Source organism: Mya arenaria, chromosome 4, assembly GCF_026914265.1.
Source record: "Mya arenaria isolate MELC-2E11 chromosome 4, ASM2691426v1".
NCBI classification, from domain to species: domain Eukaryota; kingdom Metazoa; phylum Mollusca; class Bivalvia; order Myida; family Myidae; genus Mya; species Mya arenaria.
In genome coordinates, this window is record NC_069125.1 from 67,256,169 (window position 1) to 67,325,823 (window position 69,655).

Below are 69,655 nucleotides of genomic sequence, written 5' to 3' on the forward strand. Positions count from 1 at the left end.
GTGCACGTTAAAGAACCAGTGTAGCTCTAACATTCAGGGTTACATTCTGTCTTTGCACAATGATCCAAAAACCTAAAATGACTAACAATCTTAATGGAGCACTCGCCGAATGGGCAAGGCTCTAGTGCGAATATAAATAAGCTTACACACCCACACGGTAATGAGTATGTCCGCCCTGTTAGCTCAATCGGTAGAGTGTAAAACTCTGAATCGGACAACCCTGGTTCGATTCCCGGGCGGACCAGGTCACTACTGTTGTGATTTGTTATGAAATCCTTTCTACGACCATTCGCAGTGTACCACTGCCCCTGGCATGTACAGAAGTTGTCAGCTCCTTGCAGAGGTGAAGGCACCTAGTACTGGTTCTGCCCAGGAGTGTTGTGCGGTGGTTGAACTGTCACTCTGGGACCCTTAAATGTGCTCACGCCGGGACCCGGAGTATAAACTACTAACACCACCACCACCTTCAGTATTGAGTGAGCTCAATCGATAGAGCGTTGGTAAAATATAATATAAAGATAAATATAAGATAAAAACAAATCTGGCTTCTTAAAAATAATAACGTCCAATTAGAAAACTTGAAATTAATTTCGATTTCAATAATCTGTTTTTAATTAGCAATCGGTCTCTAATCTTAGATATGATTTTATTTTATCAGCATTCATCAAAGCAGGTGTTACAATTTATATAATATTGTTTGAATATATTATTTGTTCATTCATACATTAATTCATTCATACATTAATTCATGCATACATCAATTCATTCTCACTCACTCACTCACTCACTCACTCACTCACTCACTCACTCACTCACTCACTCACTCACTCACTCACTCACTCACTCACTCACTCACTCACTCACTCACTCACTCACTCACTCACTCACTCACTCACTCACTCACTCACTCACTCACTCACTCACTCACTCACTCACTCACTCACTCACTCACTCACTCACTCACTCACTCACTCACTCACTCACTCACTCACTCACTCACTCACTCACTCACTCACTCACTCACTCACTCACTCACTCACTCACTCACTCACTCACTCACTCACTCACTCACTCACTCACTCACTCACTCACTCACTCACTCACTCACTCACTCACTCACTCACTCACTCACTCACTCACTCACTCACTCACTCACTCACTCACTCACTCACTCACTCACTCACTCACTCACTCACTCACTCACTCACTCACTCACTCACTCACTCACTCACTCACTCACTCACTCACTCACTCACTCACTCACTCACTCACTCACTCACTCACTCACTCACTCACTCACTCACTCACTCACTCACTCACTCACTCACTCACTCACTCACTCACTCACTCACTCACTCACTCACTCACTCACTCACTCACTCACTCACTCACTCACTCACTCACTCACTCACTCACTCACTCACTCACTCACTCACTCACTCACTCACTCACTCACTCACTCACTCAACCCACCCACCCAGCATTGTCGATTTTTATTATTTATTATTATACAAGATATACGGCGATGTACCGTACATCCATCAAAATAGTATAAGTACTAGTCGTTAGTCAATCAACTCAGTATTGTCCGAATTATTTATTTTTATAATTTAGACCTCTTTTAAATTTCATCAAAAGCTATCGAAACCCATTAAAGCATTAAATTTTCTACAAAGGTAATTTTTACTGACACCATATCCTGTTTTTTTATGTATTGCTCAACGTCAAGGTACTAAGTCACAGGCCGGGTCGAACTCGTATGGATGCACCATATCCTGTTTTTTTACGAAACAGTGATATGTTTAAGTCAATGGTATAAATGACTTTCATATTATATGTGCTATCAAATTAAACCCCCAAATACCTAAATTGGCCACAGAATTCATTGTTTTTTGTTACAAAACGAATGTCCAGGTTAGTGCACGCCCATACATTGAATCCCGTATACTCAAGATGTGCGAGTTTTATGAACATACGAATCCGAACACACCCGTATACTCAACATCCCGTACACTTACCGTACAAATTGGATGTACGGGTTTCAGTATATTCCGGTATATTAAACCATTTTCCGCAGTGTAACATCTTCAATCCGTTAAAGTTAGTCCAATATAGCCAAGAGACATTCGGAGCTCCTCGGCCATTTTTATCGAAAAAGATATACGTTATTCTGCTCAATCGTTAAAGACATTCGAGAGGACAATGAAAGGGAAATACTTATGATTAACACCTTTATTGTTTAAGGGATTTTCATAAGTTACTAAGCTTGATTGGTTATAATTTGGCGATTATCTCGTAATTACTTTTTAATATCAAATATGTATTTCTAGAAATGGAACTTGATTTTGATATTCTAAATATTTATTTTTAATAACTCCGTCAGAGAAGTTAAACAGTTAATTGTGTCAAAGTCAATTTAAAGAACACCCGCACAATATTGTCCCGTATAGTTCCGAAAAAAATACAATTATATTGACCTTGAGTGTTCATTGTATTGACTTCTGCTTAGTTTAAGGAATATTTGCCATGATAATCCACTGTCGTGCATCTTCTCAATATAACACTGGTGTCACAGTAGGGGCCATTTCCTGTGTATTTGTTAATTGGCTCCGGGCCTTTTAGGTTAACACTTTTTGAGTAGATTATCCTACTAATACATATAAACAATATACACAGCTATAAATAAATTAATTGAATAAACCAAAATAAATATGACTGATAAGCTTTTAAACTGTAATATAGCATTTATATTTAAACCCATTTTAAATGCATGATCACCATTGTTATATCCAAATTGTGAAGCATCCTTTGTTAAAATATATTGGTGGGCTACTATATATAACATCACTCTTGATCTTATTTAAAGGCATTGTATTAATACTTTTATTATCGTTTGAAAGCAACAACAACAAAAGATGAAAAGTCCAATTCTATAATAAAACCTTTATAACTGCACGGCTCGATTCCCAGATCGGAGAACTGCTAAGCAGCACAAGGCCATTAAGATAACTTTCGTTATGACTTTGTATTAATATGTTCGTGTATATGCTTATGGGTGTGTGCGTGTGCGCGCGCGTGCGTGCGTGCATGTAAGTGTGTTTGCGTTTATTCATCGGTTCTGTATAGTGTGACTTTTTGAATTGCTATTCGTAAATATGGTTGGTATTATTTTACTTTGTACTGTGATGATAAGAAATATTACTGTGTCTCAAGCATTTAATGATTTTTGCCTATCAATTATATAGTTAATATGTTTTCATGAAAAAGTTTAAAAATTATAATAGGGTCATACAAGAATAAATTAAATCAGTAAGGTACTTATTTAATAAAACAAGAAAGGATTTTTTTCAAGAAGGACATTTGCAGATACAAAGTCACACGGTGCTAGTTAATATGTTTTCATGAAAAAGTTTAAACATTATAATAGGGTCATACAAGAATAAATTAAATCAGTAGGGTACTTATTTAATAAAACAAGAAAGGATTTTTTTCAAGAAGGACATTTGCAGATACAAAGTCACACGGTGCAAGATTCCTCCTCGTATGCGACCGCGCACCCCGGTTTAGTGAGTGTAGGATGATATCCACCCCGGATGATTGCCCCCCAGACATTAGCCCCTAGGACCATATCCCCCCGGATGATAGCCCTCCCAGACAATAGCCCCCCCCAGACAATAGCCCCCTGCATATATATAAATGACTTTACATATATGCACTCTTTTAAATTTGCATATTCATAAAACTCATAAAACATAAAAAATGCCATTTAGTGGTCCTTTTCTGGTTCTCTATACAGACTTGTGAATCAAGTGTTCAGCGAACAAAACCTATAGTTACAGTTCAAACAGTTTGCAAATGTCCCTATTACCATCTAACAGAATTGTAGTGTTGAAGGGTGCAATGAAGGGTGGCCAATGTTGTGGGAATTAGTGTTACAAGTTCGATTTTGACTTGTAAAAATAGTCCTCACAATTTCGAGTCATTGAGGTTTGAGAATATCATACAAATTTGCTTAAATAAACTGGTTATAATATGCATTTTAATATTGGGGGGGGGATATCGGCCGTTTTTTCACTAAGACGGGGGGGGGGGGCTATCTTCCGGGAGGGCTATGGTCCTAGGGGCTAATGTCTGGGGGGCAATCGTCCGGGGGGATATTATCCGTACCTCCGGTTGAATAGTGCAGCTTTACCGAGCCCGAGCCACACTGTCTTAGCGGCACGTGCATTTGACCAGCTTGTGGTATTAGCTGACATGACCGTGAGTCGCTGTTTAAGTGCAGATAAAGTTTTATCGTTCAAATGACTCAAGTCAAATTAAGATGTTAAAAGTTGGTTCTTTATTAATTTCCCTTTTACGTTTAATTGTCACGTCCGGCTATTGATATAATGTACCAATATTATTTAATAGAAGAAGAAGTACAAAGATCCTAGTTAATTCTCTAAGTGTTTCCATTACAAAGGGTCTTTTCCTGTATATGTCAAATTTGGGAGTAGTCGGTCCCTGCTAAAATTAAAATGAAATATGGAATCATTGTTGTGACTCGGAGACCTATGCATATCCCTGATTAGAAATAAGAGATGTCTAGTTGGTTTGGTTTTGGTTATTTTAAATGCAAAACAGGCATGGCCTTTTGAAGCACACACTAGTTAACTATAAATGTCAATATATGAGCATACTTTCTTAACATGCACTAGTTCACAAAGCCAAAAGTAACGCCGAATCATTGATATCCTCATTAACATTGTTATTATTTATGGCCTTTCTCAACAAAATGTTTGCATTGGTGGGCCGCTCATGAAAAAAACCCCTGCCGTAATCAAAATTTTACCAAATAAGCTAAATCAGTAAAATCTTTTTTTCTTACTCCTATTTGTATTCCTATAAACAGCTGAAATAAAAAACAATTATATACTATTGTATTATAGTAAATATATATTATTATAATCATAGTAAAAACGCAGCAGCTAGCTGCCAGCAACACAGCAGCTAGCTGCTGTTGCTGCTAGCAGCTTGCTGCTATGCTGCTGTGCTGCTAACTTCACTCACATTGTAAATTATGCTGCAAGAGTTACCTGCTTATGCACAAAGCATCAGAATTTTGCCTTGAAATTACAGTGCCTCAAGATATGCGGCGTAACGACCAACACTAGCCCAGATAGCTTTTAAGAATATACTACAACACCTGAAGTAACAAGTAAAATCAGGTCGATCGTATCTGAAGAAAGTGTACAGTTTAAAGAGTAGAAGCGAGTGAAATATGAAGATGGAAAGGAAAGCAGAGAAGAAAGTTGCTGGAGGTTACAAAAGGCACACAGGAGTTTGCAGAAGAAATGTCAATTGAATTTGAAGATTTCAAAAGTCACACAAGCAGAGGTAAAAAGCAATATCAGTTATTTAAACAAATGAAAGACAGCCTTCAAGAAAATTAAGACCATGTTTGTGTCCAGACGGACTTTGCTGAAAATCACAGCATGAAAGAGATGGAAGAAAAACAAAGTGCGTACTGGAATCTCGAGTCAGTTACGCTTTGAAAATCCAGTGGTTATGTATTTCAATAAAAATAGCACCGTAGATCACAAAAGCATGGCAGTAGTGTCAGAAGAACTCAACCACAACTCATCAATAGTTCAGACGATAATTGAAAAGATCATACCGCGGGTGAAAGCAACATTCCCAAATGTGAAATTTATGCATAACTGGACAGACTCCCCAACGTCCCAGTATTGTAATAAATCTATGTTTGAAGAAGTCGCTCAGCACCTTAACATGTGCGGCATTCAGGCGAATTGGCATTTTTTTGAGGCAGGTCAAGGGAAGGGTACTTGTGATGGAATTGGGGGTGCTGTGAAGAGGTCAGATACTGCAATTAAGACTGGAAATGTCAATACCACCTGGGGAAAGGACTTTTATGAGTGGGGCTCAAAGAAAGACAGCAAAATTGTGTATGACGGAAAAATATGACGAATCTCGCAAAAAGAATACGATACGACCGAAACTGTTGAATCCTATTAAGGGCACACTTTAGCTACATGCTGTTGTTGGAGTGAATGAAAATGAGGTTATGGTGAGAGATAAAACCTGTGTTTGTAGCAAATGCTTTACTGATAAGGAATTCGTATGGACAGAAAGTAATAACTGTGGTTGACAAAAGAATAGTCTGAACAAAGTCTGTCCTTGAGGTCGAAAGGAGTGAAGAGAAAAGACTGATAAAGAAACCGAGAATACAGAAAAAGCTGAGAATACTGAAAACACAGTAAGCAAGACAAAAAAGCATCAGACGATGGAAACCAACAGGACGGGGAACCAGATAAGACGACAATCACATCAGAAAACACATAGAATAGTATTAATGTTGATGACAATAGAACAGGAGAGTTCGTAGCGGCAATGTATGACAACGAGGCATATGTTTGCAAGGTCACTGATATTGACGAGGGGTTATTTGAAGTATCACTCTTGGAGAAGGGTCTAAAGTGAAGGATTGGTTGAAATGGCATAAAGAGCACAATAAATTGTGGGTAGAACCCACTGATATACTGTGTAGAGTTGAAGAGCCGTCGTCTGCCGGCAGATGAATGCGATTCTTCAATTTTTCTTTAACGTGACAATTATTAGCCTTTCAAATAGAGCGTGTTTAGTTACTGTTCTACCTTCTTGATCATCAGACATCTGCAAGAGCCAAGCAATGCTTTAGCAATGTTGTAAAAACATTTGTGTTCTCCAATTTGTTATTTTCAAGTTAGATTTGCAATGATGTTAATGTGTACGTATTTTATGTGACAGATATCTAAAGTATATAAAACGATCATATCTCTGAGCAAGAGATGAGTATATGGCAATTGTTTCAAGTTTACGTTTTATTTTTAATGTACAAATGTGACAAAAAGCATTTATGGTGAAAGTCTTATTCAGTTTACAATTGGATGATTCTTGTATTTTACGAGACACTGATGGTGCCTGTCAAAATGCATATATCTATTGATTTTTTATCCGTAGATATAAGGTATATTATTTAAGTACAAAAAGTTATATTATTTAAGTACAAATACTAATGAAGACAAAAATTCTTATGTGTTAAAATATCATTGTATACAATTCATCCATTTTATAAGAAAATCATTCGTTTTAATGACGGTTATGTGAATACAGACTGCATTTTTGTTCAAATAGTTAATGTTGACCTGTTAATAAACGTTGATTTATGCTTTATGTATCTGCTCATCATATCAGTCTTTAAATGCATTGTAATGAAAAGTAACGTAAAATACACAAGCTCTTACATATGGTCAATATTACAAATGATACAGAAAAAATATACTTAGTAACCCATCGAGCGTGCCCATAAATGGAAAACGTACCAAGAGATATTGTACTTTCTTTTAAGGATGATATTTATCGAGAGTGTAAATGTCAGAATTTCAGAATTCCTGCCATCCGTATTGGCCGAAATTTGAAAATGAGTGATTGTTTGTTGCAACAAATGAGTTGATAGGTTATATTTGGTAAAAATTGCTTTACTGTGGTGAAAAAAGTGCGTTTCTAGTTTTGAAAAAAATGTTCTAAAATTTCATCAAATATAGAGCTGATTTTCATTTGCAATTCATAAAAGTTCATATAATTAAATAAGCAAGATTGTACTATACTATGAAGAAAACCGTACAATAACAAAGCACTCGGATTAAATGATGAATATAATTTATATGCTTTTATTTCCAGGTCACAAGCTCATTGTTATTTTTATTTTTTTTAATATCATCGTTTACGTATGTCTGTTATTCATATCGGAAATAGCTCAATGAGCTAAGGTTTCTTCACCCCGACTTTAAATAATGATTCTTGTATCTTGTATCTTGTATCTTGAGTGCATCTTTAAATACAGTCAAACCCCGTTGACTCGAAGTCGCTTGACTCGAGTTGTTGGCTTGAACTGCATGTGAAGGACCGAACACTTTATACTGAAGGTAAGCATTTCCGCTTGGCTTGAATTTTCCGAGGCTAGAACTATTCACACCTGTTCCTTAGAGTTCGAGCCAACGGGGTTCAACTGTAGTATCAGAAATCAGCAAATTTATTACAAGTACTGTACAAGAAGGATAGTTAAAATAAAATGAAGATTCGTTTTGCCACTTGAGTATTAAAGCTGCACTCTCACAGATTGAACGTTTTGACAACTTTTTTATTTTTTGTCTTGGATTGAGCCAAGTTTTGCGAAAATACATGGAGACCAGTTATATAAGACTGTTGACAAAAATTAGATCGCAGATTTTTATTTTTAAGTTCAAAAATTGATGTTTCATGCATTTTTCTTAAACCGTTCGTAACGGTTTAAGCCATAAAAAAATAATTTTCGAACGGAAATATGAAAATCTACGATCTGATTTTTTATCAGCAATTTTATTTATTGGTTTGTAGATATTTACGCAAAAATTGCTCTTTCCAAGACAAAAACTAAAAAAAAGTTGAAAAAATGGTATATCTGTGAGAGTGCAGCTTTAACCGCTTTCCTATATTACAAAAAAAACAAAACACCTCTGACATATCGGCATTGGTCCAGATGCCACCCCTACTACCACCTCCCGAGATATTTCTAAGTAATCACGTCCTGACCGTCTTCACAGATGGCCGTTCAACCATGTCGGTCTAACTCTGCTATCGATCTAGGTAAACATAGATCACAATACGGGCTGCTGTCAATCGCCTCCCCTAAAATACATGTCTAACAATGTCCGAAAAGAGTTTTGTGATTATGAGGATGTAGCCACTAATTGTTTCTTGATCGGAATTGTAGATTCTTTCCATTTCACTGCAAGAGATTTCTGCAATACAAGTTATTGCTACCATCAAACGCAAAATCAAGATTATCTGGTACGATTGTACATGGAAGGAATAAATGAATACTCGTCTTTCAATATGGCGTACGCATGTCAGTGCAAGCAAGCAGACCTTACTTCCGGCGAGACTTCGACTGCGACACCTTTGCTCGGGCGGCAGGCGGACTGTCCCAGGACATGGCCGCTCTATATCTATGAGATCTGTGGCACGGACGGAATGACATACACGAGCAACTCCTATTTCATAAGGTCAGAGCTTTGCATGTAAACATTCAGCAGTATACATGAGAATGTTGTGCGTATACTTGCATGGTGACTCGGTTTAATACAGAAATACTGCGCAAAAACATTTCGTAAGGTAAAATCTTTTATGAAACATGTATATTTGAAACGTAATCTTTGTGATAAGATATTGAATTCAGCGACTTACTGTATGTAGTCGACATATTTGTATATACCTGGACACGTACACTATAATTCAAGTATTTCAATGTGAACATAAACAATAACTTATTAGATAGTGTTCACAGTTCGATGACAAAGCTTTCCTTTAAAACATATTTTTAAATTATTATTTAAAATACTATACTTATATGTTATGTTAGCTGTATTCATATAAACCGTATACAACCTTTAAACTTTGGGCTACTTCGAAAGATTGGGGCGACAACCTTACTGCTTTGATAAGCGAATAGTCTAAAAGAAGTCTTAAAGTGCAATTCGCTGGTCAGCATTTTGGACAGGCAGCTGTTGACTAAAGTCATGCCCTTAACTATGCCTTCGACGTCTCCTCAGACCTGATAAGGATTTCTTTATCAGGACATGCCGAAGTCCAAAAAGGGAAACATTTGAAACTAGTCCGCTTTAGTTGAGACATCATACTGAAAGAAAATGAAAGCTGTTTTTCTGTTGTGTGCGGTATTTGTAGGTAAGCTACAACATTTCAATACAATTCTTCATATGGTTTCAATCACGGTGGTAAAGACACGTTCAAATAATTCGAAGTACTTGATATGTATAATCATTTACTTTAAAAACACTGAAATAGCTGTGAATAGACTGTTGACCGAAATATTTCCACGTGTATGGCCATGATCAACAATATCCCTCAATGTCTAAATGTCAGGTGTTATATCAGATAAAGATATCAAACTTACAAGGCACCAGGACTCGATTTCATACATATGTCTTAAGTTTTGACACCTTGTGACCGTCCATCTTGTTTGCAGCTGCGCATTGCGCTGTGTTCCCGGAGCGTCGTCAGGTGTCCGGCTGTAACTCCTTCTGCCCCATGTACATCATCGAGTTTTGTGGCTCTGACGGCAAGACATACAACAGCAACCCGTGCTTCGAGAAATCCAGGCTTTGCAAGTCAGTAGTTCACACATATTGAATGTTCACACATTTTTTTTTTTAATTATGAGCGCAAACTGCGGTGACGAAATAATACAAGTCAACCTCTTCTACGAAAATATGTCAAGTATGAATTTAATTTCATACACAATAAAAAATATTCAGTAAAGGCTTAATTGCCAAGTATTAAACACCGATACAACTTCATTCAAAATACAAGCTCGGTCAATCACTATAAAGCTATGAATCTTTTAAACTATTTCAGCGAGGGGTCGAACAGTTTCGAGGACTTCAAAAGCCTGCACTTCGGTGCCTGTAACGGAGGTGAAAATCTCGAGCCACCCCAAACCACCGAGGCTCCAACCACCAGCACCGCCTAGAACCATGTCGTGTCAATATGGGGAGAAATAAAATACAAAAACAAACCGAGTTCGTCCCATTCCCTTTGTTTTGGCGCATATGCTATGGTATCTAGAGCAGCTTGTGGTCAAACTGTACTCGTTGAAAACATCAGCAGTCACTGTATTTTAACTAGTTACTATGACATATATGCATCAGTAAACTGATAACGTCAAAGAATGGCTTGACATTTACAGAGAGTCCATTTTTTCTGCTTTCCCCTGAACGACGTTAACGACTACCAGTGTTTCGGTGTCACGGGTTCAACTACGGGCCATGTTAAAGCAGCAGCATCATCAGCAGCAGCACAACCACCACCACCCCAATGTCGCCACGGCTAATAATATGTTCAATATTGTGATATAACGTATATATTTCTCAAGATAAAAGTCATGCTTTTCAGGCACATGGGTACGTTGAGATAATCATAGTACTTAAATTTAAAATATAATTACTTCAGTTATCATTCTAGGAAAAATAAAAAGCACTTGTTTTACAGGTTTAATTTGTCAAAATGCATACGTATGTTTAATAGTATTATTTAATCATGCACATCATCATGGAATATAAAAGCAATAAGCAGTTTGTACTAAATTTTAAAAATCGATTTAAATCCCGAGGTGTACAACCGAAAATTTAGAATTAAACAAACACTGGCATGATTGATTTAAGTTATTTTAAAACTAATTAAGACAAAATTGAGACAATATAGCATGTAATGAATACGCCGTCACAAAACAAAGCGAAAAAATAAATGAGCCGTACGGAGTGGTAGCTGAAAGTGTCAAGTACATGTAAAAGTGAATAAATGCCAGTGAACAATCAATCCAGCGATCAAGCCAATTACTGATTCGCGGAAAAAAGAATTTTAACTATATGTGCCCATGCTTCTTGTTTACGTACACAGATACAGTTTAAGAACCAATATATTTTATATTGTGAAATGGAAGTAATTCTGACGTAAAACAAACAAAAAGGTCAAGGAAAGAAACAAAACCATTGGCGGACTGGTCATGGGTAAAAGTGCGGTGAGGGCGTCTAGATGGGGACCCCCAGAAGTGCCGAAGGAGCCGACGGACGGGCTGCGGTGGTACGAGATGCTTTTCTGCTGTTGCAAGTGCCGGGCAGCCTGCAAGTCATGTGGTAGGCTAGGAAATATCCAATTGAATCCCGGTAACGGGGGTCTTTCATAAACAAATAATGTCAGCATCCTTGTTAATATATTTGCGGTTGTTTGCCACGTCGTAACTCGGTTTATAATATTATCATTTTAAATTATTGCGCCTTGTTCTGGGCGTGGTGATTCCGATTGGGATACGTTTTTGTTTCAGTGTGTACCACCGTGATCTACTTTGTTCCAATCATTGTGTTGATCGCGCTGGCAACTTGCAATATAACCTTTGGTAAGAATCATACATATATTTATATATTTTGCAAACCATTTAACCTCATTTGCTTTAACTCCACGATGTTGACTACCATATCTATTTTGTAATGTATGTTGGGCGATATTCAGGGGTGCTCTGGTGGGAAAAGTGCAGCTATCAGCCTTGGGTGCCGCGGTGGATGGTGGTGAGCGCCGTGACGCCGTTCCTGTTGCTTCCGTTCATTAAGGCAGTGAAGGAGAGCTACCATGGTCTCACGTGCTGGAGGGCCATCTCCCTGACGCTATACCTCGCCTACCTCGCGTGGATTATCATAGGTCATAGACTCCAAAATCATATAGATTTATAGTTACATAGGAAAATAAAACTATTTTTATTTAGTCTGCAAATCACAAATAGTTATAAGAAAGTTCTACTGCTATCCTTTTTAAGAATAAGTAAGTTAATAGGTGCACAAGAAACAACATACATGTATGATGTTTCTTAAGGGGTTATAAAAGTGTTAAACCTCAACGATGTGTTTATTCGTCTAGGTAGCATCTGGAACTTTGACGCGTATCGGTTTTCAACGTCAGATACGTGCAACAACGTGCTGGTGACGTACGCTCTGGTGCTCACGTGCGTTCACTGGCTGTTTTTCCTGCTAGCGACCATTCCCCAGGTGTACCTGCTCACACTGATCTGCTGCTGCTGTGAGGAGAACGCCATCAGGCCTCTCAAAGATGATGTCATCGATGTTGGTGATGATGCCGAAAAAGTTTTATAAATCGTGCGTTTGTTTAAATTGACTTTTATATTATTAAAAATACATTTGTTTATGTGTTACAGTAATATGTTTGTAATTGTAGCATTATCATATATGTGTCCGTGTGTGTACCATCAAGATATATGTACTCGTGGTTGTATCATAAGCAGATCTGTATTCGTGTTTGTATCATTAAGAGATATGTATTCGTGTTTGTATCATTAAGAGATATGTGTTCGTGTTTGTATCATTAAGAGATCTGAATTCGTGTTTGTATCATTAAGAGATATGTGTTCGTGTTTGTACCATAAGCAGATCTGTGTTCGTGTTTGTATCATTCAGATATATGTGTTCGTGTTTGTATTATTAAGAGATCTGTATTCGTGTTTGTATCATTAAGATATATGTGTTCGTGTTTGTACCATAAGCAGATCTGTGTTCGTGTTTGTATCATTAAGAGATATGTGTTCGTGTTTGTATCATTAAGAGATGTGTATTCGCGTTTGTACCATAAGCAGATCTGTGTTCGTGTTTGTATCATTAAGAGATATGTGTTCGTGTTTGTACCATAAGCAGATCTGTGCTCATGTTTGTATCATTAAGAGATACAAGTTCGTGGATGTATCATTAAGAGATATGTGTGTGTGGTTGTAACATTAAGGGATATGTGTTTGTGGTTGTAGCATAAGCAGATATGTGTCCGTGGTTTTACCATAAGCAGATATGTGTTTGTGGTTTTACCATAAAGAGATATGTGTCCGTGGTCTTACCATAAGCATATATCTGTTCGTGTTTGTATCATTAAGAGATATGAGTTCGTGGTTGTATCATTAAGAGATGTGTTTGTGGTTGTAGCATAAGCAGATATGTGTCCGTGGTTTTACCATTAAGAGATATGTGTCCGTGGTTGTACCATAAGCAGATATGTGTCCGTGGTTTTACCATAAGCAGATATGTGTCCGTGGTTTTACCATAAGCAGATATGAGTTCGTGGTTGTATCATTAAGAGATGTGTTTGTGGTTGTAGCATAAGCAGATATGTGTCCGTGGTTTTACCATTAAGAGATATGTGTCCGTGGTTGTACCATTATGAGATATGTGTCCGTGGTTTTACCATTAAGTGATATGTGTCCGTGGTTGTACCATTATGAGATATGTGTCCGTGGTTGTACCATTAAGAGATATGTGTTCGTGGTTGTACCATTAAGAGATATGTGTTCGTGTTTGTACCATTATGAGATATGTGTTCGTGTTTGTACCATTAAGAGATATGTGTTCGTGTTTGTATTATAAGCAGATATGTGTCCGTGGTTGTATATTAAGAGATATTTGTTTGTGTTTGTATCATTAAGAGACATGTGTTTGTGGTTGTAGCATAAGCAGATATGTGTCCGTGATTTTACCATAAGCAGATATGTGTTTGTGTTGTATCATTAAGAGTTATGTGTTTGTATCATTAAGAGATGTGTGTTTGTATCATTAAGTGATATGATTTCGTGGTTGTATTATTAAGTGATATATGTTTGTGTTTGTTTCATTAAGATATGTTTCTTTGTATCATTAAGTGAAATGTTTTTGTGTTTGTATCATTAAATGATATGTGTTTGTGGTTGTATTATTAAATGATATGTGTTCTCGTTTGTATCATTAAGTGATATGTGTTCGTGGTTGTATCATTAAGTGATATATGTTTGTGGTTGTATCATTAAGTGATATGTGTTCGTGGTTGTATCATTAAGTGATATGTGTTCGTGGTTGTATCATTAAGTGATATGTGTTCGTGGTTGTATCATTAAGTGATATGTGTTCGTGGTTATATCATTAAGTGATATGTGTTCGTGGTTGTATCATTAAATGATATGTGTTCGTGGTTGTTTCATTAAATGATATGTGTTCGTGGTTGTATCATTAAGTGATATGTGTTCGTGGTTGTATCATTAAATGATATGTGTTCGTGGTTGTATCATTAAGTGATATGTGTTCGTGGTTGTATCATTAAATGATATGTGTTCGTGGTTGTATCATTAAGTGATATGTGTTCGTGGTTGTATCATTAAGTGATATGTGTTCGTGGTTGTATCATTAAGTGATATGTGTTCGTGGTTGTATCATTAAATGATATGTGTTCGTGGTTGTATCATTAAATGATATGTGTTCGTGGTTGTATCATTAAGTGATATTTGTTCGTGGTTGTATCATTAAGTGATATGTGTTCGTGGTTGTATCATTAAATGATATGTGTTCGTGGTTGTATCATTAAGTGATATGTGTTCGTGGTTGTATCATTAAGTGATATGTGTTCGTGGTTGTATCATTAAATGATATGTGTTCGTGGTTGTATCATTAAATGATATGTGTTCGTGGTTGTATCATTAAGTGATAGGTGTTCGTGGTTGTATCATTAAATGATATGTGTTCGTGGTTGTATTATTAAATGATATGTGTTCTCGTTTGTATCATTAAGTGATGTGTGTTTGTATCATTAAGTGATATGTGTTCGTAGGTGTATCATTAAGAGATATGTGTTCGTGGTTGTATCATTAAGTGATATATGTTTGTGTTTGTATCATTAAGTGATATGTGTTCGTAGGTGTATCATTAAGAGATATGTATTCGTGGTTGTATCATTAAGAGATATGTATTTGTGTTTGTATCATCAAGATATATGTGTTCGTGGTTGTATCATTAAGTCATATGTGTTTGTGTTTGTATCATTAAGAGATATGTGTTCGTGGTTTTATCATTAAGAGGTGCGTGTTTGTGTTTGTATCATTAAGTGATATGTGTTCGTGGTTGTATCATTAAGTGATATGTGTTCTTGTTTGTATCATTAAGTTTAGTTGTTCGAGTATGTATCATTAACAGACTTGAATCGAAACACATGTTGAATTTTTAATCCGACAAAGACGTTTCAAAACGTGTGTTATTGACGTGTTCGGCACTTCTTATATGAGGATGATCGAAGTCCCTCAAAACGGCACATACGAGTACATACCATTTATCATATTTATTAGACATAAAATGACCACCATGTAAAAATTAAACAGTGAAACACAATGTACATACTATGAAGATATTGATGCTTTAACACTTACGTCAGTTTGACTTTCGTTTCATCGAAGTATGAACATGTCAAAGTACAAAAAGACACTTTCAAACTGCACTACCAAATATTCTCTAGACAGGCGTCCATTTATCGCATTTTAAGGAAATAAACTGATCTACAGTTTGACGAGGCCCGACGTGGGAGCGCTGGTTTTGATGAGGCCCTGAATAGGTTTAAACATCGGGTGGTCCTTGTTGCCTACCAGCTGCAACAAAACCGCCTCACTTGTCGTTACCGTCGCCCCGATACTCCGGAACCGCTGTAACCAGTCAGAATAAAATAATACAAACACAGTATTTCCTAAAGACTTGATATATGCATATAAATAAAAAAGAGAAGATAGGAAAACATATTTGAGGAGAGAGCATAAATAAACTATTACATGTCCATCATACATAACATTTACATGCATTGTAATCAAATCTCTGCTGTTAAAATGGACGATGTGTAGACTACAATTATTGTTTTCTATACAACTTGAAATTACTGGCTTCACACTCAAAATAACCTCTTTTTTATAAGACAGGTTATTATCGATTTTTCAGCATAAATCTTTCGTGGGTCCTGTGCACGTCCTATAGCTCATTGCCACTTAAGCACGGTCACTAAACGCCAGCTCCACCACTTAACCACTTTAGCACGGCCACTAAACGCCAGCTCCACCACTTAACGGTGGTGCAAAGAAAATGAGCTGTCGTCACTATCGTGGCGCAGCTGTGCCCTGCGTTTACTTCTACAAACGTGAATGCGATTCATATTTTATTTGATAATTTCATAACACAGACATATTTCGAAGATCAGAGACTGTGGTACCGTGTAAGAACACTTTTACTGCAGGCTGGCTACGATATCGTTTCAATATGGTGCCGAACTGTGGTGCCAGAAGCTTTTCTCTAGAGTCGGACCTGTGCGTATTTTGAGATCTGCTAGCATTTCAAGTACACTTCGTTGCTTACACACACCGTAAGAACATTCTGGCACATGCAACTAAACTGTTATGTAACGTTCTTATGCCGGAACACAACAAAACTAAAAGCACTTCTTAAAAAGGAAATATACACGTAATAATAAAAGTGGTGGCGCTGTTTCTCTAGTGATGGCACTGTCGAGTACGTTTTGCGTCCGGAGTAACATAAATGTTTTGACCTGTAACACGTATCTTTATTTGCGATACTGATAGTGTTCATTGAAAGTCATACACCGAAATTCATTAAAATATACTAATTTCCTTTTATAGCTACCTATCCTATACTTAAATAGCCTACACTCGTCCTTGAGTGCATGTCAGGATTTCTTCAATGTATTGTATTGCACTGTGATAACGTTTAGTATCTGAAAATGAAATAAACATGTGGACTTCGTAAAGATAACGCCTTATAACTGTTTGTAAATCACACATGGGGATTTTAAAGGTAGAAAGAAACAAAATGCCCTTTCGTGGCAACCATAAAAAAACCAATTTTAAGACCTGGAAGTCACAGAATATGATTGGTGAAACAAATTTTGCCCTTTTGCATGGCGATGTTTTTTTGGGAGTCAATTTTCGTGTTGAAAAGTGAGTCTTCCATGACGTGCTTGTTCTTGTTGAATTTGTCAGGGAATAGGTATTGAAACTGTATTATTTGATAAGGAGCCATACAAGGAAAAAAATATTTAAATGAATTTGGAGGCATGCCGCAAATACTACGGGCATACATCGGTGTAGGTCTTTAAATGAGGCATACAGCTCCAATGAACACTATTACCGCAAATAAAGATGTGTTACCGGTCAAAACATTTATGTTACTTCGGGCGCAAAACGTACTCGACAGCGCCACCACTACTAGATACCGCCATCACTAGAGCAACCGTGCCACCACTTTTATCAATATGTGCATATTTCCTTTTTTAAAACGTGCTTATTAATTTAGTTGTGTTCCAGCGTAAGTACTAAAAATAACAGTTATACTTGCATGCGCCAGAAAGTCCTTACGGTGTGTGTAAGCAACGAAGTGTACTTGAAATGCTAGCAGATCTCAAAATACGCACAGGTCCGACTCTAGAGAAAAGCTTCTGGCATCCCAATTCGCACAATATTGAAATTAAATCGTAGCCAGTCTGCTACGTTATGCTAAGTTTTCGTTCACAGTACCACAGTCTGCGATTTTCGAAATATGTCCGTTTAATGCACCAGTCAATTGTAACCACGACCCCCCCCCCCCCCCCCCAGGTCCGGGGAATAGCGGGGTATCCCCGGTATACCCCCGAACCTGGAGGCCCTGGTTACAATTGACTGGCGCATAATTAAATTATAAAATTAAATACAAATTACATTCACGTTTGTAGAAGTAAACAGTGCACAGCTGCATCACGGAATTGTCGACAGCTCATTTTCTTTGCACCAGCATTAATTGGTGGAGCTGACATATAGTGGCCGTGCTAAGGAAGAAAGGCACTGCCGAGAAATGTGAATTTAAATCACAAGTTGCTCACCTCGTAGGCAAATGTCCTGTCCATCATGGAACGCGAAGAGCAGGCATCTGCGATAACGTGTACCTCAATGTCACGCTCCAGCAAGTCCAATACCGTCTGCTGCACACACACGTGCGCCTGCCAAGAAAGCATGGGAAAATAACATATTTGATAGAATTGTGTATTAAACCATTATATACAAATCAGACCCCAGAGAGGGTGATGGAATATAATGTTGACTCGAGAACGTTAATGTCAACCAAGGCGTGAACAGATAATGTAGACATACGACAAAATACGTTATATAAAGTTTATACATATACCTTTTAATTACGATTCCAATATTTTTTTAACATTTTAGTTCCATTAACATGTGCATTTTTCTGCTGTTAAGGACTCTATCATCTTGTAAACAGTCGGGAAATAAACAAGCAAATTGTCTTCTCACAGATATAAAGGTAAAATACATTGGTGCTAACATACCTCAATGCCGAAGAGAACCACGTGCTTGACGTCACCACCACAAAGCGTGTGCAATTTCTCCTCGACCTCTGGAAGGACCATGGAAAACTTGGTCTTCTCATACACGCCCACAGCGTGCGATACATCAAGTTCAGGAACTGTCTTGCCGAGGCCTTTGGGGTACTGTCAGAGTTTGTAGAAATAAGCCATATTCAGAATAGTCAATGAGTTTCCTTAGTTGATTCAAAACCTGATTGGAAACTTGCAGTTGTGATCTTAATTGGTGATAGAAACGTTCATTGGTAAAATAGTAAGTTTGGAAAAAATACGATACATTTCCTAAGTTTAAAAATTATCGAAGTTATATTTTTTATTTCCAGAAACAAAAAATACAGGAAGTCTTGCAAAATCAGGTTTACCTGTTCCGTTACAATGACTGGGATTTCTAAAATCTTTGCTCCTTGCAACTGAAACAAAAAATGCATATGATACACTAAATGTGAGTAAATCATTACCTAAACAGCTATTCATTGCCTAATAAGGATACTCACCACGGACACAATTCATCAATAAGATTTGTAGTATTTTATGTCACTTAAAGACAGTAATTTCTTATTAGCTGTGAAATATCACCAAAAAATCATTATTGACTGAGATGATAAACGAGGTCAATTATAATTGAATTGTCTATATGAACTGCATAATTTACAGCTAATAGGTCTAATGATATCATGTTTACCCTTGAAAGACACTGGTGAACACACTTATTTGATAATTAAGTCAATACAAAGTTCAATTTATCAAAAAATGATGATATAAGTGAACAACACCTTGATAATTAGGTATCATGTAATTCACAGTTATTTACTTATGGACTGTTCCTTTTCTAAGGTGTAAATTCCAGCACATTTTTCAAGCCTTAAGACTTGTTCATATTTCATGATGTCAGTTACTGTGAGAGTTGACCCCAGCTCGGCACCATAAAGGACCATCTTCTCAAAAAGATTCACAAAAGTTAGGGGATTTATATCAAAGTGAGAAACACAGATTGTCATTAAAGAATATATCAATGAACCACCTTTACTAACTCTTGCTTCCACCGCCATACTGCATCTCATTTCCTGATGTAGTTCAATTCCTGATAATATTATAGTTCAAAGTTTGGATGACTTGGAACAGTGGATAAAAATGTTGTTAATATGTATTGATTCATTCTTGTGTGTTTTGTTATTTAAAATGATATAGGAGCATTTGTTTTCATTGAATAAGTTTCCCTATCTGTTTGCATGGGCAACCACGATGTAACAATTTTTCTGTAATGTTAGTTTGTTTGGTGAGACAAGGGTCAAATCTTAGCAAGCTTGGGATTTCCTGCCTTTTAAAGTTATTCAACAAGCAGTTTGCACTAGTTTGACTGTTTGCCTTCAGTTAACCACATGTTATATTGGTGTCATTTAAAAAGAACACAAATCCAGAAATGCCGCAATGCAACAAAGGTTCAAAGATTGACAAAAGAACTTCAGCTTTCATTGTGAAATTCAGTGTCAACTGTTTTTCTATTTTCAGTAACAGTGACCTTGACACAATCCCATTAAAGGTCCCCATATACTCTTCCTAAATACCATGTGAAGTCAAGATATGTCAACCCAAACTATAGTTATTTAGTATCAACCCTTTTTCTTTTTTTGTTACAGTGACCTTGACCCCAGGGGCCCCAAATGCAATCTCTTGAACTTTTCCTAAATACCATGTTAAGTCAAGATATGTCAATCCCAACTAAAGTCAATCAGTTTCAACCATTGTTCTACTTTTAGTAGAAGCGCAATCCCATGAAAGGTCACCATAAACTCTTTCTATGTACAAAGTTTGGTCAAGATATGTCAACCCTAACAAAAGTTGTTCAGTTTTATAGGTAAGTTTGACGACACCCACAAACCTGCCCACCTGTCCGCCCTTTGTGAAAACATTATAGACATTATATTTTGCAGTTTTTTATTATAAAAAAATATGAAAATGAACACAAACTAGCTAATGTTGCTATCTTCCATCACCAAAAAATCAAATTGGTGATAAATTTAAGAATACATTGAAGATTGTACAAAGTAACATATTCGTTGATACTTTTTTCGAAAACAATATATTCCTTTTCTACCAGTGACAGGCTTTCAAAGAATACCAAATCTTAATAACAAATGGCATTTAACATACATGCCATATCCCCCGGCGGGGGGAAAAATCCCCCGGAATTTCGATCCATCCCCCGATCTCCCGGCGGGAGATAAAAATCCCCCGGAATTTAAAAAAAAAAACAATTTTTTTTTTTTTTTTTTTTAATTTTACATCAGGCAATAATGACAAAGTGAAACCACAGTATGTGAGTGAAACTCTCCGAAAGGAAACTTTTAAAACAAGTGATCAATTAATTTGTAGTAATTATCAAAGGCAAAGAAATAATACTCTTTTGGAAGGAAGAAATTAATAATATTTATTCTATTCTCTTATTGTCTGAAAGTCATCAAAGCAGTTTTTTTTAAAGACTTTGGAGGAAGGTAAATTTAATTTAATTGTCTCGAAAACATATTTTTCCAATGACGTATTTTGTTCTGCAAGTGCATTACAGTATGACATGACAAGCAAACAATATGTGAATACATTTTTTCATACTTGCGTCTAAAAATGCTTTAAAATTTCGCCAACTTAGACCTGCTAAAAAAATCCCCCTGAATACAACCAAAATCCCCCTGAATTTTCAGCCTTTTGAACAAATCCCCCTGAATGGTCTCCAGAAAATATGGCATGTATGATTTAAACGCATCCAAGTGATGGATGAAATGTCATTATTGCAAAAAAACAGAGCTAGACAGTGCCAAACTAACATCATTATCTTGAACAAGTGTTAATCCTTGAATGTTAAAGAACTAAAACTAGTTTTGATGTATGTGTCAGGGCATATATGTACCTTAAGGCTCATTACCATAAAGGCCCTTTATTGCTCTGACACCTATTAAACCACTCTGATGTTAAATATTGATGTATAATGGATTTGTCTGTCTTTAAAGCTGCACTCTCACAGATTTACCATTTTTACATATTTTTATTTTTTGTTTTGGAAATGGCATTTTTTGGCGTAATTATCTGCAAATCAATAATATAAGATTGCTGACAAAAACTCAGATCGTCAAATTTAATATTTCCGTTCAAAAATTTATGTTTTATGACTTTAACCGTTACTAACATGCTAAGAAAAATGCATAAAACATAATTTTTTGAACTTAAATATAGAAATCTGCGATCTATTTTTTTGTCAGGAGTCTCATATAACTGGTATCCATGGATTTATGCGAAAATTGGTTATTCCAAGACAAAAAATAAATAAGTTGTCAAAACATTCAATCTGTGAGAGTGCAGCTTTAATATGAGTAATATGAGTTTTAGCCAAGGTAGAAAAAAATTGCTTATAACTATACACATGCATCATATAAATAACAATGCATGTAATGTAAGCACTTGTCATTTGTTGATGTACATGTACATGTATGCACATTTTTATTGAGAAGCTTATTCTGAATATACTTGATTGAGACTCAAAACCTCTGTAGTGTCAGCTCTATATCAACATCCTTTTTGTTTGGTTAGCATTATCCCCGATTTGTGCAGCATTCCATCAACTTTAATAATACTGTCAGAAGAAATTTGGTAATGCATGCCAGACAGTTGTCATTCTAAAATGCCACCCAGCATTTGATGATGTTTAGCCTGTACCAGGCATTTACGAATGAATAGTCAGGCTCAAGGTAATGTCTAATGAGGGATTTTTGATATGGCAAATCGTTCACAAACACTCCTTCTACCCTTTAAGACAGTTGAGGGGCAAGTAACTACATACCAGCCTACTTGAAACAGTGACTATATCCGCAAAATACTGAATTGCATCTCGAAACCGTTCTTGCATGTCACAGCAAAAGAAAACAGTTTTGTTTGCAGCCAAGTTACCGATTTTTATGGGCGCAGCCATTTTGAACAGTCACATGATCGCACGATGTGCTTGATTTTATATTACTAATTTGATCTCATTAGAAAACAAAGCCAACATATATAGAAACTATTTTTTGTGTTCAGATACTTTTAATATGAATAATGAATATCATACTTGCCCATGTTTGAGGGATATAATTTATATAACAAAATAATCGATTAAATTGATCATCTGAAACCGAAAGTGAAAATAAAAATGGAAGTCAGAGAAGAAATGTCAAAAGTGGAGCTGCAACCATGCTACCATCCTTTGTTCAGCGAACAATCTTCAGTTATATATACAAATTGCTATTGGTAACTCGTGTATTGTATGTAAAATAAGTGTAGATATACAGTACACAGAAGTTTATAAGAAGGTTATACAGCATAATCTAATGTTATTATCATCGCCCCGGTATGCGGATATGTATATAAATGTACCAAAGGGACAGAGGTGATATAAAACACCTATAGGCACGTTGAATTCCAGCACTAAGTGAATATATTGCCATAAATATGTTTTATTATTTCCGGTATACAAACATTGTTCAATGAACGAAATAAAAACGTTTGTAATCATTACTTGTTCAAAAAATTTCAGCGAAGAGAATGTTTGGCAGCTTTGTAATACAGTGAAATCGAGATTTTCTGATGAACTCTGCAGGTGCTACTGTGTTTTCATCTCAAATAAGGAGAAGCAAGTGAGGAATAAGTCTCTGTAGAGTTCGCATAATTCCATTTGATATACATCATAGTTTTCATGATCACTGAGACTGAGACTATGAAACATGTCTGCAATACCATTGAACTTGCCAATTAAATACTTTTATTATGCAGTACTCGGTTCACCTGAATGTAAAAATGATATTCTGAGTTAATATAAACTTTAATATTTATCGTTCATGTTTGAACGTTCTATCAATGAATATATTATTACTGATATCTTTTAGATTCCACTGTGGCTTCAGAAGGCAGGGAAGAATGAGGAAGGCCTTGTTGTTTGGGTATGTGCAGTATGAGCTAATATGCATTTCCAACGTTTATGTGATTGAAGTTTGTTGACACCTCATGAAATGTTCTTGATTTACTTCGATCGACTATCATGAACTGGCATGAATTTGTTGTCATATGGCATCACATGCCGTACACATGCTCTGTATTCTGTATGTTTTATTTTACATTTTCAGGATTACCACGTTATATTACTTCATAAAATGGCATCGGGTTCGTTTGTGTATGATCTGGATTCAAGGCTCAGTTTTCCGGTGAGGTTTGAAGAGTACGCTTTCCGTACCATACACCCGTGCTCAACACTGAAACCACAGTTTCGACGGTAAAAATCTTTCCTTTGAATATATCTCTTGGTAACTACTTTTCAGAGGTTTATAGAGTACAAATACACATGGGAGTGGGTACGCTTTGTGTTAAATGTAAATTTTCTGAAGAAAAAACAACACAAAATGTAATCGTTTAGAACTTGCATAAATTTCTAGAGCTTAATGTTTACAATGTGTCTGTCTGAACCAACTGTAATTGTGAGTTTTCTCGTACATTATGCGTTTTTTTCAGGCGTTTCCGCGTGGTGGCAGCGTCGACGTTCCTCGCGACGTTTGCGTCTGATCGTTCCCATATGTTGGATGATGAAGGACGCTATCTCAAACCGCCTCCTGATTACCCACCAATACGGACAGAGGGTATTACTCATTTACAATTCACGTTCCGAGATATTTTATGATACACGTCCGTGGACATGGGTATATTTTTGACAACAATTGTGGTTGCATATGGAATAACTTGTTTTGTTTTCCGCGGTCGTTGGAAGCATACTATCTATCCTTTACATTCCCAGCGAATCTTACCATTAAGGAAAAGGGAAAATAAGTGTGTACATAGCGGAGCGTTGATCACTTAACGTCATAAACTAGGTTATATGCATTTTCTTAGACTAAGTATCTGTTTCTGTTTTTCATTTTCAGCATCAGAGAATAACATCCAGGAATTTATAAGCATGGATCCGGCTGTCGGCGTGGGGAACGTGATGGACTTTGAACATTTTTATCAACTGTTCACGGAAAACAATACTTGATGAGAAGCATTTTGTTAAATATTGAACATTTCGTTTTTAAAGGTTTTATTTTGTTAAGAAACGGTTGAAAGGGAACGTTTGGTACATGGTAGTGATATAAGTTACATTGAAGTGTAAAGTGTGACAGTAATTGGATTACTGAATCTGTTATCAGCACATTTTTTATTGGAAGTTATATAACTCTCTCTTAATAAATTATCTATATAACTTTCTTTTTTAGCGCGAGGTATTAACATATTTGCAACTATGCACAGTTTCTCACGGATAACCTGTTATTGTTAAGATTTCGAAGATAAAAGTGATCATTTGGACGGATGTTGCTTTTCGCTCTAAGCTGCGCTACCCGCGACCAATGGACCATCGCTGGAGAGTTGTTTGTATCCAGCCGTAGTAGTAGGAGACACGCGCGTACACTGAAGGCAGAAACTCGCCCGTTTCCGGTACCCGACAGCCCGTGCGGCCCCATGACGTCACACCTACCAGCACCCCGTCACACACCAGCGGACCACCACTGTCACCCTGCACATGCAAATAATAGACAACATTTAAATAGATTACAGCTGTATTTAGATGTACAATTTAGAAACCATTACGGTATGCTGTAATGTTCTAATAGAAGATAAATCAAGAATGCAATGTCATTCTCACACATCAATCATCGACTTTCAAAGCATTTTTACTGAACCGTAGCTTATACTGAATACATCCCATGTTAAGGACATACGCTGCAGGCGGCACCGCCGGTGGTGTTGTTAGGGCCGTCAAACACACACACGTGTCCCTTGAAGATGAAGGAGTCCTCAACGTCCCACAGTTCCTCGCACTCCTTCTCGCTGATCACCTTCATTTCTCGCTGCTGCAAGATGTTCGGGGTGGCAGAGTTTGTGTCTGAAATATGTTCACTGTTATTTTATGTTCATTCGCTTTATTCTGTTCATTTATTATAGACATCATCAATGAACACCACAACCTGTATCATCGCAATAGTTCGCGTGCTCGTAAAACTTTTTCGAAAACATTAAAATGACTTTGAAAAACGTTCGGTTTTTGGTTTGTAATCGCAGAAGTTCTTCTGAACTTGAAGCACTTATATAAGTATGGCATTCGATTGCTGAAATCTGGTGTAAAGATAACATTTAGTTACCATTAAGCCCCCATCCGGTGATGATGCACGTTTGCCCCGTGCGGTTGCGATCTTCCTCCGTGTCGATTTGGATGATGGAGGAGCTGTCGGCGACCTCGCCAACGAGCCGCAGCAGCGCGATATCGTTTGGATACACGCTATTGTCGTAGTCCTGTCCAGGAATATAATCCTCGTGCTGCACGTGACGTTATGGAATTATATTGGAAGGTAGTGACGTGTTTTATACTAAGGGACTTTGGCAAAAACACCTGATCGAAATACTATTTATTGAAATATTAGGTTAGGTGTTAAAGCTCGTTGAAAAACAGCACTGAAATGCCTTCTGATTTAAGAACATCTTACTTGCGTATAACATTACATTAAACAGTACACTGTTAGACTATAGTAAAGTTCAACATATGAACATAGTTTACTCACCAATATGATCTCTTTAACCAGAATTGACTGCTCGGTGTCGTCCACATCGAAGAGGCGATGGTCATTCACCACTACCTTGAGCTCGGCTGGCTTGCTGAAACACAAGAAAAGAATGATTAACTGCTCGGCATTGGGTTTTTTTGTTGTTTTTTTTAAAATGTATGTTGTTACAGCCAATCTCAGGTGTACAAAGAACAGTATACAAAACTTAGTTCGTAATGTGTGTAATTAATAATTATAACGATATTCGTACCTGGCGATCTCCGCGCAGTGCGCGGCTGTGAGAACAACGTTCTTTCTGATGACGGAGCCGCCACATATATGAAACCACCGCTCTCCTGGAAACCCGATGGCGGCAAGAATGTTCCACTGGAGCGATACCTGGTGCGGGTGGCTCATGGGAGCAGCGTCCTCGCCGTTTATGATCTTAATTTGCGAACCTGTAAAATATATTGATTATGATGTTCGTCGCACAGTTCTATTGCAGACCCGGTTTTCCCGATACGATTTTAGAACAAACTTCAAACAAAGAAAGAAATCGCCCTATTCTGTAATAAATATTCTAGTAATGTGTCGGTCACGTGACCTCCGCCAACATTGTTTAATCCTTAGGAGGGTATACATTGTATTGTCTGTATCTGCTATAAGTGATTCCGTATTATTTTAAGGAAGTGAAAGCCACATATATTCAATATTTGAAACTGAACTTTTGTTTGATTCAATGCAAGTGCAGCTTGTAAAGAATTACGATTTACCTGATATAACTGCCACCAGTGGCAGAAGGACAGATACGCAGGAAATCCGCACCGACATGATAGCCAACATGTTTTCTAATCGCCAATTTCAATATGATACAAAACTAGCGACTAATGTTTTATAGCATAAAAATAAGATACGTCATCTTATTGTGCTTGGTTTTAGTATCTTTTTATTTAAGCTGTAAATAACTCGCAAATATTATTGCTGATATAAAACACACTATAAGAGTGGGACTAGGTGAAAGTTTGAGGCCAGAGTTTGCTGCCAACGTTCTTCTTGGTCACATGTCTTAACGGTCTGCGCACGCATCTGTAGACATGACATGCATACTGGGTATGTCATCGGTTTGTAACCGGTAAAGTTTAAAATGAACGTTTATAAAAACGAATTAGACGACATTGATTTTGCTAGAGAAAAACATGAATACACAGCGGTACAGACATCTACACTTAGATAGTTGAGCAATGTTTCGTTATCCTACTTAATAGGAGTGGGTTCTTATCTTTCTTTGAATTCCCCAAAACTTAAGAAGCATTAAGATTACGTTATCGTGACAGTACATGTCAAGTCAGTCGTTGTGTTAAGTCATTAAAATGATCTACTTCGTACTTCTTCTTTGCGGCCTTTTCTCCGTGGGTAAGTTTACCTTTTGTCAAATGTAAGGCAAATTACCATTTTACAGTTCCATTGACCTATTATGCGTCTTCAAGTATTAAAGAAGTACCATACATATACTTAAAAGAGTGCAATGAAATTCATTGCATATACATGTGTGGCGCGAATACGTGAACTTGGGAAGCGGCGTATGCGAAAGTAGAATCAATTGATTTTTCGTCGCAGAATCGAACTGGCTTAAAATTCAAAAGGTTCTATGAAAGTGCTGTTCACTTCGCGCATTGCAGGCGCGGGCCAGACGGACTGCAGCATGTTGGCGGACGGTCTGTACAACATCGGCTGTAAGGTTTACGAGGAGTGCAAGAACCATGTTCTCATCTCGCACGAGTGCCAGGAGCAGATGGTCTTTAACAACGTCACAAACAAATGCGACCAGTATGTACTTGTATAAAACCTTCTAGTGTAATATATAGCCGTTTACCAGGCCCCATTTTATCGAATGACAAGTCCCTTATAATTTGTAACACGATCAAGCTAAACAAACTATTTTCGTTTTGGTATAATATTTGTTTTTTCATTATCTCTTTAGAGTTTTGAGACTGTTAAGGAAAATACTATTTAAGTTATTCAGGATAAGATGAACTATTTTTTTGTTTTGAAAATGTAATTTTAAGTATAGAACTAAATAGCTAAATGAAAATTATCGAGAGATTGGGCCCAGACATTTGTTAACCGTGAACATGCACTAAACTGTATTCTGTCGTCATATCAGTTTCTTAACTAAAATTATGAGTTTTTTTATTCTATGCAATGGTATACTTAATTCATATGTCACGGTACCGGAGTTGAAACTATACATATTTCCCGTGCAGCGAGAACCACGTGGCAGCGCCGTGTGGACTGACGCGAGACTGTTCGAAAAAGGGAGACGGTAGTTACGTGGACCTGACCCTCAACTGTACATCCTACTACACGTGCAGTCACCATATTTACTACGGACACAACTTCTGCACACCAGGTTACTCTCATCACTGTTTTAAAATGTGTTCAACAGTTCTCTTCCGATTGATTAGTAATCTGTTTACGGCATCAGCTGTATTTTCGTTATTTTGGAAGAAGTTAAAACATCTTCACATACCGCTTAGGTATTTTCGTCCGTACTATTAAAAAAAGTATATGCTCGGTTATCTCATTTGACCTCTGTTTTATACTTATTACAGGTACGGTGTTTGAGCAGTCGATGGGAACGTGCGTATGGCCCGTTGACGCCTATGTGCCCTGTGGAACCAAGACATAAAATGTGCTCATTCTGACTTCCAGCAATAAAGATGCGTACAATTCCGTGTTTGTTTACTGAATGTGGTTAAGTCCTTTGACCGCATACGTGTCTTAGTATTGGGGTATGCCGATGCATAGAACGCTTTCAAAAGGCTTTGTTGGCGAAATTTTAACTGTCAAGCCCGCCGCTGGTCAAACGTTTTACTAGATACATTAAAATGATGTGTTGTAAGTTATTAAAACCATTAGACTCTTCATGTGACTCGTAGGGGTTGGTGCGTTGCCTTCAAGCAGTTAGCTGGAGAGCGCTCAACGACTATGCAACAGCACGTTACAAGCGAGCCTTCCCGAGATCCCCGAGGCGAAATCTTTGCTGCGTCGCAGAGAGTGCTGTTCAGGACATGTCATTTCAGATAAACTATCTATCTTTAAAGAACGGTTAAAGCCACGTGGACGTTTGGAACTTTTTTCCTATTGGTTAACTATATACATCACGGGTATGCTTAGCAGAAAGCGTGTTTGAAAACATCGCCGATGTTTAGGCAAGTCATCTGCCTTCTGCAGTCATCTTGAATACTGCGCTTTCTACACAACGCGTCCATGGTTCTCGTGCGCCACACATTGTCCGTCCACGGTGAACACAAAGCGATAATTGCTTTGGCCTATGACATTTTAACACAACAATTACTTATGCCCTTTAGTATTGAACGCGACAACTTACCATAATAGGTTTTGTATGGCCTGGGACCAATAATACAAGTAATCTTACTCCCAGGTATGGCCAAGTTACAGTCCAGGACATCCAAAGGCTTAAATGGAAGTATTTTTGACCATTGACCCTTAAGTGTGACCTTGACCTTCGGCATGTGTCTTGCGCGTGCCAAACCAACTCATTATGATGACCAAGTGTGCTAGGCCAATTAAACATAATCAAATGCTTGACCAAGTAATAGTCCAGTTTTGTACAATCACATGCCCACGGATGCATGACTAAATGACTCAACGTGTCAAAAATGTCAGCAAACTTTTTTGGTGGGCAATAAGTAATGGTTGAAACATAATGAAAGAGTTGGATATATGTCAACATTTTTGTTAAGAGATTTATTCAGGTAAAAACAACATTCGCAAAATACAAGTTTGTCACTATAAATAATAGCAAATTTCAGTAACTCTTCAACAGCACAATAAAAGTTTCGAAACTCGTTCTCATTAATGATATATACTCTTTTACTTTTACTGCCAAACTGTTAGGGCAAACCATGTTATATCAAACATTGATATACTAGTATTATAAATCAAAACGTCTCCAAACACATATTTTTTGTTTATCCGAATGCTGTTGGAAAATAAATTACACACACTTTTCTTAATATTGTCAGTCACTTTGAGGGTTGGTTCACGGTCTATCTATACAGGTAGTCGGCCTCCAGGTTGCTGGCAATGGCTGGTTCCCACTGGTCACCGTTGTTCAGCAGCTTCTCCTTGTTGTACAATAGTTCCTCATGGGTCTCTGTCGAATATTCAAAGTTTGGACCCTGCAATACAATACATGCATCCTAAGATTATTAACAACAAAAAACTTTTCAACAAAGTCAGTATTGCATTTCAATGACAATCACATCAGCTATTAACGTCACTAATTTAAATTAAATAGTGGCACAAAATGTCAACTATACAAAATGTTAATAATTTAAAAACTGCATCCAAATGTTTTTAATTAAAACTGCAATATACATGTATGGTGTCCTGCTGGTAAACCTTAACCATAACACCTATGTAGCTTGAAGTAAGACATACCTCTACAATAGCATCAACAGGGCAGGCCTCCTGACAGAAACCACAGTAGATGCATTTTGTCATGTCAATATCATAACGTGTTGTCCTTCTGCTGCCATCAGCTCGAGTCTCAGCCTCAATTGTGATAGCCTGCAAGGGTTGAATGTAATTACATTTATTACAGTTATTAGTTATTCCATTCACTAGGATAGTATCTAGGATTGTAACATAACAATGCAGAGATTAAACATTTTTCATTGTTATATGGGGATGAAAGAATGAAAGTTAGCTGAACAACAAACACTAAATTGCTTAATTCACTTCAGCTAAGATACAAACTCCATGAACCAGATGTATCGCCTAAAAAAGTGCCATCATTGTTCTAGGAAAGGTCACTATGCCATTTTATCCCAAAATCAGTAGGGCTCATATACTGTCTATGATCAATGTGCATACTACTAAGTTTGAAGATTACAAGTCGCTCAAAAGTTATTAAGCAGAAAGGCCTGTAATTTATCTTGTAAATGTCACAATGACCTTGACCTTTGACCTATTTTTTTGAAAATAAATATACATCGACGAAGTTGATGATGCCACTGGACAAAGCAACCTCTATGTGACCACCACACAAAAGTTGGTATAAGCTTGGGTGAAATCTTTCTTGAAAAGTGACAATTTTTTCCTTTCACCACTTTCTGTATTGTTCCACAGTTAGAGATTTTATTGCAACATATAATTATTATTGAACAGCTTATACAAAAAGTTTACAACATACATATGTATTTCTGAAAACCCTATATCGCTTTAAATGTAACTGCAGTTGATGACCAAGGATATGGTTTTATTGTGTCAAGACAATTTGACAAAACTGTCAGAAATATATAACATGAAAGTCATTAATGAATCACTTTATACCTGTGCTGGACAAACAGCCTCACAGAGCTTGCAGGCAATGCATCTCTCCTCCCCAGATGGATACCTTCGCAAGGCATGCTCTCCTCGGAACCGAGGGCTCAGTGGCGCCTTTTCGAACGGGTAGTTGATGGTTGCCTGCTCTCTAAACACCATGCTGTTGGCAATACTGAATCCTGTAGATACAAGAAGAAGCAAGTCTGGTACTAAAACATTTGTTAGTAAGACTGAAGCTGTCTGTTGGTTGTCTAATGATAACACCCTTGGTTCAAGAAACATATAATTATTGTGCCCCACTTCGAAGAATCGGAGCTGTATTGTTTTGCACATGTCAGTCAGTCTGTAGACCAAACTTGTCTGATTGATAACTAGTGTATGCTTGGGACTATGGACTTCAAACTCGGTAAGGAGGTCGTTCATTACCAGCAGATGGCCCCTATTGACCCACAAAAAGCTTGTTGAATTGTTTACAGAGTATGGCATATGGTCCTCAAACTTGGTTGAAAGGATGGTTACAAACTGCAGATATCCCCTATTGATTTTCAAGGTAGTAATTCAAAGGTCCATGGTGACTGTGGACACAAAAAGCTTGTCCAATTGAAATTAAAGACAGATTGCTTAATTCTAGGGTCATTACACTTGGAAGGGAGATTGATTCTTACCTGCAGATGACCCCTATTTAATGAAGTCATTATGACTAGGTCACAGTGACTTTGAACACAAAACCATTGTCCGATCAATATAATGAGAATGCTTTTGGGGGATCCATGTGAGATCCCTATTGTACACCCCTTCTGCTTAAAGTTCAAGTTCACCAAATTGACCACAGTCATGGTCATCTTTCAACACATGTCCAACTATTATGTTAGAAATGACATTGTGACCTTAACATGCCAACTGCACAAAATTGTATTCCTAAAATAATTCATTTATTTTAAGATTTATTGAAAATGTGACCATAAAAATAACGCCTTTGGAAGTTTTCTCCTATATTATGGAAGTTTTTGTACTTTAAGGCACTCAATTTTGAAAGTTTAAGTCTTATTTTTAAAGAGTTATATACTTCCAAGCTTCCCTTTACAGCTGCCTTGAATGACTTTTAAGCAGCTATCTATACAACTTGCATTGCCCCTATGGCCTATATACATTTTTTATTATTTAAATAACTTTTTCACTACTCTCAGCAGGACACATTCATGTTTTACTAGAAACTTTTAACTCATCAACTCCTAACCACATTTTGATCTGTCAATAACTATACCTGTATAATATATTTTAAAAAGAATGGTGTTTTAAACTTTGTCGTAAGCATAAATTATGAATTAAAGAAAGACAACCAACATTTCACCTTTCAGAAGTTCTATAAGGAAAAAATCCATGCCAAGGTCTGAGGCTGTTTCACTTGCAGAGCGAGTATGAGGTTCCTTGTGACGGATTGTTACATCAACTGAAAAAACAATAATAGGCTTGAATAAACATCATTCAGATATTTTGATATAAAGATACATTCTTATTCTAAAATAAGCAGTACCACAATTGTTATATTTATCAAAAAGAATGAATAAATATCGAAAACAATGGTTCTTATGAAAGGATACCGGGTTTAATTTAAAAGAAAGGTACAGAAAACATGGTATTTATAATATAATTGATCAATGTAAATTGTTAGGACTCACCAGTCGTTCAATATTTGTGCGTTTTCAGCTATTAAATACATGGTTACAATCTTTTGTTAGTATCAGTAATTAATATTTTCCATAAATGCATTATTTAGTAAGTAGTTAAAGGTTTATGTTTGTTATATATATGTGTATGTATTGATTTTAAATATGTTTATCACTTTAAATAGGTCTGATAACAACTATAACTACCGTTAGCAAATGAACTAAGCATTTAAAGTTTTAGAAGCATTGTTGTTCATGGCTTTTACGCCGCCGAAATAAGTAAAGTGAATAACATTTATGGTCTGTTAAAACACCCCAAATCAAAGAAGCTTACTGCAGCCATCAGAGGTTTAAGTTAACGCTAGAAACCAACTCCTGGTTCATACTCCTGAATAGCATGCATACATGTAGTTTGCATTGGTTTCACATCAACCGGGAAGGTCCTTTGGTGCAAAATGGCATTGTGATCACTCTTTTCAAACTGATTAATGAGTGAGTTTTATTTGCAAAAAGTAGTATTCAACTTTTTTTTCTTTTTTTTCATCCAATCATTCCAAAAACATTTCTTGAAAAGCCTTTTCTCTTTTCACAACAACTACTCGTTAAAGTAATTTACGACTGACTATTTATAATTGTGGTGAAACTGTCAAAATAGTAAATCTAAATAAAGAATATAAAATCTTACTAAAGTCTCCTTTCCCTTGAACAGTGTTGAATAGACATCTTGGCTGCCTTACTATGGCCGGAAATGCTGAAATGTATGAATGATATGATAGTAAATATCACAAGGAAGGGTCCCTGATGGGTCCAGGAAAAGGCCCTGAAAAGGATTCCAAGGAAATTTAAGAAAATCATGAGTTTAAACTCCAATTATGAGTCCAAAATCATCACCATCAACTATTTTATTGCAATAATCTGTTGTTACTATCACCTTCCATTTTGGTTACCCCTCCCAGTTTTGTTGGTTCCCATCCATTTATTGCTACTACCCTTCCTGTTATAATGGCTGTTAGAAATACTAAAACAAGGCACTTGGTGAATTGACTTTTTAACTGTTTTTAGGAACTTTCAAATGTTTAGATTTTCTTGTTTTAAAATTTTAAAAGCAGTTTTTACAGTAAACACATTTTTAGTTTTCACAAGTTATTTTATAGCAGACTATTGTTATTATTATCACATATTTCCGAAGGTAATAATAAAGTTAATACAGTTGTTATGAAAAAAATACCTAATATTAAACGTGACTTCATTGTTTACACCATGAACATAAACCTGATAACAGGAATGCATTAACTGAACACACCATTGAGTGAACAACAATGAGTATGGATACCATGAGTCTACCAATACCAAAGATTGTAAAGACAAGTGGCACAAGCACGTACAATTTATTGCAGTTTGATTATACTTAAAAGCAAAAAACAAAGGGTACTGTACAGACATATAGTGGTACCCCATTTTTAGAAATTGCCTGAACAGGAAACATTATCATAACTTAACCTCCTACGTTGTTCAATTTTATTCACCTTAATAACCCTTTATTGTCACCTTTTTACCCCTCTCATCAAGTTTGCTGGAAGTGAAATTCTTTACATTTCAATTGTATTTGATAGCCCTCTTCTTGCTTTTTTTCGTTTTCATAGCCTTAAATGGCATTTAAAATTCCACTCCTGTTATCTTTAAAACCCCTCTATTGAAAGATATTTTTAACAAATGCCTGAATTCTGGGGAGATACATGACATCTGAAAAACTGCCAACGTAGGGAGAACATTTCAAGGCCAGTAACTATAGACCAGTTTCTTTGACCTGCATATATGTTTAAAACCGCCTCGATCTTATAAATGATCATAACATTATGAAGCACTTCAACAAGTTTGACATCCTAAATTATGGCCAACACGCTTTCAGGAGGATACGCAGCTGCGAAACCCAGCTGGACCTGACAGAGTCCCTCATGCACATCTTCTCACTAAGCTAGGCCACTACGGTATTTGAGGGAACATTCTCCCTTAAGATCTTCCCTGTCTGACAGATAACAAAGGGTAATTGTTGATGGTGCCACATCTGAGCCAGCCCCTGTTGTCAGCAGCATCCCTCAGGGAAGTATCAATGACTAACATGTACCAATGCAAGTTTTTGCCAGAAATGTTTGTCTTTTAGCAGACGATTGTGTGGTCTACAAACAGATTGAGTCACCCTCAGACTGTAACCACTTTCAACAGGATCTGGAAAGGGTCCTGGATTGGGAAAAGAAGAGGGGGTGTTCATCCAGAAAAATGTAGCATGTTACATCTCCACATCAAGAGGTCCCCGATTATGTAAAACATGTAGATGCCTTAATCAGGTATTTTTATTGCTCCTGTTGTCATTTTTCAATCAATTATCATTCCTACTTCTGTACTTTGCTATCTCCAATCAAGTCAATAACATTAAAAACTATATTTCAGCTAAGAGTGTAGGTTTGTTATTGGTCCCAGATTTCAGTCAAACTACACTACAGGAGCTATAATTATACTATGTGTATGATACCAAACTCTGTACGATGGTTTCGGCTAGAAAAGTGTTTAAACAATTGTAATGCAGTGTTCAATCCATTTTACTTTGAAAGATGTAAATATAATCGAAATTACCAGACCGACTTGCAGAAATTATCCTTCCAAGGGCAGACATTGTGAGAGACTAGTCAAGGGGGGTAATTCATGCCAAGTTGACAGGAAGCCAAAATATTTGGCAAAAATGAAGACTATTTATAAAAGAATGTTAAGTTATAGCTGCCTCAATGCTCTCATGCAGCGTTTAAATTATTCTACCAGGAAATTGTCATATAAGTAAGTTGGAGTGACATTTATCTGCAAGGAATTTGCTTTTATTTTTTTCTTAGTTCGTCCTCAAATGCGTTCGAAATTTAGGATCGATTCGCACTTCTTGTACAGATTCACGAGCTTTAAAGTACCTTGAGTTGTTATATTGCCAAATTAAAATAAATCTTCTCTATCAATCCAATATAATAATTTGTTTGCGCTTATGTCTCAGCCAATATGATTTCCGGATGTGCCCAATACTGTATCTGTAATACATGTGCACTTAGGTGTCCTTCACCTTGATTCACATGTATGTGTATATATGTAAGCTTATTTATACTCAAACTCAGGCAAGGCCCATTTGGCAAATGCTCGGATAAGATTGTTAGTCATTTTATGTTTTTGGTGCATAGTGCAATAACAGAATGTAACCCTGTTTAGAGCTACCCTGGTTCTTTAATGTGCACCAGTGTATAGCACTGTCACACGAGGCTCCCATTTAACATCCCTCCCGGAAGACAATTATTTTATATTTTTAGCTATAAGGCTGGGAATTGAACTAGCTACCCCTGGATTGACAGTCAAGTATGTAACCACTAGATCACGGACAGATCAAAATTCATGGCAATGGCAATTGCAATAGCATGACAAGTTATCTTTATGAAAATTTCAGTCTTCCCCCAAAGACATTGATTATTAACTATCCAATCTCTGGACTCCTTTGCATTTTTAGGGAGTCTTTCATGGGATATTTTACTGATTCTGTTACGCCTAGATTTTGAGATGGAGACTCTGGCTCAGAAAAGAAGAAAAAATCCTTTTGTTGTAAAAATGAAATAACATGAGGAAATATGGGCAAAAGTGCTGTATCTGATACAAACTGTTCTACAACCGAGTACACATCTTTTGTCAAAATTAATTATATTATAGATATATTGAAATATTAAAGGGTTTGGTTTTCTGAGGCTGAGTCTCAGACTGACACGCAGATTCGGATTCAATAGTGAATACAGTAGATACAGTGAATACAGCCCCCGGATCTAAGAAGCTTAGTACTCTCTAAGACTTGTATAGTACACTTGTGTATTGGTAATTTTTCCGCATCATTAGCCACACCCTTATGGCCATTCCCCCTCCCCCTTAATCAATTATTAATTATAAAAAGGCAAAAAGTATTGTACCTAGGTTTCATGTAATTTAGTACTAGTAATTTAATTTCTTTAACACAAACTACAGGAAATTTACAAACGGAACTCAAGAAAAAGCATTATGACATTGTTCTAGAGGAAAAATGTTGGGCTGTCATGTTTGTGATGGTTTTATGTTACCTGCAGGTGGACAGAGCTTGGAGTTGGCGAGCCAGTGAACCCAGATACTCAGATCTATCCCTGTGGACAGGTACCGAGTAACTACATTGTAGCTTCTTTTGGTAGTGTATGTACATGTATGTGTGTATAAAAGCAGTCTTATCATATTTGTCCTGCATAAATCCTAATAATAATATTTTTAAGCTTACAAAAAGGATTTGAAGATCTGGGAGTTTGTTGTAATATAAAATATTTTTTTGCTGTTGATTGAATGAATATCCTGTTTTTCTTTTAATTATCCTTATTATTTACATTTAAAGTATATTTATATCCAGTTTTTAGCTCTACTGGCCAAAGGCCAGAAGAGCTTATGCGATGGTAATGTGTACGTAGTATGTGCGTTCGTGCGTCCGTGCGTCTGTAAACAATTGCTTGTGAACACGATACAGTCTTCAGTTTTGATTGTATCTCGATGAAACTTGTACAGTATCTAGATATTCATTAGAGCTTGGTGCCTTTCGAAACCCAGCCAGATCCGCCCATGCATTCCTAGATTATGGCCCTTGATAGTATAAAAAAATGCCATTGTGTAAACAATTGGTTGTGAACACGATACAGTCTTCAGTTTTGATTGTATCTTGATGAAACTTGTACAGTATCTAGATATCCATTAGAGCTCGGTTCCTTTTGAAAACCAGCCAGATCCACCCATGAATGCCTAGATTATGGGCCATGAAAGTTTTATAGAAATGCTTTCTATTTTTAGCCAGGGTTGCATGAGCGAATTCTATTTTTAGCCAAGTTTACATGTACATGAAAATTCAGGTCTAGAGTTAAGGGAGACAATTTGCAAGTCTAGGATTTAGAGAGACAATTTGCTTTTTGCTTCTGCAGTTGATTTTGTGAATTAATCTGCCTTGTTCTTGTTGAAAGCCCAAAGGCCATTTTTTAGCTTTAAGTTCTGTAGTTTGCGCATTCATCTTTACAAAATTGGTTGTGAATGTTTAAGTTATGCACCTGGTGTCATTACTGGCCACACCCAGGGTTCACAGGTTTGGTAAACATAAATCTGGAAAGGTCTGAAAATCTTTTTGTGTGTTCGTGCATCCATCTCAGCACAATTGATTGTGAATGTTTGTTCAAATTGATCAATGTTGTCCTAGGATGCCCTTGACTTTGACCTTTTGACCAACTTTTTTTTAACTTTTAAAAATACAGAAATTTTTACTATGAGTACAGTTTTGAAAGCATTTTTTTTTGTCAGATGACTTTTACTTGGCACATATTAAAATAGTTCATACAACTAATCTGCTTACAATACTTTCTGGGCTCAGATGTTGAACGTGCTACGTTTTCAGGTAACCCAAACACAAAACATAAACTATATGTCTGTTGCCTTTTACCCATACATACATGCTCTGGATTGATATGACCACAAAAGCCATGCCGGTAGAGCATAGGCCCTTTTAGGCCTTTTGTTTTCCATTACTTTTGTCAATTTTATTTTCCACAATGAAATAACTGTTGCGGCATTGTTGCAGGTGTTTATGCACAAAGTGTTGCTGTATCGGGGAGTTATCATACAGCACTGGCCGGCATTGGTCCATGAACGGTTGCATACAGAGGTGTACGTGGGCTATCTTCTGTGTTTTAAAATGCTCATACTTTGTTTAAGAATGTTGTAGTAGAACATTCCTAAGAAAACTCCATCCTACTATAAGACTTCTTGTTTTATGAAGTTATTTAAAATGTATTTCAATATCATAAAATGAAGTATATTTTGTAAACTAGTTTAATAGTAGGGCCTATAAAAATAAATTGTTTGGTTAGGGTTACCGTACATCCTTTTCAAAAATAGGTAGGGTAAGAAGGCTTTTTATTTTATTTTTTTATTAGGCTTTATATAAGAATGTCATTTTCATCATTGGAGAATGGTGTTAAAGTTATCTTTTATATAAGCAATTAAGGTTTTAAACTACATATTGAAAAGCAAAAAAAAAAAAAAATAATAAAAAATTGACTATAAAAACAGTAGGGTCGGCGCCTATTCCGTAGGTAGGGTCGGGTAACCCGAACCAAATGTATTTTTTATTTAGGCCTAGCCAGTACATAACTGCCAAATTAGCTACACACCATACAGCTAAGATTGAAGGATGATACATATCATATAGGCCGTATAAGACATAGGCTGTACTCAAATATGTACATATATAATTCAGAATTACATTACAGGGCAAAGAAGCCAAGCAAACCAGTGCCATATTACCAGGTTCTGGCTGATGAAAATGACCTGGTGCACTGTGTAAGTATTAATTTAATATCAATATGATTATTTGAATACAGATAAATTTACTCTTTTATGAGAAATTTATTTTCAATATTTATAATTGTCTATACATATGTGCACAAAATGATTACTTCTTGGTTAAATATCTAACAAACATTGATATTCGAAATAATTTCATATGCTTAAGGACATGTTCATTTTCAAGCAATTAAGAGATTATTATATATATATACAAGTATACATTTTTAGCCCACTATTCGAAGAAGAATAAGGAGTGCTTTACTATTCATCTTGGCGTCACATCTTGGTTAAGGTTTTGCATGCAAGCACCTTCAAGTCATTTTCTCAGCAAATACATCATGTGTTGTATTGAACCTTTACATATGTGTTCCCAACTATCCAACTTTCTTAATTAATGAAGTGAGATAAATAGAATTATCTCACTTCATTAATTAAGAAAGTTGGTTGGTTAGGTTTTGCATGTAGCCACATTTAAGTCAATTTCTCAGCAAATACATACTATATCAGCAACTACTAGATGTATTACACTTAGATTTTATACAAAGGATTTTAACCGTCAAACCTACTTAAATAACCAAGTAAATTAACTCTTTTTTGGATATAATGTAAATTATGGCCTTTTATTAATCAACAGAAATTTAGGTTATTGTTTTACTTGAAACCACATTTTAACCTATACCTCAGCAAATACATCATGTATTGCATTGAAACTTTATACATGTATTCCCAATAATCCAATCTACTTATATAAATAAGTAAAATAACTCTTTATTGCATTTATGCAAATTTTTGCCCTTAATTATACGACTTTGAAATTCTGGTTAAGATTTTGCTTGTAAGCACACATAGAATATTATCTCAGCAACTTCTCAATGTTTTGCATTAAGACTTTATGCAAAACTCCATGATCAAACATACTAAAATAACTGAGTTGGATAACTCTGTTTTCCATTAAGTGTAAAAAATGGCCCTTTTTAAAAAAAAGTTCTGGTTAATGTTTTGCACGTAATCTATTTACATTGATTCATGCATATTTCTTCAAAACTTTGCAATCCTTAAACTTAAAGCGGCGAAGAAAGTTGAGCATGCTTTTTCTGTGACAGCTCTATTTTTTGTTCAAGTCTGTACTACACATTGGTCTCTTTTGTAATATTATGCACCAACAACCTTAAAACACACTATTGCATATTTTATACATTCTTAAAGGGATATTATGACAAATAATTTTCAGAAATATCACTAAAACCATTGATTCTACATGTATAATTTGTACAATTCATGATTTACTTGAATACGCTGAACCATTTAAGAACCATTTACCCATTTAATCCACACAATATTTTTGCAAAATACATCTTTTGATATACTAGTATTGCAGATATTTTCAAATATTTTCTAGATGCACTGGGGAAACCATGTTGAATTTTATAAAAATGAATTCATAGATAACATAAAAAGTAGATATTGGATGATATGCAGAAAAATCGGTTTATTTAATTCAATTGGAGAATGTGATAATTTTTAGTCCATTTTTCTTAAGGTAAATATATACAGATATTATCCAAGGGCCTTTCAAAAACAAAATGAAGACATGCTCCTCAGTAACACATCTTTAAAACCAGTACTTTAACCAAAAACATTATTCAGCAACCCCTCAAATTCTCTTTAACTCAAAAAGAGATTAAGTATAGAAAAAAAGCACACAACAAGGCACATACTTTGCAGTGTTATAGATTTGTTTTGATGTTTGTTCCAGAAAGTTGATAACCCTCGAGTGTCGTTCATCCCACCACGGAGCCTAAGGAAGTACCTGAACAAACACATGCCCGTTATGGAGTATCCGGGTAGGTTTATATACACCCAGTTCCCATGAATTAGTTCTCGGTGAAATATTGCCAAAAGGTTTGATCAACGAATTCTCTTAGAAAATATGCTTTGAAAAAGAGTGAACATACACATTTTTACATATTTTTTATATAAAATAGTAAAATGAGATTGAGATATGACTTAGTTATTTTTGTAATATTGGGGCCAGGGAAGCATAAGCATGCCATTATTTCTATATATTTCAGGTATAGACTATGTGTCCCATGAGGACATCAGACCGTTATTATTGTCAAAGAAGAGTAAGCCATTACAGCATGACCTGTTGGAGACATTCTTCATCAGAGATGATATATGTGAGTATTCCCACTATACGATATATGTGAGTATTCCCACTTTATGATATATGTGAGTATTCCCACTATACGATATATGTGAGTATTCCCACTATACGATATATGTGAGTATTCCCACTATACGATATATGTGAGTATTCCCACTATACGATATATGTGAGTATTCCCACTTTACGATATATGTGAGTATTCCCACTTTACGATATATGTGAGTATTCCCACTATACGATATATGTGAGTATTCCCACTATACGATATATGTGAGTATTCCCACTATACGATATATGTGAGTATTCCCACTATACGATACATGTGAGTATTCCCTCTATACATTGGCAAGTTTCAAACACTTTCAATCATGTAACATACATCTATGATTGTTTTTGTCACTTTTAAAAAACAATACTATACATATGCATAAATAGTATATATTATATATGTGAGAAATACTTCCATACCATATAAGCTACCTTGGACGTGGAAACATTGTGTTTACATGCAGTGGCCGGTCCCAGGTTTGTGCGTACTGAGGCCCTGCAGCAATTCCAGGATGACCTCCAGCCATACCTGTACATGAAGGATGTGTACCGTCACACCACGGAGAATGTCCGTGTCACAGTTATCCCGTTCTACATTGGTCAGGATGCTCAAATACATTGGGTGAGCTGTCTGCTTCCATTTAATAATCTGTTATGTCTATGGCTATTTGTGTTCACAATGTTGATAAGTTCAGGTCATTGTTTTCTCTACCACAATAGAGGCTGCTTTTATCATCAAAGTGATTTTTTTTTTCGAATCAAATATGGGTCATTCTTAGGTCTCATGATTGTCTTCAAGAAATCTAGGTCAAGATTGTCATGTGGAAAGTAAACTAGATAGAAAAGATCAACTCATAGAAGAATTTTGTGTACTCAATCTATAGGAGGTTTAATTTTCATTTAGCATCAGAAATGATTGTCTTTATCAAATCTAGGTCAAGATTGAAAACAGATTTTTTTTGACACTAGCACAAAAAAAATAAATATATTATCATGGCCGGAATTCTGTATATTGGGTGGTCGATCAAGGGAGCATTAGGCCCTCTTTTCTTTTGCAGATTATGTATGTGAAACAACAACTGAGAACAGGAAACTGTTATATCGTAACTCACATGCTTTTACTGAACCATGGAATTATAAAAGAATACAGTTGAGAGTTGAGTAGAGAAACATGAGCTTGATTCATACTGTTTTGTGTTTTAAGTGGCGTTACTGTGTGCGTATAGAGAACCTTGGTGAGGAGATGGTGCAGCTACGCAGTCGCCACTGGGAGATATTCAGTGGCTCAACGCGGGAGGTCCTCTCTGACAGGGGAGTGGTTGGCAAGGTAACTTTCAATTTGAAACAAGTTGACACAGTCACTGATTTCACATCAAATCTCATTTTTTCTGGTGGATATTTTTGGTGTGCCAATTCTCAGAGGTAATATCACATCCATCAAATTGACAAAAATCCATGCTGTTATCCACCAGCTGGAAAACAAATTCGTACTATTGGAAGTAACTGTGACTCTGAATAACAGTCTTATTCAAACCGTTACCGCCAATTGACATGTACACAATCATGTGATAACTGATGACATCATGCTCGTATTATTAATTTGCTTGTTTTAAATGGATTGAAACATGTATTTTTTTGTTTTTAAATGAAACATTTGAAAATCGTTTTAGAATTGAGACAGGCTTTATGACAATTATTGAAAATAAGGTGTTTTCATGTCAGACTATTGTCTTTCCTCGAATGAAGCATCCTGATAACTGTAAATTTTTGGCACTAGGACACGAGAATGTGTATTGAAAAAACTTTAGCATAGATTTGGATCCTAATTGAGCTATGAAATGAATAAAATCTCAAATTCGAGTTTATTTATCAAATTTATTAAACTTGTCATTCAATAATGAACTTGTTTAATAAATCGATACAAACACCCCAATCATTTGAGATTCTCTATGTATATTACAAAGTAATCATTTTTTCAATTTATAAAATTGAGTTGAAAAAAAATGTTTTGTTTTCCAGGAGCCTGTGTTGACTACAACATATCCAGTGTTCCAGTACATGAGCACCATTCCCCTTGAGTCTCCAACAGGGACCATGTGGTATGAGAAGTCTTTTTCTCTTGTTTGGGTGTCTCATTTTGCATGTCATGTGTTCATGCCTTGTATTAATGGGTCTTGTGTTTCTTATGTTCATGCATGTCATGTCTTGGCTTCGTTTGTCACATGATTATGTGTCTTGGCTTCGTTTGTCACATGTTTATGTGTCTTGGTTTCGTTTGTCACATGTTTATGTGTCTTGGTTTCAGTTGTCACATGTTTATGTGTCTTGGCTTCGTTTGTCACATGTTTATGTGTCTTGGCTTCGTTTGTCACATGTTTATGTGTCTTGGCTTCGTTTGTCACATGATTATGTGTCTTGGCTTCGTTTGTCACATGTTTATGTGTCTTGGCTTCGTTTGTCACATGATTATGTGTCTTGGCTTCGTTTGTCACATGTTTATGTGTCTTGGCTTCGTTTGTCACATGTTTATGTGTCTTGGCTTCGTTTGTCACATGTTTATGTGTCTTGGTTTCGTTTGTCACATGTTTATGTGTCTTGGTTTCAGTTGTCACATGTTTATGTGTCTTGGCTTCGTTTGTCACATGATTATGTGTCTTGGCTTCGTTTGTCACATGTTTATGTGTCTTGGCTTTGTTTGTCACATGATTATGTGTCTTGGCTTCGTTTGTCACATGTTTATGTGTCTTGGCTTCGTTTGTCACATGTTTATGTGTCTTGGCTTCGTTTGTCACATGTTTATGTGTCTTGGCTTCGTTTGTCACATGATTATGTGTCTTGGTTTCAGTTGTCACATGGTTATGTGTCTTGGGTTCATATGTCAAATATTCATTTGTCTTATATTTATTGTCTAAATCTCATATGTATTGTCTTTTATCCATATGTCACATATTAATAGTTTTATAGTCGAGTGTTTCATGTTCATGTTGGTGGATTGGTGTCTCATGTCCATATGCCAGTGTTCATGAATTTTAAACTGTGTATGTCTTGTGTTAATCTGTCTTGAGATACTTTATAGTGTTCATGTGTCCCATGTTAGTGTTTCTCATGGTCATGATTCTGGTGTGTATGTGTCTCCTGTCCATTAGTCTGATGTTTGTGTTTCATGTAATCTTGATATTTTGAAGAAAATGAATTAAAAATGTGTCATGCTATGATTATGTACTTTATAATAGGTAAGCAAACCATGATGCTTTTTTATATTTTCTGCATCCTCATTTATAGCTCACCTGAGCGTGTGGTAGGTTGGTTGTCCAGTGTGGTTCAATTATAGTCAACTATTGCTTTATTTACGCTCTTGAGACCACAATTGTAGTGAAATGTTTCCCGAAATTGGTCAGAATGATTTTTGATGAAATTCCAGGTAGGTTAGAGTATGGGTCAACCTCAGGTCAAATCTAAGGAAAAACATTGTTTATGCATGAGGCTGCATTTTCCATCTGATCTTTCACAACTTTACACTTTACTTGTTTACACACTACATGCTGATCTTCACTCAATTGATGAAAATGATTGTGTTGATGAATGCTAAATCAATTCATGTCTGGGTCAAAAACAAGGTCACTAGGTCAATTCTTTTTTACACACTACATGCTGACACTGACATATAGGTCCATGATGCTGATCTTCACTCAATTGATGAAAATGATTGTGTTGATGCATTCTAAATCAAGTCATGTCTGGGTCAAAAACAAGGTCACTAGGTCAAATCTTAGGATTACCTTGCTTAGCAATAGGGACTGTTTTATTAATCTGATAACCTAAAACCTGGTCAGGATGATAGTTTTGATGAAATTTTGGTTTGTTTCAAATACAAGTCATCTTGGATAAAAAGTAAGCAACTAATTTGGATAAACTGTACTCAGGTGGATGATCTAGGGACATCATGACTCTCTTGTTTGGGTTTTAATTCACATTATATAATATATATTAAAATGATGTTTTCAATATTGTATTTTACAGCTTTAAACATAGAGCATAAGGCTGTTTTGTTTTAGAATATTGTTTTCAGTATCTACCTGTACACATTATACAGACAGTTTCAAATCTTATTTTGCAGGGGTTTTTACACGATGGAGAGAGAGAATGGTACAACATTTGAGTGCAAGATCCCAACCTTCAAGCTGGAAAAGTACAGTGACAAACATAAAACCATAGTGTACCCTAACACTAATGACTCCACATCCTGAGGCAGAAGAATCTACATGTAGTTTCATTTAATTTATTCACCATTAAATATTGTACATATTTTGGTGTGATATGAGATATGTGAAAGATTTGACAAAAAACATAAAGAAAAGTGCGCTATTATTTCTTGTGTTGTCTGAATGTTATCTGATTTAATAAATTGAATAATGAGGAATTTATGCATATTGTATTTCACTTTTGCTCAGAGTTTGTCTGCCATTATTAGTTCAGCTTGTGTACATTTGACCTTTCCTTGGTTACCTGGATATTAGCATACATTACTGTAAGTTCAGTGCATCTTGCAACTCCGCATAAAAGCAATAACTTTGTTCTTATTGAACTTTAGAACAATGTCAAAGATGATAATTGAAACGTAAGAAGGGTATGTAAAGACACCGGTGTATAAAATACACATGTGTAGACTCATCCATATACATTTGCATATTGACATACTAAATTAATACAGTCATATTGTTAGTTTCTGTTGTTCTGTTGAAAACTTCTTTCCATCATACATCCTTGTTTTGTCTCTTTTTCCACTCTGTAAAACCGCCCTGGAAATAAAGTATACTGTAAGAAGAATGTGACATTTGTTGTATGTGTAAAATGATGCAGTTTTAGTTTAACGGCTGCAGCATTTTAATCTGAGTGTATACACTATATAGCAAACACTGATACATATTCATGTATAATAAACGTGGATAGCAGTGTTTATATTTTTACAATCATCAGTATAAGTGCATGTTATTGGGAATAAAATACATAACGATATCCATCATCATTATTATCATGCCTAAATCCAAGACCACTTCTTTCATTAAGTTCACTAACCATGAAGACACGTACGTCCGCGGCCCCCACAAGTCTTGCAGCAAGGGCGACAGTGCAGGAGGACATTCCACTGTTGCATTGTGTCACCAGGGGGCGCCCAAGGTTCACACCCGCAACTTCAAACACTGAAAATAAAGGGGGGCGGATGTTGTGTGAGAAAAAATCACAAATTATTTGCAAAATGTTTTAATGAAGGAATTGGTGAAATAAGCCCCATTACGCAACACAGCTTAACAACATCAAGAAAAGGAAGAGAAAAAAAACACGATCATAGCAATTAAAGTTGGTGTGCTGGATTCATACATTGTTTTATTTCGTCTTTGGATTTCATTGTTCCTTGTTCCTCATCTACAATGTTTGCCATCGTGAGATTTACTGCGTCAGGTATATGGTCCTCTGAAACAAAAAGAGGAAAAGAATACTAACGTGTTTCCACAACTGGCATTACATAGATTAGCTCTGCATGTACCACTGTCGTGAAGTAAATTCAATGAACACTTCTTCAACTATGTTGAGTCAGGCGGTTAGATTATGTGAAGTGAGACGGACAATATCCATAACAAACCTGAAAAGGCGGAGACGGGCCGGGTGTCGACGAGATGGAATTTCAGGTCTTGGAGGTTATCACAGACAGCCTTGTAGTCCGCCAACATCAGGGCGTCCACTCGACTGGAGAAGTTTCCGCGCTTGAAGAAACAATTTCAACAACGATTTACCTATTTTGCATACGAATCTCATAAAACATGATGATTGGTTCAAAAGATGCCCGATTACAAATGAACAGTTCTGAATTTATAGGTATGGAAAAATATTAATTTTATACTACAATAAAATAATATTTCCCTCGACTCATTGTGCATGTGCGTCAATATGGCCAAGGTAAGATTGCGTAAAAAACTTAGAGTGAACCATTTTAATATCAAATACTCGTGTATTTGAACAAATCGTCATCGATACCGTAACAGCTTCCGACTGAGACGAGGTCGGAAAACCGGAGCTGAGCCACTTTTGTAACCCGCCGTCCAAAACTGACACCTTCTCGTGGCCGAAATACTGAAGTGGCAAATAAAATCACAAGAAAAAAGTTGATGCATAGCATCAAGTCGGCGCAATAAAATTAGAAGAAAAACGTGCATGCAGATAACCGAAAATGGTTATTTTTTCAATGATAATATTGTTTTTATGTTAGGGGTACATATGCTCGAAGGACATTATGGTTAATAATATTGCTACAATAGTTTAAGCCCGGAATTATAGATATTCTGTTGTTTTCTTCAAGCTAATCCTCCGGTTAAAACTTAATTATACCAAAATGATAACATACGTTTTTTTCGGAAGAAATAGAGTCAATGGTCTAATACATAGATTTCAATAGCATGAAATTCACCTTTTATTTGTACCGGCATGTTATGTGAATTCCTTGCTTTCTATTTTGTATTAGTTTTTGTAACACATTTCACTCATATGAGTATATAGAACGGGGATAAAATACTATACATCAAGAGGGAATTATCTGGAGTTCATTCTTTCGAATGATATTTTCAGAACAAACAATTAAGCTCAATGTTAATTTTTCAAAACTCGGCATTTTTTCTGTCGCCAAGGGAGATTACTGCGTAGGAGGTTTAGAAACATAAAGAATATTGTAATAGTACCGTGTAACCTTCATCTATTTGGGCGGAAGTTGATATCAATCGGAACACCTCGGCCTGTATCTATCTCGGAGATGGCCGAGTTGTTATGATTGAGTTGGTATTTAAAATCAAAATTTTCAAAATGATAAGCAGGGCTGTTATAATTTAAGGTTTCATTATCAATTAAAGTGTAAAGTTTTATAAAGCATACTAAACTTCATATTTTATCATGCAACGTGGAAACTATTGAAAGCATTGTTCTGCAATTTATGAACTAGTCCCTTAGTTGGAATATAACATAACATAATAACGTATGTGTATGGGTAATGATCGGTAGAATTTCCTGATAAACATATCTTAGTTGATTAGAGTATTTATATATTTAAGCTTTTAAGGAAATGTGAAATAATCTTAAGATAAACTTTATAATTGATGATTTCACTGTTGATTTTTAAATACTGTGTAGTTTTTGTCATATTTAATATTCCAAACCACAGTAGTTTGATGTGAATTAACTCCTGCTTTGGTGTCGTATTATCATATGACCTGTACCAAATTTCGTAACATTTAAAACATTTTTTCTCTAGATTTATCAAAACAGGGTCTCTCCTACCAACTATTAAGCATGAACAACTATGAGTATCTGATGTTTAACAAGAGATGTTTGTCAAACATTATGCCCCCCCCCTCCCCCCCCCCCCCCCCTGAGCGCCATGTTGTCAGGATTATATGGACAATTGAATGAAATATGCATGGACCGAAATGACAGCTGATTTGTTGCTGTTTTAAGATTATGACCATTAAAGTGTGAGGATAAAGTGTGTTATGACCGTCATGACCTTTGACTCTATGAACTCAAAATCCAGAGTCATCAGCTGGTCACCAGAAACCTAAATGTCAAGTTTGAGGGCCATGGGTGCAGGCATTGTCAAGTTATCACAAGACAAGTTTTTTTCGATCAAGGTCACTGTGACCTTGACCTTTGACCCGATGACCCCTTAAATCATAAGGGGTCATCTACAAGTCAGATGCAACTCCAAGTCAAGTTTGAAGGCCATGGTTTCAGGCATTGTTGAGTTATCACTCGGACAACCTTTTACCATTCAAGATCACTGTGACCTTGACCTTTGGCTCTATGAATCCTAAAATCAATAAGGGTGATCTACTGGTCAGGCTTAACATCCATGTCAACTTTAATGATCATAGGTTCAGGCATTGTTGAGATATCAGTGGGGGAAGATTTGTTAACTTTTTTGCGTTACAGGTTACTGTGACATTGACCTTGGCCTGATGACCCCCAAAGTCAATAGGGGTCATCTACTGGGCAGGCCCAACCTTCATGTCAAGTTCGATGACCATAGGTCCAAGAATTGTCGAGTTTGTTTTCAAGGTCACTGTGACCTTGACCTTTGACCCCTAAAATCAATAGGGGTCATCTACTGGTCAGGCCCAACCTCCATGTCAAGTTTGAGGGCCATGGGTGCAGGCATTGTTGAGTTATCAATTGGACAACCTTTTACCATTAAAGGTCACTGTGACCTTGACCTTTCGCCCAATGACCCCCAAAAACAATAGGGGTCATCTACTGGTCAGGCCCAACCTCCAAGTCAAGTTTAAGGGCCATGGGTGCAGGCATTGTTGAGTTATCACTCGAACAACCTTTTAACATTCAAGGTCACTGTGACCTTGACCTTTGACCCATTGAGCCAAAAAAACAATAGGGGTCAGCTACTGGTCAGGCCCAATCTCCAAGTCAAGTTTGAGGGCCATGGGTGCAGGCATTGTCACGTTATCACTCGGACAACCTTTTACCATTCAAGGTCACTGTGACCTTGACCTTTGGCCTGATGACCCCCCAAAACAATAGGGGTCATCTACTGGTCAGGCCCGACCTCCATGTCAAGTTTGAGGGCCATGGGTGCAGGCATTGTTGAGTTATCACTCGGACAAGCTTTAAATTATTTTACCATTAAAGGTCACTGTGACCTTGACCTTTGACCCAATGACCCCCAAAATCAATAGGGGTCATCTACTGGTCAGGCCCAACCTTCATGTGAAGTTTGATTACCATACGTCCAGGAATTGTTGAGTTATCACTCGGACAAGCTTTGGTCTACCGACGGACCGACCGACCGACCGACATACCGACATGCCTGTGCAAAGCAATATACCCCTCTTCTTCGAAGGGGGGCATAATAACCTGCAACTGATACGCACCCATCGGATGATAAGAGAAATGCTGGAGCTGTAGTTTCAGCTCCATGTAGTAAGAGGCGTTTCATTGTTCTGTAGATAATTCACAAGTTTAGATGCAATTTGGCATTGAGTCATTATCCTGTCAGCATTGTGAATATAACCATGTACCTTGAAGCTCCACCATCCCCTCCCGGACAGGAAGTAGCCGGCTTTGTCCGAGTTGCTGTACACGACCACATGCGAGTCTGCGTTTACGCCTGCAGCACGTGCCATCTCCGTGAACGTGTCCACGTGTGGTATAGCTCGGGGATAGAGGTCGCTGTGGTCCGCGTTTAGTATATTCATGTACTGGGCACCGGGAATGTGTTTGCTAAATCAAAGATTCAGGATCATCAGACAATAAATCACTAATACATCCGAAAAAAAAATAAAGTCAAGCACGTGTTATGTTTCGAAAAATAGCTACCAACTACAAATTTACCCAAAATGGTAGTAATGAGAATGCAAAGAAGAATGTCTGAAGTGGTGCTGTACCTTACCTTTTGAAATCCTGGTGGCAGTCGCGGTTGCTTGCCCAGGAGACGTCGACGATAACAAGACCGGAAGTGTTTCCCGCTGCTAAACGCCCCTGTAACCACTCGCAACTAACAAGCTCAGGCACCGACATTTTTCCTCAATGTATACTTGCAAATCCTCGGCAACTGGTTGGAATAAAAGTCATTAACAAAGGACTAACGTTGTACTGGTGAACCATTTAGGATGTACCGTTTGGGTCAAAAGTTGCCTTCTACAAGTTGAAATATATGAAATAGAGGTGCGTTTGGCCAAACGGTACGTCATAACCGTAAACATCATGAAATGCTTCACCAACTGTGACATAGGCAGACAAATTGTACCCGGAATTCGTCGTACAAGAGGGTTATTAATTGAGTGGTTGTGTTAGGGGTGGGGATGGATGGGGGTTGGAAGAGGTGGTCTTATCTCTTTATATACCTGAGTATTCAAATCTTAATTAAGTGTACTTTAAACTATTTACAACCATATCTTATACGTTATGTAAACTCGTCAAAATAAGTTAAGGAACACATAAAGAAACTGATATACTAGTATCTCAATTGGTATCATCGTCAGATACCCCAGAACACTACGAAGTGTAACGGATGTAGAACCATGGTTGCCGACGACGGGTTGGTATATGAAAAAAGTCTTTAAAATCGCGTACATTTAATAGTACATAATGGTATTCAGAGATTAGAAACCATATGAATAAACGCAAATACTAATTATAAGGCGGCAGGTAACCTTAAATTTTGACCCCGTTAAAAATTACCACAGGTTATTTACCAACGCAAGACCGATCGAAGTCCAAAACTGGCCCCGGGCGTTCATCAATGACCTTCAGTACCGTTAAAAAAGTTGACCCCCGAGAATACTAATCAATGGTATTCAATATCACCTTTTGGTCATACTTCATTGAATTTATAAACTGTATATGTTGGTTATTTATACCACGCAATCCGATTAGCTGCATCCATCTTGGATACACTGAGGACCATTATTGACAACCATCCCAACTTGAGTCGACTCAGTTTATAACGTGGAAAATTAACTCTTATAGTCGCATGCAAGTTACTGATTAGTTTACCATGCAGTACAAATTCTAATCGACAATTGTTATTTATAAACCTTCAGTGGAACGTATGTCATAATCTGTACGGCATGACAGTATGACCTTGATCGCCTGCAGAAGTGGGAGAAGGACTGCCACTGTCATTTAACCCCTCAACGTATAAAGTGGCCAGAATCACCAGAAAGCGATCACCAACCAGTGCCAATTATGTCATCCACGGCCACAACCTAGCCATAGTCCCACCTGGCAGCCTGGCAGGTGTCTTGGAGTTACACTCGCAGACAAATCCTCCTGGAATGCCAATGTGGACTGTTAAATCCATAAGGCAAACAAAACAGCTTCCTACGGCGAAACCCAGCTATATGACCAAGGAACATCAAAGTCAAGTGCTATAACAGCCTGATGAAACCCTAATAGTAGAGTACGCCTGAACCGCCTGGAATCCACACACGACCAGAAACATTCAACAACTAGATGTCCAACGAAGGGCAGCCAGGTTTGTCACGAAAGATTACAAGACCACAAAAAGCAGCAGCACCAGCCAGATGAAACCTTGGCTAAGATTATCTACAAAAGAGACGGGCTGACAACAGACTGGTGATGATGAACCGTATCGCATACAACCTCATAATCATGTAAATGTTCCTGCATCAAGCCACTCTCAGCATGCTCGGCCATAGCCATAGCATGCTATACCAGCATGCAGGACGGACGTGTACCGCCACTCCTTCTTCCTATCTGGTATTCGCATATGGAACCAGCTGTCAGAGCACGGCGCAACTGCCCAGAACTTGGATGCTGCAGACCATCACTACTCAGATATATGCAGGATTTTATCGGCGTTTAAATGCACACGCTGCACGCGTCAAAACGACCATGCACTTAATTTGAAGATGAAGAAGAAGCAGAAAAGAGGATGAAGAAGAAGAAAAGAGGATGAAGAAGAAGAAGAAGAAGAAGAAGAAGAAGAAGAAGAAGAAGAAGAAGAAGAAGAAGAAGAAGAAGAAGAAGAAGAAGAAGAAGATGTTTTATGCATCAGTTTACATAAGTGCTATTAATCGCGGGCGCATTATTCTCATACAAAATAACAGAGATTTTACATAACGTGTGTTTAGTACTATCGAAAAAACGAGCCAATTTGGACATGCAGCCTGGAGAGAATGATCAAATGTAGAGGGTTATAATAAAAAAAAACCAATTGATTAGAATGCATACGTCGTAAATAGCTAGTATTTCTTATTTTGCAATTCAAATTTTACAGAGTAGCGAATCATTCGTTTTCAGAACAAATCCGTGGTCGATTGGTATCGCGCTACGATTGTAATCAAGACCTCGCAGGTCCCATCACTTGCTCAACAACCAGCATATTAATGGTCTCAAACCAAGGTTACATTGGTACAAAAGAACCAGCGGTATCTTTGAAACCGGGATGCATTATATTTGTCGGTTGATTTATTTGCTGCCAAAGCAGTCAGTTCCCATTACAGTAAGACGACATCGATGTTTTATTCGGATATCCATAAATATAATGGACCTCATTAAGGCAAACGCAATGTTTTTTGTGTGTTTTCAGTAAAACTAGAAGAGTTTGCTTGTCCTACAGCGAAAGGTGAAATCCCAACCGATACCACGAATTTAATAATGTTTAGTTTTATCACGGACAACTACCATGTCTGTATTTAGAAACTGTCAATAACATGTTAATTGTAGTTTACAAAGTCTGATCCTGGTTGCTTGGCAACATTCGCCATATTTTAGCAATCTTCTGCGTGTGTTATCCTGCAAATGCAATGCTTAAGCACACCTTGTACTCATCTTATGTATGAACAATGTTTCACCTTTGTAGTCATGGAGCGACCGGGATGAGTGTTGTAGTCATGGAGCTGCCGGGAAGAGTGTTGTAGCCATGGAGTGGCTGGGATGAGTGTTATGATCATGGAGTGGCCGGAATGAGTGTTGTAGTCATGGAGTGGCAGGGATGAGTATTGTAGTTATGGAGTGGCCGGGATGAGTGTTGTCGTTATGGAGTGGCCGGGATAAGTGTTGTCGTTATGGAGTGGCCGGGATGAGTGTTGTAGTCATGGAGTGGCCGGGATGGGTGTTGTAGTCATGGAGTTGCCGGGATTAGTGTTGTCGTCATGGAGCGGCCGGGATGAGTGTTGTAATCATGGATTGGCCGGGATGAGTGTTATAGTCATGGAGTGGCCGGGATAATTGTTGTAATCATGGAGTGGCCGGGATAATTGTTGTAATCATGGAGTGGCCGGGATGAGTGTTGTAGTCATGGATTGGCCGGGATAATTGTTATAGTCATGGAGTGGCCGGGATTAGTGTTGTCGTCATGGAGCGGCCGGGATGAGTGTTGTAGCCATGGAGTGGCTGGGATGAGTGTTATGATCATGGAGTGGCCGGAATGAGTGTTGTAGTCATGGAGTGGCCGGGATGAGTGTTGTAGTCATGGATTGGCCGGGATGAGTGTTATAGTCATGGAGTGGCCGTGTTGAGTGTTGTAGTCATGGAGTGGCCGGGATGGGTGTTATAGTCATGGAGTGGCCGGGATAATTGTTGTCGTCATGGAGTGGCCGGGATGAGTGTTGTAGTCATGGAGCGGCCGGGAGGAGTGTTGTAATCATGGAGTGGCCGGGATGAGTGTTATAGTCATGGAGTGGCCGGGATAATTGTTGTCGTCATGGAGTGGCCGGGATAATTGTTGTAATCATGGAGTGGCCGGGATGAGTGTTATAGTCATGGAGTGGCCGGGATAATTGTTGTCGTCATGGAGTGGCCGGGATGAGTGTTGTAGTCATGGAGCGGCCGGGCTGAGTGTTATAGTCATGGAGTGGCTGGGATGAGTGTTATGATCATGGAGTGGCCGGAATGAGTGTTGTAGTCATGGAGTGGCAGGGATGAGTATTGTAGTTATGGAGTGGCCGGGATGAGTGTTGTCGTTATGGAGTGGCCGGGATAAGTGTTGTCGTTATGGAGTGGCCGGGATGTGTGTTGTAGTTATGGAGTGGCCGGGATAAGTGTTGTCGTTATGGAGTGGCCGGGATGAGTGTTGTAATCATGGAGCGGCCGGGATGAGTGTTGTAGTCATGGAGTGGCCGGGATGGGTGTTGTAGTCATGGAGTGGCCGGGATAATTGTTGTAATCATGGAGTGGCCGGGATGAGTGTTGTAGTCATGGAGCGGCCGGGATGAGTGTTATAGTCATGGAGTGGCCGGGATAATTGTTGTAATCATGGAGTGGCCGGGATGAGTGTTGTAGCCATGGAGTGGCTGGGATGAGTGTTATGATCATGGAGTGGCCGGAATGAGTGTTGTAGTCATGGAGTGGCAGGGATGAGTATTGTAGTTATGGAGTGGCCGGGATGAGTGTTGTCGTTATGGAGTGGCCGGGATAAGTGTTGTCGTTATGGAGTGGCCGGGATGAGTGTTGTAGTTATGGAGTGGCCGGGATAAGTGTTGTCGTTATGGAGTGGCCGGGATGAGTGTTGTAGTCATGGAGCGGCCGGGATGAGTGTTGTAGTTATGGAGTAGCCATGATGAGTGTTGTAGTCATGGAGTGGCCGGGATGAGTGTTGTAGTTATGGAGTGGCCATGTTGAGTGTTGTAGTCATGGAGTGGCCATGTTGAGTGTTGTAGTCATGGAGTGGCCGGAATGGGTGGTGTAATTATGAAGTGACCGGAAAGAGTGTTGTAGTCATGGAGTGGCCGGGATGGGTGTTGTAGTCATGGAGTTGCCGGGATTAGTGTTGTCGTCATGGAGTGGCCGGGATGAGTGTTGTAGTCATGGATTGGCCGGGATGAGTGTTGTAATCATGGACTGGCCGGGATGGGTGTTGTAGTCATGGAGTGGCCGGGAGGAGTGTTGTAGTTATGGAGTGGCCGGGATGAGTGTTGTAGTCATGGACTGGCCGGGATGGGTGTTGTAGTCATGGAGTGGCCGGGATGGGTGTTGTAGTCATGGAGTGGCCGGGATGAGTGTTGTAATCATGGACTGGCCGGGATGAGTGTTGTAATCATGGATTGGCCGGGATGGGTGTTGTCGTCATGGAGTGGCCGGGATGAGTGTTGTAATCATGGACTGGCCGGGATGGGTGTTGTAGTCATGGAGAGGCCGGGAGGAGTGTTGTAGTTATGGAGTGGCCGGGATGAGTGTTGTAATCATGGACTGGCCGGGATGGGTGTTGTAGTCATGGAGTGGCCGGGATGAGTGTTGTAGTCATGGAGTGGCCGGGATGAGTGTTGTAATCATGGACTGGCCGGGATGGGTGTTGTAGTCATGGAGTGGCCGGGGGGAGTGTTGTAGTCATGGGGTGGCCGGGATGAGTGTTGTAATCATGGATTGGCCGGGATGGGTGTTGTAGTCATGGAGTGGCCGGGATGAGTGTTGTAATCATGGACTGGCCGGGATGGGTGTTGTAGTCATGGAGTGGCCGGGAGGAGTGTTGTAGTTATGGAGTGGCCGGGATGAGTGTTGTAGTCATGGATTGGCCGGGATGAGTGTTGTAGTCATGGAGTGGCCGTGTTGAGTGTTGTAGTCATGGAGTGGCCGGGATGGGTGTTGTAGTCATGGAGTGGCCGGGGTGAGTGGTGTAGTTATGGAATGGCCGGGAAGAGTGTTGTAGTCATGGATTTGCCGGGATGGGTGTTGTAGTCATGGAGTGGCCGGGATGAGTGGTGTGGTTATGAAGTGACCGGGAAGAGTGTTGTAGTCATGGATTTGCCGGGATGGGTGTTGTAGTCATGGAGTGGCCGGGATGAGTGGTGTAGATATGGAGTGGCCGGGTTGAGTGGTGTAGTCATGGAGCGGCCGGAATGAGTGTTGTAGTGATGGAGCGGCCGGGATGAGTGTTGTAGTCATGGAGTGGCCGGGATTAGTGTTGTAGTCATGGAGTGGCCGGGATGAGTGGTGTAGTCATGGAGCGGCCGGGATGAGTGGTGTAGTTATGGAGTGGCCGGGATGAGTGTTGTCGTCATGGAGCCATGGGTGGTTTTGTTTCCATCAACATGATGTATGCATGTCAACGACGACCTGTCTTGTCCAGTCAAATGGCATTCAGCGAGTTTGTTTTTTTGACAATTTTATGACTAAGGAAGACTGGAATACATAAAAAATGTCAAAACGATAAAAAGTATCCCTGAAGGCTTATGATCGTAGCTACCTACTTGCCAAGCCCCATTAAATCATATAATATATTAGTTGAGACCATGGTTGAAATCATTGCATTTCGATGGATTAATCTCTCTAAACGTTACGCTCCCATGAACGCTGATAAATATTTTTCATGTATTCATTATCTTTCAAGATCTAAACATTTTATTGAAATGTATTAGTATGTTATAATGTTATATATAGTCGGTTTAAGCCGGTTATGCCGTGATGAATACATGTATAACTAATACATTATACAGTTTACCTAGTTACCAGTGGTTATCAATCATTCATGCCCAGGGTAAAAAGAGGTAGACCCTTCCGAAGCCATTTATATTCATTTCAAGGTACTTCAGACTGTTTTTGATGCAACTGTCCGATCAAAAAACAATCTTTACAACTGTACAATAGCTTGAGTATCAATCCTGAGCTTCAGAACCCGCGAGTTACCGGACTATTGACTCTATTTCCGACCTACCTTAGTCCAAATAATTGCACGTTGACGGATTTTTTTTACGATATTTGATATGGCAAATCCTTCGCGTCCATTTACTACATCAGGGATTAGAAGAATCCCGTATAACTCGTCTATTATTTTAGACTTTGACCTACCTGAAACATAAATATCTAAGCACGTTTATATCCGTCGGAGCTCACCCTATTTGTTAATATAACTCATAAGGATATTTGTTGCAAACTGATAAGAAATAAACTTAAAAGTAAACATCAGTGGCATTACCCTTTAAAGGGGAGGAAACCTTACTGTATCGCCACTTAAATGGATGAGTGACTTTGCTGAATATGATATATAGCTTTCACATGAGTTGATACTAAGTTTGACTGTATTTAGGTCTTTAAAGTAATACGCGTCACCCTCCTTATTGTCCAGACAAATAGTTGCAAAAAGATGCCTGAACGTCGGAAACGCACAAGTTGGCGCAGCTGTTGTCAGTTTGCTGTTCAAACATATTTTCATCTTGAAATAAGAGTTATCTAGTGACAAGTCGATGTAGAAGGAAACACATTAACGAAACAATCGCCGACGAAAAATAAGTCCAGTCTGGAGACCAAATAGAAATCAACTTGCTTTTCCACGTACGATTGGAACATTTTGAACAGCACAATTTCTCGTCCTAACAATGTAAGCGGAGATTCGTAATGTAATAAATTCAGGAAACGCAATGCCGTACAATCAAATTGTTTGTCTTTTTTATCTTTTCCCTGAAAGATGCCGCAAACGAACCATTTCATTTCAGATGACTTTCAATATATAGCAATTCAATTATTTTGACGCAGAATTAAATAGACGTTTGACGGCAAATCGATACGACTGAATGGGTCCAGATGAGAAAAGAAAATCGCTGTCAATCGACGTCTTGATTTACATATGAAAAGCCGAAATTGGCTTTACATCAACGTAATAAGGTATTTTATAGAAAATGTCAGACCCCTGGATGACACGAGCTGCCCAGAGTCCTGATAATTGATCACCAGGATTTACTTAATTGGCCGTGAATTGATATGTTCGCGATGTTTATGTTGCTTTACGGTTTTGCGCAAATGGAACCCTTATATTCATCATTATGTGCACAACTGATTTATAACATTTATGAATTATTCTTGTTCCAAATAACCGTACCCACATAACATATTTATCATGGCATGCTGTTTTGTATGTATAAATGTGCTGAAGAATTCACAGACATGTCTCATATTGCAAAATAATTATTACATTGAATCCTTATAAATGTGCCTTCATCGCCAAGATGATCCAATATTACATAACATTTCATAACTATATTAGATATATTTGATACCCTCATATGTTTATTTTATTCTGTGCTTTGTCATGCTGAAGCGATTTGATATCGCAAATGCATTAAAGGTTGTTGTCGTTGTTTTTATTTAAATGCTATCATGGTATATAGGAACACACTCGATTAAATTAATCGAAGATAGCAAGTTCAGTTTAGAGTAACAGTCGCCCACGTTAGCTAATGTTAGCAAGATATATTGTGACGGAAGACTGATGCAATGCGCACCATATGCAGTTGTTCGGTAAAAAGATAACTTGAACCACTTTAAATGCCTATTTAACGAAGAGTATAAATGCGGAAGTATATACACTTATATATTCGTTTGAGAATGGCACCAGTATTTAATTCCAGGAACTCTGGGTTGCTAGACAAAGGCTTGACCACTGGACCACCGAGTCATCAATATCTAGTTGTTGGCTTAGAGATTATGAAGGTCATTCCGCGCTCAAATGACTGCAGTTCTTAGTCACATTCAGGGTACCATATTTAATGAATTTTGTAATATAAGTTCAAAGTCCCAACTCAAATATTAACTCACCTATAATTTCTATTGGCATGGTGAATATGAGATCCAAGTTGTTATGTTACACTATAAACCTCCATTTTCATTATTCATGATTGTATCGGAATTTGTCAACATGGCCGTTTACATTCTGTTGACAGGTTATGTGAACTTTTTAAACAAAGCTGCGGTTATTTTTTGTCGACATTTTGGCTATAAAGCGGAGGGTTAGAAAACAAGAAGTTAAAATGCCTGATGCAACCAGTTATACGAGTTACCATTCTTTATTCGAATCAGAATATAAACAAAATATACTTGCCAAATTTACATTAAGAAGCACCACACAGAAGTGGTATCCTTCTCTGACTCTTCTGCTTTTCAACAGTGTAATATGGGTTCCAATTGCGTGATTCATTTTCATTATAGATTTGTCCAAGCTGTTTATGTCCAAAATCTGACAAAACCCAATATAATTAGCTTTCTGAGTTGTCGTCCAATTCATACTTGACAGGCGTATAATACAAAAACTGGCGTTAATTTTATTTTAGTGGATTTCCGTCGGACATTATGAATCATATACGCATGGTCGTTAAATGCTGCAAATGGGCGATCCCGTCTTGGGAACTCTCGGGAGATTTCGGAAGGTTAATTTAGGAGTAGAATATGGGGAGCAATTAATGGCTTTCCTTTCGCGTTACACTTTTGTGATTTTCCTCATCATTTCAATCAGTAAATGAATATTGTCCCATCAATGCGTGAGTCATTCGGTCTCACAATCATGATGGACAGCTTTTGCAGTCGAAGATAAAACGATCGCCCACAACAGTAAATAAATACTTTTAAAGGCCTTATTGTTTGCCCCATCAAATACTTGACATGTCCATACCAGACAGGTAGTAGAACAGACCAATATCCTGTACAACACAACACTTGTCTGCACACTTGGAATAATGTGCACACTCGGCCATACTGTAATATGGCCTTTCAATTGCGAAGTTGTTCTGGATGCAAATTGTCGACAATTTTAAGTGCCATGTAACACGAACACACAGGCAGTTTATTCCTGCTATTTCTTCAAATATGATCAATTTAATAACCATAGTTTGCAATCTATGAATATTGAATCTAAAGACATTTTATTTGAACCTCTGAAGTGATCTGTTTTTGCATGGCTTTTAATGTCGATTACTGCCGTTGTTTGCAAACATAAAGATGAATTCATGCGTAAATTGTTCAAATTTTCTGAAACAATCTTTATTAAACGCCTACAAATCAAAATGGAAATGGAATGGAAAGCAGATCTGGAAACAAACGGTATGCACTACGACTGATAATTTAGATTAAAAAAGCACAACCCCGTATAATCAATTCCAAGCCCTAACCTCCCTATTCCAACTTGAGTTGTGCATGCTGTCTGCAACAGTGTAACACATGCGGAAACCGTATTCCATGTGTCCGCCAAAAGAATTGCTTTATGACAATGTTTTCTGCCTAGATGTTTAGTTATTAGTTCGGAAAAATATGTTTTACTACTTTTTCTATATGATTTTTAAGCCAAACCCTGGCAGCATTTGGCCCGCATGCGCGAAAGTCAATCAAATGGACTGTGCGAATTTCGCGGATGCGGATAGGATGTGATTGCGGTTGTGAACACATTGAATGGACACGATAATGACGTCTTTTTGACGTATACATGCAAACAGCGGGTCTATATTCTAACTTCTTTGTCCGCAGCAGTTTCAGCTGATAACCACGTGAACCACAGTTCACACAGATCTGGAATAACGATATTGGCTCATGAAGGCTCATTAATCTAAAATGAAATCCATTGTGGTGTTTGAAACCGTGAAATGCTCAAATTAACGATACATAAAATAAATAAAAATGAAAAACGGATTATAAAAATGTGTTTGTTTTTCTTGGTCATTTTTGATGAATTTGAGAACTGTTTTGTTGTAAATGTTTTCAGAGTAGCCTCATCCTCATGCGTTCATAGTTTGCTCACATTTAGCGTTTCATAAATTATACACCGTATGTTCTTGAAATGTTGTTGATGGAAATATATGAATTGTGTCCACATGCATTTTTTAATTTCCCAAAAATCACAAATAAGCTAAGAAATCACCATTTTCCTGCAACAAAAACCTACTTTTTATGAATTATTTACAGAATGTTTGTCGAAATAGAATACATATTGTATGTATTTGCATTTATTATCAACCTTTTGGATAAACATCTTCTGTGTATGCATGGCTCGTTGTGGAAATATCTTGTTTTTGTAAAGGCGTATTTCTTTAGTGTTATGTATTTTCTCGTAAATACTGTACATCGCAAATTGTGAGAAATGGGAAGGAGTTGTAAACAACATGCAGTAATTATTTTGACCATTCCCCGGGTAATAAATGGTGTACTCTGACAAGTCAACTTGTTTTTATTACCATTTAAATTACTTATACACACACCATGATTTACCTTTTCCATTACGCAAAACCGAAATTAATTGTCGAACGTCGACAGACGCATTTGTCCATTACGCGTACAAAGTATATTACGTTAAACGTAAATCAACCGTACTTAGAAATGTCCTTGACGTGATTCGCGGATTTGAATACAATGTCATGGATATGGTTAGAGAACAATTAAACGCCTATGACACTAAAGTGAACTTAAGGAAGCTTGGCTGTCCATCGGCCTCGCTTCTGGCTCCATATTCTGCATTACGCAACTCTAACATGAACATAACTACTTTAAACAAATACGTCCAATGAATACCTCATTACAATACTATATAAAATGATTTTCTTTTTCTTATTATACTTTCGCTCATGCTTTAATACACACTAAACTATATAAGTTAATTCATTATTTGAGAAAATATTTATTTCACAGTAAGTGTTGTATGAGCTCATGAGACTGAGCGCTAACACATCCCGACACCGGCTTTCTTTTATTATATGAGTCCATATTTCTCCTGCAATGGAGTATCAGTGTATTCAAGACCTGTGTGTCACCACTGCAACAATAACGTATGTATGTATTCAGTTACAGGAAAATGGCCCGCGCGAACTTGTCAACCTGACTTCTGCACCACTGCATCCAGCGGTCCGTCCGCGCATTAGTTATGTAATGGGCAGGGCAAAACATTATCATGATAATTCACTAATTTGTGTTGACGTATATAGCTAATATATATACGATGCACAATAAGACGAAAAGAAAAATGTCGCAGTAATACAAGGGCAATTAAGTGATTGTTTTACAATGATACGGTTTGTTCTTGCCCCGGGACATGGCTGCGGAGTCAGATGTAAATGCTGATAGATGTGAATAAATGAAAACATTGATTGTGTGAAGAATAATTTTGCCATGCATGACCGGCTGCAATAAACAACGATAAATACCGTTCAATGTGAATTTAATTTGAAACAAAACATTTGATATTGTGCAATAATTAATTGATTTTACAGCTGAAATATTTATGCACAATAATGATACCAAAGCTTCTAATATGTTTTAATCTGTTTGCGGATTTATTCGGAAATGTCAAGTAAAATAAAACAACAGTTCTATTATTTGCTATTCTGCTATGGATTGTTTTTACTTATTTTTACTGCTTTTCTGAAAAGCCAGGAAAGAGATTTGCATATTAAAACAAGGACGTCTGCGGAAAATACGCAAATGAGTGATGTCGAGACAACGCCGCTTTCAGAGATGTGCGCATATACATCCGGCTTTACTGATTGTGAAAATGATTGCAAGTCTTCAAGGGATTCTTACTTTTTCAAAGTCTACGACAAAAACTGTCCTTTACAAGACATTACACGTTCCTGTGAGACGTTCGCGTGGCTCCATGGTTACCACGACATCCGGGTGACGCGCGAAGAGTTGAACTTCCCCCTGGCCTTCTCTGTTCTTATGCACGAGCACCCTTCCCAGACAGAGCAACTCGTGCGCACAATTTACCGCCCAAATAACGTCTACTGTATTCATGTGGACGCTAAAGCCAGCAAAGAAACTTTCAGAGTAATGAAACAGCTGTCCACGTGCTTCGACAACGTGTACATGGTGGAGGCCCGGGAAAGGATGGTCCACGCCAGTTTTACCCATGTATCTGCTATAATGAAATGCATGAGGATTTTGAGGAATACAGATGTAAATTGGAAATACTTTATAAATCTCTCCGGAAGTGATTTTCCATTGAAGACGAATCTAGAGATGGTTCGTATATTAAAGGTTTTCAACGGTGCAAACGATATTGAGACTTATGATTTTCCATTACTGCAGTCATGGAAATTCGAACGTGACTTCCACGTCCTTGGAGGCAGTCTAGTTGAGGGAGACAGCAAATCCCCACCACCATACAATTTAAAACTAAGTAAGGGAAACCCATATGGTTTATTCTCGCGAAACTTTGTTGACTTCATTTTCAATGATGATATTTCAAAAAGCATTACGCGCTGGTTAAACACGACTTACTCGCCTGCATTAAGCGTGTGGGCAACGCTGGTGACGTTACCATGGGCACCGGGTGGCTACCCAGAAACCGTCCGTCACCTTGGCAACACATACATGTCACGTGCATACATCAGTCAGGACGACACGCAGCCCTGCAAGGGCCGTTATCTGCGCGGAATGTGTCTGTTATCTTGTGAAGACATGCCATGGTTAAAATCCAGACCAGAGTTTTTCGCTCGCAAATTTTCTTGGACATTGGACCGCGGTGTTTTAATGTGTTTAGAGAAATGGTACCGCGTAAAGGCTGAACAAACACAGGGAGTGAACATCGACTTGAACTTCTATACTAAACTTCCTCACGTTAAATATTACAGGAACTCGCGTATTGGATGGAAATCACGCTTACATGACGACGACTTCCTGAAGCAGGAATGGCTAAAGAAGCGCAACGCTTCTCGGGGTCAGTAACGCATTAAACCCTCACGGCAAAGCAACAATTTACCAGTTTGTGCTCAAGTATTGTTATACTGAAGTTTGCATGCATGTGCTATCTACATTATGTTTTCATCTAATCCATAAACTATGTATGACATTTGGACGTTGTTTTTCTATTCAGAAATGTTCATCTACATTTTGCGTTCTCCCTCAGGTATCGCCGATATAACGAAAACAATATTGCCCTTAATGAATTTCATTAATTAAAACGACGTTACACCATGTCCTTGCATTCATTCCTATTTGCCAAACCAAGCCCGGTGAGGTAGGATTTCCAGATAACTGAACCAATGGAAACGCCTTAATTGGTCTGTTGCGACATCAAAGTAAACTCATTTAACGCGTTCCAAGGTCAACGAAATATGAGTTTCAATTTGAAAATAGACCCATGGGTAAAATCTTATGCTTAAGACCTACCGGAAAATGTCAGAGAAAACACTTCTCTAGTCGTTGATGACAATGTGTTTTTTATCAACGAAGTTTCAAGAAATTTGTAAATTACATTAAACACCAGTCCATACTCCTCGCCATGAGGTGAGTCCGTTGTCCGTCCGTTCGGTTGCCATTAACAATTATCGTGGTTAGACCATATCCCCTACGTCAATGGATTTATTTATATATAAATGAGTCGAGGTACCGAATCCATGTTGAAATTGTATTGACACAAGGTAAAGGTCAAGGTCACAATAATTTGTCCTAGGCTTGAGCCTTGCATTTTGTATCCACCCAAATGTCCATTGGGTGTCAGTATTTACAGATCGTCGCATCGTTAACACATTAAGTCGGCGTGCAACACACGTGTCAAGGTCACACTTTTATGTGCAGGGTTAAGGCCTTGTATCCGTATCTGTCTCATAACCATTGAAGAACCCATGTTTGAGCCACGTAAGCTCAAAAGCAATATATATATGTATCAATTTAAAGATGTCGTTGAAACGTTGGTAATTATTTTTCCAATCAAGTCGAAGTACACTTTGTTGGAAGGTCAAGGTCAGATTACTATGTGCATTGTTTAAGCCTTACTTAAGGTGTCTGCTCTATTCCTTGTATATCATATTGAAGGATATTGTTGCAACCTTTAAGAATCATAAATATTTTTTTATTGAATTGTTAATGAATTATCATGCATAACGAAATAATGGAAACCGCATACTAAATGCCATCAATAAAACATAAACAATCACCAGGGCTACAAATAACGCGTGAACAGTGCTATAATTTAAACAAGAGTTTCCTAGTTTAGTTAGAATCACAATTTATATTCAAAAGAGTCAGTATCGAAGTTTTCATTTTGACTAAAATACGAGAGAACGGGACAAAACATCGACACTGCACAGCCAACTATTGCCAACACGTAAGTCCATCCAACTGCGCATGCACCAACATTGTATATATCCGCTTCTGATCCACAGTAATACCGGAAGTAGCGGGATTCAAACCCAAGTGGGTATACAACAAGGCCGGACGTCATCAGAAACACTGAAAATACAGATTTTGTATCTCATATTTTGGTTAAAGGGATATTTCGGTCTCTTTCAACTGGTGCCTTTAAGTTAAATGTTTTTATGTAATATGTGAATCTAGTTTTGACTACAAATTAAATGTTAATGTATCAGCCTGACACACGCAGGCACGCAGGCACGCACGCACGCACGCACGCACACTTTCATGTTTTATATTATATATAATTCTAACTTAATTAATGTTTATCATTACAATACATTTCAAATGCGTTACATTATTGTTGGATATTAGTTATACTTATTTGAAAAGCTCTCTGATATTATAATAAAACATTACTTTTTCGAGAAGTATATTAACAATTGAATACACATATACCTTATACATTTGTTGTTTCAAGTTTTCGGACAGAAAATATTTAAAAAGAGTTATTTTGCATCACAAACTGAACATATTTATAAAGGGTCCGGAAATACAAAGTCCCATTTATTTGCAGACAACAACCTTTACTTAATCAAACTACAAGATCCCCCGGTCTTATTCTGTTCTAATCCATGCGCTGCCCCCAACCAAACCCTGTGTCTCCCGTGCTCGTCAATTTCCATGCACGTAATTTTCAGATTGGTATTGACTGGCAGCGGAAATTGAACATGTCGCAGGAAATTAATACGGGCTCGGCCAAGAGCGCCGCTTTGAAAGAGATTTTGTCACTTGTCTACGAACGCCTGTTTTTAATGCCAGACCTAGATAATAGGCATCAGTCCCTCGGTGAGGGGTATCCTTGTCTGACACAGACTATTAGTTTTATCTAGACTAAAAAACAATTGCAAATTAACTTACCGTTTCAAAAGAAACTTAACTTTAACCTTCCTTGAAATATAATTAAGGAATAAAGCACTTCACATTTCGCTTTTTTTGTTGTATACATACCGGAAGAGATCTGTAGGTATCTCGTGCTCAACACCAATGTCTTATCCATGCTCGAGCGTACACACATGGTCGCCATGGAGCAAAGGGCACCGAAGCACGTGAAGAGACATCCGCCGCCATAGAGCAGACACGCCGCCTGCCATGTGCTCGAGGGGATGTTACCGAACCCAAACTCCCCACCGTAAAAGCCACATAGCCGCGCCGCACCACCCACAGCCATGGCGTCCCGTCCACGCACGCAAAACGAGTACATACCGAACGTATTAGAGAGACCAGGTCGCACGATCCACTCGGGCTGCAGGAAGCAAAAGGAGCAGGTGACGGACACGAGGATGGAGAGCAGGATCCAGATGTACTGCACGTAACTCATACCCACGACCCCACGATCGCCCGTAGAGCACTACACGGGACAAATCACATGTATCTGTAAATGCGACAGTGGTTGCCTTCACTTAAATACCTGTACAATGATATAGATGTTTTTGAACATGGATTAAAATCTATTCTTTGAGAATCTAGAAAACTTGTCACTTAAAAATCAGCGCTTCTACCTTTAACATTGACAGTAAGTACTTGCATCGTCTAATGACTATTCTTCACTAGTTCGGACATATTTGTCAGTTTCCTATCCTTTCGAGGAATATGGATCTCGTTTCCTCTTTCTAGGGGATGGTTTCGCTTGTAATCAAGTCTGTTGTTACACATTTTCCATGTCAGCAGAATACAATCTAATAATCCTAATAGCACATTATATTTCACAACACGATTGCGAAGCAATATCTCTTCTATGGCTTCATATCAATTTCTCGATTCTATGATTTTGAATATTCTCATTTTATAGATGTTTCTTCAGAATGTTTCTGAAATAAAGTACATGAACAGGTTATCAAAAAAGATGTAATTTTTTTTAACTTGCACAATAATTGAGCGGCTTCCAGAAATTAGTTCCTTGTTTCAAATGAATTTCCTTTCACTCGTATATATACAAAAAAAACACTAACATGATACTAGAAGTAGTGAACGCATCCAGCACATACATGGATATAAATGTCCAATATTCTATACGATCTGCACAACTTGAAACAAAACTACAGTCTGTTAGAAATCCATGGAACATTTATAATCTGCATTATGTTTTTTCAATCGATATGATTTTTGATAAGCAATACTGTTTCTGGGACAAAAGGAAACGGAGGAGTGCGCGTGGTTATAAACTAAATGCAAACAAATATCAAATCATTTTCACAGATGTCCAAGATCAATCTTGCCGCGATTTTCTAGATTCGTACCAGTGAATTTCTGCATCAGATAATGATATTTTAACACTGTCCCATCTTATAGTTCGATCTCAATATCAGCAGTTGATCATGTTTTATACCTTCTCGGTATGTTTTGCAGACTGAACTATCGTTTATATGATCCAATCTTTATCCGGCGGCGTCCATCTGAGGACGTTACATAGAGACCGACCGCTGACATCCAGATGTGAGCTAACTCCTATACAACACGTATACAGACAAATATAATATAAGTCTGCACATAATTTGTATCAAAATTTCAACTTCAATGTCTATGTTATAAATATTTGTATACAACTGCTTTATAAATTTGCTCTCTCTTATTTACGTTCTAAATACAATCCTCAGTATTTGGACAAATGTTTTCTCCAAAAAATCCGATAAGAACTAACTTAATCGTAACAAGCTCGTTGTTCCCAAATTCAGGAAGCATATCAACTATTGGCATTTTCTCGGACATTATTCCGCTGACCGGAGTGATTTGCCGATAACAGGCATGTCACAATTCATAATCATTTCTATAGATCTTCTGCTTACGAGTCTCTGATAAAACATTGACGACGCTTCCCATCATGATGATTTTTATTTTACAATACAAAGCTAGGCCATTTCTTCAGCCGAAAAAGAAAACAAATATGTCATTTATATGTTCATGAATGGGTGTTTACTAAAGCTAAGATTAACCAATTCACCTAACTTTACAGTCAATCTAAGAGGTCGCAGAATGGTCACGTATTAAATTAAAAATCCGTTTTTACAGAAACAAACACATTTCTTGTGGGCAAACTAACGGTGTTGGAGTTTACAATCCGGTACACCATGTTCATCACTGCTCCAAAGTATGCTTTATGCGAAGAAATTAGTCAGGCCGGGAATCTAACTTATATCCTGAATGGTCTTTTGGTTACAACTCGTGGCATTCGTTTCTTTTTTTTAACATAGTTTAACAAAATACTAGCAAGCTAGATG

The 69,655-nt window shown here is 37.6% G+C and overlaps 10 protein-coding genes across 13 annotated transcripts; 5 read left to right on the plus strand and 5 right to left on the minus strand.

The window, feature by feature from the left end:
* Positions 1 to 11,368: 11,368 nt before the first annotated feature.
* LOC128230160 (uncharacterized) lies at positions 11,369 to 18,803 on the plus strand. Of its 2 annotated transcripts, XM_052942205.1 has the most exons (5): positions 11,369 to 11,729; positions 11,918 to 11,989; positions 12,103 to 12,288; positions 12,505 to 12,740; positions 18,724 to 18,803. In XM_052942205.1, exons 1-4 carry the CDS (start codon positions 11,600 to 11,602, stop codon positions 12,735 to 12,737), a joined length of 621 nt encoding a protein of 206 aa, XP_052798165.1. In that variant the 5' UTR covers positions 11,369 to 11,599; the 3' UTR covers positions 12,738 to 12,740; positions 18,724 to 18,803. The 2 variants fall into 2 exon arrangements, with proteins under 2 accessions (XP_052798165.1, XP_052798164.1); XM_052942204.1 differs by lacking the exon at positions 18,724 to 18,803 and having other exon boundaries at positions 12,505 to 14,462.
* On the minus strand, positions 15,709 to 22,756 carry LOC128230161 (isochorismatase domain-containing protein 1-like). The gene is made up of 5 exons (XM_052942206.1): positions 22,622 to 22,756; positions 19,155 to 19,202; positions 18,757 to 18,918; positions 18,295 to 18,411; positions 15,709 to 16,081 (listed from the first exon to the last, which is right to left on the minus strand). The coding sequence occupies exons 1-5, from the start codon at positions 22,748 to 22,750 to the stop codon at positions 15,938 to 15,940; spliced, it is 600 nt and encodes a 199-aa protein (XP_052798166.1). The 5' UTR covers positions 22,751 to 22,756; the 3' UTR covers positions 15,709 to 15,937.
* A 192-nt stretch (positions 22,757 to 22,948) lies between these two features.
* Positions 22,949 to 25,144, plus strand: LOC128231882 (protein N-terminal glutamine amidohydrolase-like). The gene is made up of 6 exons (XM_052945132.1): positions 22,949 to 23,064; positions 23,351 to 23,450; positions 23,700 to 23,753; positions 23,937 to 24,082; positions 24,319 to 24,443; positions 24,726 to 25,144. The coding sequence occupies exons 1-6, from the start codon at positions 22,967 to 22,969 to the stop codon at positions 24,833 to 24,835; spliced, it is 633 nt and encodes a 210-aa protein (XP_052801092.1). The 5' UTR covers positions 22,949 to 22,966; the 3' UTR covers positions 24,836 to 25,144.
* Positions 25,145 to 25,174: 30 nt separating this feature from the next.
* On the minus strand, positions 25,175 to 27,222 carry LOC128231014 (chymotrypsin-1-like). Its single transcript, XM_052943438.1, has 6 exons — positions 27,152 to 27,222; positions 26,650 to 26,836; positions 26,397 to 26,490; positions 25,980 to 26,154; positions 25,560 to 25,723; positions 25,175 to 25,354 (listed from the first exon to the last, which is right to left on the minus strand). The coding sequence occupies exons 1-6, from the start codon at positions 27,219 to 27,221 to the stop codon at positions 25,175 to 25,177; spliced, it is 870 nt and encodes a 289-aa protein (XP_052799398.1). The 5' UTR covers position 27,222.
* Positions 27,223 to 27,472: 250 nt separating this feature from the next.
* On the plus strand, positions 27,473 to 29,108 carry LOC128231015 (uncharacterized). Its single transcript, XM_052943440.1, has 4 exons — positions 27,473 to 27,488; positions 28,058 to 28,205; positions 28,643 to 28,788; positions 28,991 to 29,108. Exons 1-4 carry the CDS (start codon positions 27,473 to 27,475, stop codon positions 29,065 to 29,067), a joined length of 387 nt encoding a protein of 128 aa, XP_052799400.1. The 3' UTR covers positions 29,068 to 29,108.
* Positions 29,109 to 30,122: 1,014 nt separating this feature from the next.
* LOC128231751 (NADH-ubiquinone oxidoreductase subunit 8-like) lies at positions 30,123 to 36,139 on the minus strand. The gene is made up of 6 exons (XM_052944927.1): positions 36,032 to 36,139; positions 34,086 to 34,151; positions 33,085 to 33,183; positions 31,740 to 31,912; positions 30,846 to 30,974; positions 30,123 to 30,583 (listed from the first exon to the last, which is right to left on the minus strand). The coding sequence occupies exons 1-6, from the start codon at positions 36,069 to 36,071 to the stop codon at positions 30,452 to 30,454; spliced, it is 639 nt and encodes a 212-aa protein (XP_052800887.1). The 5' UTR covers positions 36,072 to 36,139; the 3' UTR covers positions 30,123 to 30,451.
* LOC128231749 (polymerase delta-interacting protein 2-like) lies at positions 36,073 to 46,455 on the plus strand. 2 transcript variants are annotated; one of them, XM_052944922.1, is made up of 10 exons: positions 36,073 to 36,229; positions 37,537 to 37,600; positions 39,051 to 39,136; positions 39,742 to 39,811; positions 41,574 to 41,661; positions 41,890 to 41,997; positions 42,464 to 42,657; positions 43,240 to 43,362; positions 44,055 to 44,134; positions 46,153 to 46,455. In XM_052944922.1, the coding sequence occupies exons 1-10, from the start codon at positions 36,138 to 36,140 to the stop codon at positions 46,280 to 46,282; spliced, it is 1,035 nt and encodes a 344-aa protein (XP_052800882.1). In that variant the 5' UTR covers positions 36,073 to 36,137; the 3' UTR covers positions 46,283 to 46,455. The 2 variants fall into 2 exon arrangements, with proteins under 2 accessions (XP_052800882.1, XP_052800883.1); XM_052944923.1 differs by having other exon boundaries at positions 36,074 to 36,229; positions 42,500 to 42,657.
* Positions 46,301 to 58,458, minus strand: LOC128231750 (thiosulfate sulfurtransferase-like). 2 transcript variants are annotated; one of them, XM_052944924.1, is made up of 8 exons: positions 58,341 to 58,458; positions 51,481 to 51,642; positions 51,110 to 51,311; positions 48,069 to 48,164; positions 47,677 to 47,797; positions 47,415 to 47,507; positions 47,112 to 47,236; positions 46,301 to 46,834 (listed from the first exon to the last, which is right to left on the minus strand). In XM_052944924.1, exons 2-8 carry the CDS (start codon positions 51,606 to 51,608, stop codon positions 46,790 to 46,792), a joined length of 810 nt encoding a protein of 269 aa, XP_052800884.1. In that variant the 5' UTR covers positions 51,609 to 51,642; positions 58,341 to 58,458; the 3' UTR covers positions 46,301 to 46,789. The 2 variants fall into 2 exon arrangements, with proteins under 2 accessions (XP_052800884.1, XP_052800885.1); XM_052944925.1 differs by lacking the exon at positions 48,069 to 48,164.
* A 4,954-nt stretch (positions 58,459 to 63,412) lies between these two features.
* Positions 63,413 to 65,087, plus strand: LOC128232789 (beta-1,3-galactosyl-O-glycosyl-glycoprotein beta-1,6-N-acetylglucosaminyltransferase-like). Its single transcript, XM_052946521.1, has one exon. It carries the CDS (start codon positions 63,588 to 63,590, stop codon positions 64,968 to 64,970), a length of 1,383 nt encoding a protein of 460 aa, XP_052802481.1. The 5' UTR covers positions 63,413 to 63,587; the 3' UTR covers positions 64,971 to 65,087.
* Positions 65,088 to 66,141: 1,054 nt separating this feature from the next.
* LOC128229657 (LHFPL tetraspan subfamily member 2a protein-like) lies at positions 66,142 to 68,746 on the minus strand. The gene is made up of 3 exons (XM_052941434.1): positions 68,678 to 68,746; positions 67,389 to 68,248; positions 66,142 to 66,476 (listed from the first exon to the last, which is right to left on the minus strand). Exons 2-3 carry the CDS (start codon positions 67,756 to 67,758, stop codon positions 66,247 to 66,249), a joined length of 600 nt encoding a protein of 199 aa, XP_052797394.1. The 5' UTR covers positions 67,759 to 68,248; positions 68,678 to 68,746; the 3' UTR covers positions 66,142 to 66,246.
* Between the last annotated feature and the right edge of the window lie 909 nt (positions 68,747 to 69,655).

Coding starts and splice junctions, on each gene's coding strand:
- LOC128230160 (XM_052942205.1), top strand. CDS start 11,600: ATGGGTAAAAGTGCGGTGAGGGCGTCTAGATGGGGACCCCCAGAAGTG. Junction 11,730..11,917: donor GGCAGCCTGCAAGTCATGTG/GTAGGCTAGGAA, acceptor TTTTTGTTTCAG/TGTGTACCACCGTGATCTAC. Junction 12,289..12,504: donor CCTCGCGTGGATTATCATAG/GTCATAGACTCC, acceptor TTATTCGTCTAG/GTAGCATCTGGAACTTTGAC.
- LOC128230161 (XM_052942206.1), bottom strand. CDS start 22,750: ATGGCTGCGCCCATAAAAATCGGTAACTTGGCTGCAAACAAAACTGTT. Junction 18,412..18,756: donor TGGTTCTCTTCGGCATTGAG/GTATGTTAGCAC, acceptor CTTTCTTGGCAG/GCGCACGTGTGTGTGCAGCA. Junction 16,082..18,294: donor ACAGGACATTTGCCTACGAG/GTGAGCAACTTG, acceptor GACTGGTTACAG/CGGTTCCGGAGTATCGGGGC.
- LOC128231882 (XM_052945132.1), top strand. CDS start 22,967: ATGGAAGTCAGAGAAGAAATGTCAAAAGTGGAGCTGCAACCATGCTAC. Junction 23,754..23,936: donor AGGAAGGCCTTGTTGTTTGG/GTATGTGCAGTA, acceptor TTACATTTTCAG/GATTACCACGTTATATTACT. Junction 24,083..24,318: donor CTGAAACCACAGTTTCGACG/GTAAAAATCTTT, acceptor CGTTTTTTTCAG/GCGTTTCCGCGTGGTGGCAG.
- LOC128231014 (XM_052943438.1), bottom strand. CDS start 27,221: ATGTTGGCTATCATGTCGGTGCGGATTTCCTGCGTATCTGTCCTTCTG. Junction 26,837..27,151: donor ACTGGTGGCAGTTATATCAG/GTAAATCGTAAT, acceptor TATATTTTACAG/GTTCGCAAATTAAGATCATA. Junction 25,355..25,559: donor CCGGCGGTGCCGCCTGCAGC/GTATGTCCTTAA, acceptor TTGCATGTGCAG/GGTGACAGTGGTGGTCCGCT.
- LOC128231015 (XM_052943440.1), top strand. Junction 28,206..28,642: donor GTCACAAACAAATGCGACCA/GTATGTACTTGT, acceptor TTTCCCGTGCAG/CGAGAACCACGTGGCAGCGC. Junction 28,789..28,990: donor ACACAACTTCTGCACACCAG/GTTACTCTCATC, acceptor TACTTATTACAG/GTACGGTGTTTGAGCAGTCG.
- LOC128231751 (XM_052944927.1), bottom strand. CDS start 36,071: ATGTCTGCCCTTGGAAGGATAATTTCTGCAAGTCGGTCTG. Junction 34,152..36,031: donor AATTTCTGCAAGTCGGTCTG/GTAATTTCGATT, acceptor CATACATTTCAG/CATTTCCGGCCATAGTAAGG. Junction 31,913..33,084: donor CCTTATAGAACTTCTGAAAG/GTGAAATGTTGG, acceptor TTGTATCTACAG/GATTCAGTATTGCCAACAGC.
- LOC128231749 (XM_052944922.1), top strand. CDS start 36,138: ATGAAGACTATTTATAAAAGAATGTTAAGTTATAGCTGCCTCAATGCT. Junction 39,137..39,741: donor GAACGGTTGCATACAGAGGT/GTACGTGGGCTA, acceptor ATTACATTACAG/GGCAAAGAAGCCAAGCAAAC. Junction 41,662..41,889: donor GCCCGTTATGGAGTATCCGG/GTAGGTTTATAT, acceptor TATATATTTCAG/GTATAGACTATGTGTCCCAT.
- LOC128231750 (XM_052944924.1), bottom strand. CDS start 51,608: ATGTCGGTGCCTGAGCTTGTTAGTTGCGAGTGGTTACAGGGGCGTTTA. Junction 51,312..51,480: donor TGCCACCAGGATTTCAAAAG/GTAAGGTACAGC, acceptor TCTTTGATTTAG/CAAACACATTCCCGGTGCCC. Junction 46,835..47,111: donor CGGACGTACGTGTCTTCATG/GTTAGTGAACTT, acceptor CTTTATTTCCAG/GGCGGTTTTACAGAGTGGAA.
- LOC128232789 (XM_052946521.1), top strand. CDS start 63,588: ATGTCAAGTAAAATAAAACAACAGTTCTATTATTTGCTATTCTGCTAT.
- LOC128229657 (XM_052941434.1), bottom strand. CDS start 67,758: ATGAGTTACGTGCAGTACATCTGGATCCTGCTCTCCATCCTCGTGTCC. Junction 66,477..67,388: donor ATACCTACAGATCTCTTCCG/GTATGTATACAA, acceptor CTGTATTTTCAG/TGTTTCTGATGACGTCCGGC.